We start from the raw sequence: 54,167 nt of genomic DNA, 5'->3' as shown, positions 1-54,167 counted from the left end.
TCCATCCAACCATCCATCCATCCATCCATCCATCCATCCATCCATCCAACCATCCATCCATCCATCCATCCATCCATCCATCCAACCATCCATCCATCCATCCATCCATCCATCCAACCATCCATCCATCCATCCATCCATCCATCCATCCATCCATCCATCCATCCATCCATCCACATCCATCCATCCAACCATCCATCCAAACTTCCCGATCCACTCACACCTCCTCCAGCTGTTCAGGGGGGACCCCGAGGCGACACCAACAGGACATCTGTTCCCGGGTAACTGAGCTCCTCACCCGATCTCGGAGGGTGCGCCCAGCCCCCCTGCGAAGGAAACTCATTTTGACCGCTTGTATTGGCGATCTCGTCCTTTCGGTCATGACCCAAATCTCATGACCATAGGTGAGGGTGGGAACGTAGATCGTTCAGTAAATCGCCCTCCGACTCAGCTCCCTCTTCACCACGACAGACCGATACAGCGACCGCATCACTGCTGACGCCGCACCGATCCGTCTGTCCATCTCACGCTCCATCCGTCCCTCACTCGTGAACAAGACCCCGAGATACTTGAACTCCTCCACTTGAGGCAAGGACTCCCCACCGACCTGAAGAGGGGAGGCACCTTTTTCCGGTGGAGAACCATGGCCTCGGATTTGCAGGTGCTGATCCTCATCCCGGCCGCTACACACTCGGCTGCAAACCGAAGGTCTAGGTTTGTCCCATGTGCTCTCATTAATTTATACATAAAGAAAATGAAAGCAAGCTTTTTGTGCCTTATGCAACTTTTTATGTGGAAAAAAAGTCTTTACTTTCCATCACAGAGACACTCCAGGATCAGTTGTTTGGATGGTTTTCACTGCTGATGGACCCTCTCACCAGAAAACCTACAACATGATCCTGGAGCGTCGTAGAGACCACTGTGATGGAAAGTAAGACGTCATGATGACCACCCATACGTACGTACAAATATGTTGCATAATTCACCTTTAAGACAGAATATGGCATCTTCCCTTGTTTTACTGAAAGAAAGGAAATTGAGTCAAAACGGCTTAAAGGGTAAAAGGTTATATGCAAAATACACTTTTAGGGCTTTTTACCATGATACAATGTTCTCTCATCAAAAACTATGGAAGATTTTTTTGTCTTCAAAATGTGATTTTTTTTTAATGTGTATGAAATTCACTGAATATTGAGTGTCAAATTTGCATTAAAAAAGATTCAAATGAAAAAAATAATTCTTGAAATATTCAGAATTTTAAGAATCAAGCCCGAAAATTCAACTGTAGAAATTCAGAGTGTGAAATTTGCAGAACATCATGGATACCAAGGCATGAGCAATTGATCCTGGATGACTGAGAGCTGAGACGCAGGATGTTTCCTAGAGCTCCACAGTCCCGCCTCCGCTCCGGTCCGGAAGTAAAACTCCCCTTGCTTTGAGACCGTATTGATTTGGAATAAAGTCTTTAACTCTTGGGCTGAATCCAGCTCTGTGGTTCTAAAGCCACCGCAAAGTCAGACGCAGGTGAAAAAAGCACGTCTGAGATCCATCTAGTTTAACTGCGAGCCTTCGTCCTAGAACTACATTACCCAGGATGCTCGGGAGTCCCATGATCTACTACGAGGCTTTTGATTGGTGCAGCTTCACGTTCCCACACATATTTATTTATTGTAATGTAGACAACATATTATAAACAATGTATTCAAACATAATGCAGGCAGATAGTGTAGACAGGGATTTTTTGCTTCCGGACCGGAGCAACAAGACTGCAAGGGTCGGGACTGTAGAGCTCTATTGGTTTGTGCCTTTAGTGGGTGGGACTTACAGATGAGGAAACAGTTGTTGATGAGTGAAATCTAAGAGTTTTGATTGGTCCCTCTCACTGTTTCGACTCACTCTGGATCGATACTCAGGCCTTGGTGTCCAAGATGTTCTGTGTGAATTTCACTCTCTGAATTTCTGCTTTTGAATTTAAGGGCTTGATATTTTTAAACATTGAATATTTTAATATTGAATATTTTATTTTTTCCATTTACATTTCCATTATTTTTTCACTCTGAATTTAGACTGAATTGAAACATTTATAAACAATACAGAGAATTTTTCAATGTGGATTTTTAATTTTTAATCTAAACACTTTGAACTATGTGTTTAATATTCTGTGTCTGAAATTTGAGGACATATATTCATATTATAAGCATATTATGTCAATGTTTGAAATAAATTCCCCCAAACAATTCAAAGCAGAAAATTCACAGACATTTAAAATTCACATTCTGATGACAAAAAAGATCTTCCATAAAAAACATACCAGCAGAGGGGGATGAGAGGAGCTTGTAAACTACAAAGTTTAGGAGCTCATGCCAGCTCGCTTGAAGGATCAGGAAGTGAAACTGTTGGTTAAAAATGTTTTAGCTGTTTTAGATCCATGTTGCATGTCCTAACCAACAGTGTAAGATTGTGATAGAGATGTGTTTGAGATCATGACCAAACACCTGCATAATGCCCCCTCTTGGAATGTATCACATAATATCAACAAATACACCCACACTTAATGCTGCCTGAAAGCGGCTGCTGTCGGGTAGAAGTGGAAGAATCATATCTCACACAAAGACCACAGGAGAGGAAGTGGGGGGCTTTAAAGTGAACCATGAAGATGTTTGACTTCATGTGGGGTTGGGCAGGCTGTTACAGATGAAAGAGGCTCATCAAAGTAAAATCCAAAGTGATTTATTGGATGGTGGAGAAGTATTTTTATTATTGTTATATTAATTAATTTGTTTTTTATAATGTGCAAGTAAATCTATCTATCTATCTATCTATCTATCTATCTATCTATCTATCTATCTATCTATCTATCTATCTATCTATCTATCTATCTATCTATCTATCTATCTATCTATCTATCTATCTATCTATCTATCTATCTATCTATCTATGTCCTTGCTTTCATTTTCCAGACAATCTCTATTTTACACAAAGACTACCCTCGGTAAACAGGGCTAATCCTACTGTCAAAGGAAAAGCACTAAATGACCTTGAGTCTAAAGTGAGAAAATAAACATCTGTCTGTGCACTAACAAGTCCTTTCACACAGAGTTTCACAGTTGCTTTTAATTGAGAAGAAATTTGAGAAATCGTTACAAAAGATGCGCTTAAAGCTCTCACAAAATGATAAACCACATACATCACAAACACAACATACTGCATGGTTTTAAAATATTGGTCGATAAATTATCTACTACAATTAGATCAGAGAATCTTAAAGGCTATGTCAAAAATATAATAATTTTTAGATAAATATCATTTCAGAAATACTTCGCAAAAGAGCTAAAAAGAAAACAAAGTGGCATGCTGCAATAAAGGTATTAGGTCTATGATCTCTCTTCTCCTAAAGCTAAAGATTTTCAAACTACTCACATCTGATTGTGATAATAACAAATCTTCCCGTATGGATCACCATTCTCCATAGCTTTGTAGATTTGATTTATTTTTTCTTTACAGTATTTTCCTATAGGTTTTCAGACGCTGCTTATGGACAAGTCTTTTAGGTGCACTTTTCCTGGGAGTAGCGGCTCTGGTGTGAACTGGTCTGGGCTGCCACCTGGACGCAGTAGGTGGTGCTGGAGTTGAGGCCGTAGACTGAGAAGTACGTGGGAGTCACGGAGTGCACCAAAGTCTCTGAGTTGTTCTCAATGACCACACTGTACCCCACCGCGGTGATCACTTTGCTCCACTGCATTTTCAGGGTGGTCCCGGTCATCGTCACACTCTCGACTGTAGGCGTCTCCAGATCTGAGGAGAAAATGATTTATTCATTTTGTATAACATAGTGTTATTTGTTATTTTAAGAATAAAAACTAATGAATATGGCATTTACAAACATGGTATTACATACAAACAAGTAGTATTTTAGGTTTTTTTGCTTTTACATCTACTTTACGTACATACTATAATAATCATCAGGGCCACCTTGACCACTGGGCTTGCATGGGCTGGACAAAAAAAAATGTTTTTTTAGCATAATTTTTTTTGGATGAAAACAATAAAATAAATAATAAAATGGCTCTGATTGCCTACATTAATGAGTAAGCTGAACGTGTAGTGGAGTCATCTCGGGTTAGAGTGAGTGGGTGTGAATCAAGATTTTCCTGTCAATCACTTCGTAAAAAGCAGCCATTTCACAAGGCCTCTGATAATCTCTCTGCCCAATACAACTTTATCGAGTCTGTGTTTTCAACGTGAGAACATCCGCCATGTCAAAAAGCAGAGCTGCTAACCGCTCGCCCGGAGCTAACTAGCTCCTAAGCAGCGCATAGATCTGGTGAAAACAAGTATTATGCAATAATAACATAAATACAGCCGGTAACTTTATAAAGCAGCTTTGAGATGATCACACACTGAGCCGGGCTTGATGCATTGGTGGTTTATTGAGGACTTTTCATCAACATTGAGCTGTAGGCGATTGTAACAAGCTAACGGGGCTAACCTGGAAAAAACATTGTCCACTGGCACAAATAATAATTGTTAATTCGGACATATGTGCTGGATATGTGCTTAAATACTAGGGAGATAGTGTATAGCTATAGTTGACCCTAGTTTTCTAGCATCCTTGTGAAAGTGTGCTACAAAACTTGGGGCCGGAGCCCAGGGGCCGGAGCCCAGGGGCCGGAGCCCAGGGGCCGGAGCCCAGGGGCCGGAGCCCAGGGGCAGGGGCCGGAGCCCAAGGAGCCCAGGGGCCGGAGCCCTTGGGGCCGGAGCCCAGGGGCCGGAACCCAGGGGCCGGAGCCCAGGGGCCGGACAATCACTTCACTTTGCGGCATGACTGACCGTATGCGCTAATTGCGCTGCGCTCCCATGTGTGTACCTGGAGTAGGCCCGCCCCACCTGGCCCAGAGGGATTTTTTATTTTTTTTATTTATTTGTTTATTTGACAGGGACAGTACAAGGAAACATTGCCAACTCGTTGGCCGATGTTCTGTACATAAGGCGTCTGGCCATCGGCTAATTTGCAGCCCCCGTCCCTGGTTAGGCTTTTGAGAGGGTTTATAAAAGAACAGAAAAATGAAAAATCAGTGAAAAGCATCAAACAATTCAACAATAAAAAGAAAGAAGAGCAGACATATCTGACCACTTCCCATCCCAAGTTCAGCCTCATAGTTCAGTGTTCACATTTTTGTTTGTTCTTCAGCCACAGCTTCAGCTTTTGTGAGAAAAGTCTCAGGTCCAATTGGGACTTTAACTCCAGTGGCAAAGCGTTCCATAACTGAGTCCCTTTCACTGAGAGCAGACTGACCCAGAGCAGTTTTGCACCATTTGACTCTGCAGTTCCCGCTTACACCAGCTCTGGTGCTCACTCCTTGGTTAGTGTATTTTTGTACTAATTGACACATTACAGACGGAGCAAGACCATTAAGACACTTGAATATAGTTTTTATAAAGGAGAAACTGATGAAGTTATCAAATGTCATCATTTTGTATTTTTTAATGATAGTGCAGTGATGCCACTTCATTGGTTTTTGATCAAACACCTTTAGTGTTTGCTTGTAGAGTAATGTAATGTAATCATACGGAAACAATTTAAATTTGTCTTGATGGTCTTAGACATTTTCCTGACATGGGCATCAAACTTCAGTTTAGAATCTAAAATAACCCCCAGATACTTAAACTCATCGACCTGCTCGATTTTATTTTTGTCAATATTAATGTTTCGATAATTTGGTGACTTTCTCTTTAGAGAGAAACACATGGCAACAGTTTTAGTATAATTTAATGTCAGACAGTTGTCCTGCAGCCACTGAGATATGCTGTCAAGCTGCCTGTTCAACAAGTCTGAGTCTGCTCCGGGGAGTCTGCAGCTACATAGATGATTGTGTCATCTGCATACAATTGGCAGCTGGTGTTTTTGCAGATTTCCGGTAAATACATGTAGGAGTAGCAGGGTTAGGGTTTTTGTGGGATTTAGGGTGCAGGTTATAGGTTAGGGTTAGGGTTTGCACAGAGGGGGCGTGGGGCCTACAATTCTGTTTAAGCCCCGGGGCCCTGGGTACATTAAGGTGGGCCTGATTATCATTTTCATGTTGATTTAATGCATTCGTTGATTTCATGCACACTTCTTTTTTGCAATGATCTCATTCAAGACACGCAGTATGTGAGCATAAAAGCTGGAGCAAAACAAGGTAAGATCAGAATCATCATCCATTTTTTAAATAAGTACAGAAAAAAAATCTTACCATCATCGAGAGGCAGCACAACACTCAGATCTCTCCTTCTACGATTTCCAGTGACTGGAAAAGAGAATTAGAGTTACGTCTAAATTAACTTTGGCACAGAAAACAATGACAAAATGTGTTTCGATGTTTCCAATGTCATTGTAAGATTATGTTTGTAGTTATGTAGTTAGTCTAGTCACTAGACTTTCTATCTACATAACTACAAACAGACCACTGTGCATTGATCTTTTGAAACACTCAAAGCTGCTCCAATAAGTTGCATTAATGTGGCGCCATGACAAAGCCTATCAGATCAGTTGAATGGACTTAAACCCACAGGTTAACATGGCAAGTTTGTGGACTCAATCCCTAACAAACAATAAGCATTATAAAAAACAATATTTATCACTTTTCTCTTTGGAGATTTCTTTTAAAAACAGAGAGAATGTTTATGTTTTTTGGTCAGAATTCAGATAAGAGGAGAAAGCATGAATTATTCAAAATTGTTATTTCTGCTTTAAATATGCCTTAACTACTCATCGAAGTAAAACTTCATAATAACCCATGGAGTTTTCAAAAGCGTTACTTATATATGACTTATATCCTCCTCATGCCTGGAGCTCTGCTGTGATCGACAGCCATCTCTATGGAGACTCACAGTAAGGGGAAAAGCGAAGACTTAAAGGTGTTAGATGCAAGTTCGCCATTTTATTCTCACTACTGCCACCTCAGGTCAAACGTGTAACTGCACCTTCTATATTAAGCTCGTGCATGACGGCAATTCGGACCTGAAATAACACCATTTTGAGTGACAGTGCAGGATTTTAGAGGCAGTTGTGGTGAACAGGTCTGGGCTCATTCTACACATTAGGACATTGTTGGAACATGTAGGGGGAGGAAAATACTTAATTTTAAATGTTTTAAACTCTGTATAGTCCCTTTAAGCTTAATGCTGTGTCTCCACTCCAGAGCGAGAGGAGAGCGGTCCAGGGGAAAACACTGATCTCTTTCAGCTGAAAGAAAACTCCATCGCGCACTCTTAAAACACAACACGCGGCCTTTGCAAAGCAAAAGTGGCTGAGTTCCTCTGGTGTCATTTCTGAAAACAGCCACTGCGGAGCGGCCTGAACGCTGCCAAATTTGCCGCACGGTGCACGTGTGGAGGACATGGAGTGACGGATGTGATTTTGCGATTTCACCATTTTCCACATTGTCTGTTTTCAAAAGGATGAATTAATCTAAATATTACGATTTATCGCCAAACCTTTGACCCAAAATGCAGATTTCTTTTGGATGAAAAGCGGGAAAATATTTTTTGTGTTTGGTCACGAGCTTGACTCTTTATGGACGGGGCCTTAGAGCAACTGAACTATCTGCTCGCCCCTCCCGTTAATCCTTTCCATCTGCAGCACCACCTGAAGCTGACTGAAAATGATAGCGCCCTCTATATTTGGATTGGGAGTCAAAATGCTCCTTGTGGCATTAAACATATGCATGCATACAGCACACTTTTATTAGCTCAAAGGGCCAGGGTGCAAGCTCAGCAAAATAAAAAATAAAACAATAATAATTGTTCAAGTTGTCCTTTATCTGTTGTAAAATATTCTTTTGGCTCACAGTCGATATTAGACGGGGCAACAAAGCAGAGAGACATTCACCAAATTCTCAGAGCTGGAAAATCTAACCCACAACACCACGGCAGAATATTGTTGTTATGTTGTTATGTTGTTGCCTATGTAGCCACCGTATACCACAAGAGTCTAGACTATCAGCTAAACACTGTGCTTTCTCTTTAAACAAGTTTAAAAAAAAGTCTTGGAAAGTTTAATACATCTTTTTATTTTGCTTTTAATTTGTTTCAGTAGTAAGCCCTTTTTGCGGTATTTCCCTGGTTAGCAAATGCACAGCTTTGAAAGATCAGAAAGAAATGAGATCACATCTATGTCAGATGCCACTTCACTCATGACAGAACTCAAGGAATCAGAACATTATCAGGTTTTGTGTCCGCATGTAAAGCTCGCCCTTGAGGTGTGTCTGGCTGACCTGCACTTGGGTGACTGGTTCCTGCTGTGTTGCTGGCAGTGACTCTGATACTAGCGGGGTCCACTCCAGGAACTGAGCAGGTGAGGAGCGCCGTTTCACACAGTCCAACTTCTACCCCCTCTACTTTCATATACACGCTGTAATCGTTGGCTGTAATGGAAAGGTCCCAGCTCAACACTTCCAGGGCTGCGTTGTACACCACGTTCTGAGGGGCAGAAGGCACTGGGGAGGACAGGGCACACGTTTGCGTCTCATTAATTGGTTCATCATTTGTTTTTTGTACATTTATTTTCTTCATTTCAATTACAGTTATCCAAAACTTCGACATTGTGGCTGACTCACCGGTGAACCCAGTCTGGGTGTAGCTGGCCTGACTGACGCCGGCCTGGTTTCGCGCGTACACGTTGATCTTGTAGGTGGAGCTGAGGGGCAGGGGGGTCTCGTAGTAGTTCCTCTCCAGCCAGTACGAGGTGATGCTCATCTGGGTCTGGGCATTGTCGTCAATGTGCCCCGCGATGGTGACCTGGTACTCCACATCGGGACAGCTCACGCGGTCCCACGAGATCCTGGCCCAGAACTGACCCCCCATCAGTTCCATCAGCTGCATTCGGACGCGGATGTTAGTCGGGGCGCACGGGACTGTGAGAAGACGTCGCGACAGAGCAGAGTAGGAAAATCAACTTTGATCAATTCTTTTCAGTTTTCAGTTACTAAAAACGGCTACAAAAAGTGTTTTCTGGCAAATCTTGCTTTTGCCACTGATATTTTCTCTAATACAGGATTTCTGATTTCTTCTAAACACGAAGTCCATGTACCTGATTTTTTTGGTTTCCAAATTTAAATTGTTAGTTGTGTCCAAACTCATTCCTCACTTTCCTAACACATTCCTAACGTCCAAATTCTTCCCATAGATGCATCTATAAGTACTTTCCACAACGTGCAGGGTCACTTTTCAGGGTCACTGTCACAGAAAAGAAACAAACTAGCCTGCAAGTTCATTCAATTGATGCAAATGCTTTATAATTAGATGCACAGTATGATTTTCCTGCAAATTTCTGAGTTTACAATATACTGAAGGAGGACAAAACAAATTTAAAATATAATTAGATTTTTTTTAAATCAGGTATAGAGCCTGTGAGCTTGATATTTATACCCCGATTGCAGAGCTCACTGTCTGCATTAAACTGCCTTTACCTGCTCCCTCCTCCATCACTGCCCCAGAGGAGCTGTTGCACGCGTTATTGGAGGCCTCCATAGTGAAGGAGTAGTTCTGGCCACAGAGCAGGCCGTCGATGGTGCAGGACAGGCCTGTGCTTGAACAATAGAGCGGAGCGTCGTCCAGCGTATGAGCGCTGGCGAAGTACTGATCAGCGCCAGCGCTGGGGTCCCAGGTCAGCTCAGCGGACAAGCTTTCACAGTCGTACACCACAGAGAGCCCTGATGGAGGGCAAGGGCCTGGTGGAAACAGAAACACATCCTGTTGTCAAGTCTGGAACATAATGTTGAGTCGGGTTCCTCATGAGCAAACATAGGAGTAGGCCTGTCACGAAAATTTTAAAGTTCGATATGTTGAGGCAGGAAAATATTGCTAATACCTTCATATTATTGACTCTAAAGATACTAGAAACTTTAAGCTCTAAAGCATAATGACTCATATTTCAGAATGAGGGATAATCATTTTACATCAGTGAAGTGGCTTTTGAAGAAGAGCAGTTGGACAAATGTTTAAATGGACATGGCCATTATGTACAGTATAGTTGCACAACCACCATAATAAATATAACCACTTGTTAATGTCACACCCTGTGCTGATTTCAATATGGAAGTAAAATAATTATCACAAAAAATGGCAAACCGACAGCTGGCTAACTTTATTTTCAGCCCGTCATATGCACTTTAGCTAGGAGGCCAAAGAGAAAAATAATTGTTCCTGTAACACAGTGAGCCTCACGACCCTCACGCCATGCCTTTATCTCGCCATGCCAGACCTCAGAAACGAACCACACTACAATGCTGCTGCTTTTACCCGATGAATAGCTGATAGTCGTCCCAGGGCTGGTGCAGTTCTCTGTCAGGGCGTAGACGGTCAGCTCGAAGTCCTCTCCACAGGGCAGGTTCGGCAGAGTGCAGCTGGCCCCTGTGCTGTTGAAGATGGAGGAGAAGTCCGTTCCCGTGGCCACCACTTTGTAGGAAGTGGCCACAGGGGACAGGGCGTAAGACACCGTCACCCCGTTATCACTGCAGGACTGGACGGCCGTCACATTCTGAGGGGCACAGGGCGCTGGAAAGCAGACAGTGTTTAAGTCACTCAAATATAGAACACAGTTATTAGATATCCATGTTTTTTTTTTCTTCAAACTTTTTGACATTTCCCCCTTTGTTTTGTACCTGTGTTGATCTTCCGTGGCGGGCTCCTCAGGCTGGAGCACTTGTCGGAGGACGTGGACACGATGACGGTGTAGTGCATTCCGCAGGTGGCTTCGGTGAGCTGGCAGGAGTCGGACGTGCTGTTGCACATGATCTGGCTCATGTCGTGGCCCTCGGCTGTGGCCACGTACAGGGGCATGTTGTCGGACATCTGCCACTGCACCGTGATGACGCTGCTGTCGCACTGCGTCACTGCGTCTATGGACGTCAGGGCGCAGGGGGCTGCAAAGGGCAGAGCAAAGACTTGTTGATGTTTTTAGAGGACAATTTTAATAAATGTTCTTGTTCACACTTGTCGGTCACTTGGATAATCATTCAGCATCTTTGCTCTGGATTGAGTTCACAGTGGGGCATAGTAACAGCACTGGCCAGTAGGGGGCAGTATGTCGGCGTTGGATAGAATCACAGAAGTGGACCTCGATATTATGGCTGAAAAATTATTAAGTAAAAAGATAGTGTTGTTTGCAATGTTAACAATGCCGCTAGACATGGTTTGCGATATATTAACTTATTTGCTCCCACTGCTTTTTGGTTTGGCTCGGAACCAGAGTCAGTTGTGTGTTCACCAGCTGCACACGTGGAAACAGTGCAGTTTAGATGCACAGTAAAAGCGAAGGTTTTCTGTTTCGAATGAAAATGAAACACATACCATGGATTGTACAGAGGAATAACAGTGCTGGCAAAGTGCTGCTTTCACGTACAGTAATGTGATCATTGCAGAAAAATCAAGCGCATTGCCATGAGACAGAAAAAGCACCTGTTTCGAGCAGGTAGGTGGCGCTGGGCGTGCTGTGGCAGTGGGCGTTCTGAGCGGTGACCTGGATGTTGTAAAGTGTGCCACATTTGAGATCTGGGACGCTGCACGGGGAAGTGTCCGAGGTGCAGGTGGAGTTGTGCGTCACGCCCACTGATTCAGCCCAAACATAGTAGCTGCTGGCTCCGTCTGACTCAGTCCATGTAATCCAGGCGGCGTTTGACACACAGTCCAGGTTTCCGTTAATGTTGGTGGGAACGCACGGGGCTAAAGGGAAAGAAATATCATTGCAATTAGAAAACCTGTTTTTTTTTAAGTGATTCCCCTTCAAGACCCTTCACTTGCTCTACATCAAAACAAACTCCTATTCCTCTCCAGCTCCACAGATGTTGCTACGACTGGACAGTGGCATTAGCATCAGAAGGGGCTTCGGTAGTATTCTTGCCTTTTGCCACCTTTGGTGCTCTGTGGCGGAGGGGTGAGCTGTACTATGGCAGAGCTCTTGTTGGCTATGTAGGGTCACAAGAGTAGTTGGCGGAAATTGGAGAAGCAAAGTGAGAGCAGGCACCACGGCACCTCCAACAGTGGTCACAGAAGTCTCAAAGGTCACTCATGTACAACATGTGTGGAAATCAACTTTGATAAGAAGATAATCACGCTAAAGTTAATACACTCTCCACATGGAATGTTGCGTAGGAACATGATGGTAACTTATTAGGGTAAAAAGTCAATTTTGCACAATATCCCCCTTTAGTCAGTTTTTTCTATAGATATATAGATTTTTACTTTCCACAATATAGTCTTTGTGAACCTGTATTTTAAATAAAATTAACACATTTTGATGAGACATATTGAACGTGTCATTCTAACTCCAATCGTCTCAGTTTGGCTAAGAATATGCCTTGGTTCTGCGTTTAAGCTGACGTTTTCTTACCTGAGCTTGTTGTCACTTGATCAGCGGGACTACTGGGGCAGTCATCGTGGAAGGCAACCACAAAGATTTCATATTCCAGTCCACACGGCAGATTGGAGAAGGAGCATGCCTGTTCTGTGGTGTTGCAGCGGAGGTCAGCTCCAGTCCTGCTGAAGGCGCTCATTAGGAAGTACTGAGTATCAGCCTTTCCAGACCAGGACACTGTCATGGATCCGTCTGCACATTGCTCACTGACCACCACGTTCTGAGGAGTACAGGGGGCTGAGGGGAAACAGGAGGGGAGGAGAGTCAGACAAGCAAAATATTACCCGGCAAGCTACTTTACACAACAAAAGTGCTACTTACTTACTTACGCTTATAATATATGATACTAAACTCTTGTATGAATAGCAATTTGGTGACAGCTAATGAGGATCCAACTAAAATAATAGAGTTACCTGTGCGCACTGTGGCAGAGGCGCCCTCCCCACTGGAGCAGGTGTCGTCCCTGCCAAACACAGTCACAGTGTACACTGTTCCACAGTTCAAGGCCGTCAGGTCACAGTGCGTCTCAGTGTTGTTGCACTCAGAACTGTGGGTCCCATCGGCTGAAACAGCCACAGCCAAATATGACTTTGCTCCACTGGCCGGCTCCCAATTGACCGCCACAGTGTTAGAGTGGCACAGCAGAGAGGCGCCCACGTTTGTTGGGGTGCAGGGAGCTAATGGAAAATAAGACAAAAATGTTGAAGGCATACTTTCATCAACATTACTGCACTGAAAAAGCAAAAGAAGCAGATGAAGTCTTACCCGAGATTAGACTGGCCGTCGTCTGGCTATTATCACAGCGGCCATCATTGGCTGTGATGGTAAGGTTGTACATCTGGCCGCAGTGCATGCCGGGGAGCTGGCAGGTGGTTTCCTTAGAGCCACATGAGACTGCATGACCGTCGGGACCATATCCATGGACAGAGTACGAGGTCACGCCCTCGCCCTCCTCCCAGGACACTACCCCAGTGTCACTGTCACACTGCATCACAGCCACAACATTCTGAGGCTCACACGGGCCTATGGAGCCACAAACATTGCACCCAAGAAATTCAATAAATGTTTAATATAGAGGTGGAGAACAGGCTTTCAACTGTGAAAATGACTTGTTTTAGACTAAGTTATATTACATTTAACATTTATGGTTAATATCTTTTCACATTTTCTGCAAAAAGACTTGAATTGTACTTTACCTGTGTATATCTCCTCGGGTTCGCTGGCATGGCTGCTGCACTCGTCGTCCGAGGCCACCACACTGACAGTGTAGTTCATGTCACAGGCCAGGTTACTGAAAGTGCACCAGGTGTCGCTAGTGCTACAGTTTGCTGCAAAGCCTCCGAGTCCCTGCGCCACACTGCTGTAGGACAGGGCGCCTCTGGTGACCTCCCAAGTCACCTGCACGTCTTTGTTGTCACAGTCAAACTCAGCCCGTACATGCTGTGGCACACAGGGAACTACAAATACAGCAAAGAGACAAATTTAGTGAGTCTTGTAATAAGACACATTTAATGTTTCTATATCTGCAAACTGAAATCGTCACTTCATGGAATACTAAGCGCTACTATAACAAGTGAGTTTCTCCACTGTGAGACTTCCATCTTATCATGAACAGTGGAAGAGACATAGCCCTCTGTACTGTTTTGTGTGTACAAGTAATTTGTATTGTGTGGCTTTAATGTTTGCACAGATATCCATCCTCACAAATGACAACGCCGATTACCAGAATGCTGTTGAATGACTGAGCTCGACATGTTGCAGAAGTCATTTTGTGCTGAGACGATGATGTTGTAGGTGAAGCCACACAGGAGGCCATCCAGGACACAGGAGTCCGTCTGTGATGTGCAGAACGCTATGTCCTCTTCAATCCCCTGAGCTTCTACATAGTAGTTATCTGCTCCAGAGCTGAGCTCCCACTGCACACTGATGGAGTTACTGGAACAGTCCAGAGTGGACGTCAGATCCTGAGGAGGACAGGGCACTGGAGACGCAAGCAGAAAGACATATTTAAATGATGTTCATGCAGTTGGTATGATGTGCAATCAATACACCCAAGTTGAACACGGAAAGTGTCAATCTAGAGCTTAAAGACTTCACAAAAAAGTGGTTCTGACCTGACTCGAACTGCCGAGTGCTACTGGGTCGACTTCTGCAATTTTCATTTTCAGCCTGTACAGACACGCTGAATAACTGACCACATTGTAGATCCATGAGTTCACAGTGAGTGTAATTGGAGCTACAGGTGTAAACATCTCCATTCTCTGATTCAGCAGTGGCAACGTAGTCGTGGGCTCCTGCTGAGAACATCCAGTCCACAATGGCGCTGTTGGTCATGCAGTCGACCACAACCGAGCCGCTGTCAGGAGCACAAGGAACTGCAGGCCGACAAGAGAGAGGACAGAGTTTTACCATATTATCAGCATTTTTGTTTTTCATTCAAAAGTGACAATTAAAATATATACATGAATAAAAGTATATACATTGAATGAAAGGGAGCAGAGAAAAGAGCAACCTTATGGTATCTGTCCCTTTACAAAATTGCCGATATTATCAGTTACAATAATGGATAGAAGGTTAGTTTATCCTGAAAAAAATCTGTGAATATTAAAATTTCTCCTTTTTTGTTGTTCAAAGCTCAATAAATCCGCTTGGTAATTTGATATTGGTAAATTACTTTGAAAGCACAAGGCACATGTGCTTTTTCAAGTGTGTGTCGCCGCCACAATCTCTTTTACAGGGGAGTTCTGGCCTCCGCAGGGGAAGCTGTTTTCGTGGTAGGGGAAACCGGAGTACCCGGAGGAAACCTACGCAGACACGGGGAGAACAGGCAACCCCACAGAGGTCCCTGGTGGGACTCGAGGCACGAGCGCTACCCGCTGCACCTCCATGCCGCCCAATTAATGTTTCCTGGTGAAAACTCCCATGTGGTGGGAGCTGACGGTTGTACCAGGTTGGACCCAGTGGGTCAGGCTCACTATTGAGTGCAACCTCGAGTTTATGGCTGTCATCCTTGCATGATTGAGCTACAGTTTGTGCTTTTAGCCCCCATACCTGAGTCAAAGGAGGTGGCTGGGCTGGGCAGACTGGAGCAGATGTCGTCCATGGCCACCACTTGGATGCTGTAGGACTCTCCGCACTGCAGCTCCGTCAGCACACAGGACACCTCAGAGGTCTCACAGGAAACATTGGTGCCCTGTGCTGAAACTGTGTACATGAGCGCTCCCTGGCTGGCGTCCCAGGAAACAGTAGCCTCATTGTTCACACAGTCCATTGTCACTTTGACATTAGTGGGAACGCACGGCACTGCAAAGATGAAAAGCAGGAGAAAATTAGTTGCCATGCAATGTGCTTCAGTTCCAAGCATAACCCGTTAGCCTCACCTGACATGAGCTGGCTCTCCTCACTGGGGTCGGAGTTGCAGGCTTCGTTAGAGGCCACTACACTGACAGTGTAGGGCTGTCCACAGCGCAGGTTGGGGATGCCACACTGGTCATTGTCTGACCAGCAGCTGTGAGACGTGCCCTCCTCTGAAGTGACTGTGGCGGTGTAGTAGTCTGCGCCAGGCGAGCTGTTCCATGAAACTACAGCGATGTTGGCTACGCAGTTCATGGAGCTGCTGACGTCAGTGGGAGGACAGGGCTCTGGGGGACAAAACAGACAAAATGTGTTTAGTGTTTACCACTAATGCTCAGGAGAAAGAGGAGAAATGTGTAATAATGCACTCCATTTAATCTAAAACACCAAATTAGGTTCTTTACAAGTTCTAAAAAGTACTACACAACTTTAAGGTGCTTTCACCTGACTGAAGCTTGGAGGCCAGACTGGAGGAACTGGTGCAGTGTGCATCCACAGACTGGACCGATAGGAAGTACTCTTCTCCACAGGAGAACTCAGAAAAGTATGCCCATGTGTCATTGGTGCTCAGCTGTATGTTATGGCCACTGTTGCTCTCTGCTGTTGCAATGTAGAAGTCGGCTGTGTCAACACTGTCCCAGGACAGATGGCCCACCTTGAAGGTAGTTCAAAAACATGTTAAATATAGTATTTTTGCATGCAGTTTATTAATTGACTGTGGATTGATGAGATTCATTCCAGATGTGGCTACAGTAACTACAGATTTGTTGTTCTGGAGTAGAAGCAACATTACTGAGAGTTAATACTGTTAGTATCACTATAATAATAATGATAATTTATTCACTATCACTGTAATAATAATTTATTCAACATTTCCAAAGTAGAAGTAAGAAGTTGGGCGGCATGGTAGTGCAGTGGTTAGCGCTTGTGCTTCACAGCTAGAAGGTCCGGGTTCGATTTCCACCAGGGACAGGGCCCCTATCACTAAAAACATGTGGTGAATCCTCCAGCCAGGTGTTTCTGACCACCAGCCTGGCTCCACATCATGCAGAGCGCCTCCCCACGCTGGCAGCTCCCTGCTCCTACAGGTTGCCCCAGCGGCATTGAGGATGGGTCAAATGCAGAGAATGAATTTCCATTCTCTGATTCAGCGGGGATTAATAAAATATACCTTAATCTTAAGTAGTAACTACTTACAAGTACAAGTACAACTACCTCACTCCTGCCTGATTCTAATCAGTACCATAGTGCTTAGTTTTATTTACAGCATTCTTCCTTATGTTTTACCTTTCTCATGAAGGATCATAATATTTAAGAAATGCTATGGAATCTTGTCTCTACACTGCGTTCCAAATCATTATGCAAATGACATTTTCCTAAGATTTTCTAAACTGTCAACTTAAAGGAGAGTCAGCATAATTTTCAAGTCTTTACCTGGTTCATTTAACAGAGGATCATTTAAATGTGGTTGAAAAAATCTCCCAGTGAAAACAGTATTTTTTTCAAAAATAAATATAGTAAAAACCTCAAAATCTACTGCTTCAAATTATTATGCAACTCATCGTTTCAATACATTTTAAAGCTTGTAATTAACTGAGAATGGTAGTTTGTTGAATTTGCAGCATTAGGAGGTCATATTTACTGAAATCAAAAGCTATTTCAATACAACAGAAGTGATTTAATGATTAATGTAAATGTGATAACCATTTTATGTCTTAGGGACCAGGTCTGCGAACTAGCTTTTAGCTATGCGGCCTATGAACATGGCATTGATTATTGTAACAATGCTTCTTGTTCTGTCCCTATCAAATAAACATAAAAATAAATAAAAATAAAAAAAATCTTAACAGGTCTAGTTATATTTTACCATAGGAGCCCTTGTGTGATAGCAGCTTAAAAATTCTTAAATCCATTAAACTTGTGAGTTTTTGGACAGTTTCTGCTTGGATTTCTTTGCAGGATGTCAGAATAGCCTCCCAGAGCTGCTGTTTGGATGAAAACTGCCTCCCACCCTCATAGAAGTTTTTTTTGTTGAGGCTCCAAAGGTTCTCAACAGGGTTGAGGTCGGGGAGGAGGGGGTCCACATCATGAGTTTCTCTCCTTTTATGCCCATAGCAGCCAGTGATGCAGAGGTATTCTTTACAGTATGACATGGTGCGTTGTCATGCATGAGGATGATTTTGTTCGGGAAAGCACGGCTCTTCTTTTTGTAGCATAGAAGACAGTGGTCAGTCAGAAACTCCACATATTTTTCAAAGGTCATTTTCACACCTTCAGGGAGCCTGAAAGGGCCAAAAGGGGCCGACCAGCTCTCTCACCATGATTCTGGCCCAAAACATGACTCTGCCCCCTCCTTATTGACGTCACAGCCTTGTTGGGACATTGTGGCCATTCACCAACCATCTACTACTCCATTAATCTGACCATCCAGGGCTACACGGCCTCATCAGTGAACAAGAATGTTTGAAAATGAGTCTTCATGTATTTCTGAGCCACTGCAGCCGTTTCTGTTCACGAGCTTCAATTAACAGGGTCCTACACCTTGATGTTCAGGAGACTCCAGAGGCACCAGCAGCTTCAAATACCTGCATGCTGCTTTGTAGCAGCTGTTCTCTTAATTCGATGTGTTTGGGTGGCAGAAACCGTCCATATTGTGCCTTTATCTGCACAAACCCGAGTGTGCTCTGAATCATCCACAAATCTCTTATCAGTACGATGATTGCGCTTAATCTTTCATGAAATATCGAAGGTTTTCATACCGAGACCAAGGCATTCAACTATTTCATGCTTTTCATCAACAGAGAGATCCTTTTTCTTTCCCATATTGCTTGAAAATTATGATCTGCTTAATAAAGTGGAACCTCCTTTTTCAGTAGTTTTTTCCCTTAATTGGGCTTAACCTGAAAACTAATCATCCCAGGTCTCTGAGATTAATGTCAGTGATTGAAAGAGCCCAGAGACACAATGCCTTCCATGAGTTTCATTCATTTTTTTTTTTTTTTTTTTACCTTTTTGACACAAAAATACAATTTGCATAATAATTTGGAACGCAGTGTATTTACTTAAAGATAAACACAACCTCAAGCACTTACCTTCAAAGAGCAATTGAAAGTCGAAACTAAATTCTGTGGTTTACACGATGCTGCAAAAAGGAGAAAAAAACATTAAACATAAACAAAGGCAAAGGAGTCGAACTTGTCGTACGCTTGAGGTGGGCAATAGGGTGACATAAATTGGAATTGTGATATTTCATGCTCATGCTTTTCTGTTACACAAGCATACTTTTCACACCCTCTCTTCCTATTCGTGTGAACTCTCAGAATCACAAAGCTGCCATCACAGTGGGTTATGAAAGTCTGATTCAATCATGATCTAATTTTCCTGTTTTGGGGTAAGCGAACTGCTCGTTGTATGACAATGCGATTTTAAAAATATAAACAAAAAGAAGAAAAAGTTGTGCTGAGTAATTATAAAAAGTGATGCTGTTAATGCTGTGTGTCCCACCTTTACATTAGCGCGAGTAAACCTACCCATTCGAATGGTGGTGCTGTTGCTCTCCGCGCTCTCGCAGTCGCTGTTAATGGCAGTGACGTAGACGGTGTAGACTTCACCGCAGCTCAGGTCGTCCCATATGCAGGTGGTGTTCTCGGTGGTGCAGACGTTCGAGGAGCCGTCCTGTCCAAACGCGATGGCAATGTAGTAGTCAGCTCCGTCAGTCGGGCCCCAGCTGACCACGCCCAGGCTGTCCTCGCAGCTGACATAGCTCTGCACATGATGGGGCACACAGGGGCCTGGCAGGAGACACAGGCAATTGGAAATGAAGAAATCAAGTCGCTGAGGAAAATTCAATGAAGTAAAGAAACAAATTGCAAAACCAAGTAAAGAAAATGGTCTAGGTTTTGTGCTACATCAAAAGGTAAATTATTTAAAACAAATCTGTGCTACATTTCTCTACCTACCATTCTGATGCTGCACAGGGGGGCTAACATCACTGGAACATCTATCGTCTTCGGCTTGCACAGTGAAGGTGTAGAGTTGGCCACATGGCAGGTCTGCCTCTATTGTGGTGTCAGTGGTTCGTAAAGATGCAGTAAATCCCAGGTCTCCAGAGATGTCCACAGTGTACTGTAGGGCTCCTCTCGTATCCAACCAGCTCAGCTCCACCGTGTCGTTGAAGCAGGCGCCTTGTACCTCCAGGCCGCTTGGCTGGCAGGGCTCTGGAAGAATGAGGTAAATAAATCCTGTGTTCTTGTCAATACAACTGTTGTTGTACGTATACTTTCTCTTTGTGCACTAAATGAGTTACGAGCGCGACAAACTGGCCCAGACGTACTTGTCTGCACGGTCCCGGTGTTGCTGCTTTCGCTGTTGCACGTGTCATTAACGGCCTCAACATAGAACTCATAGGTTTCCCCACAGTCCAGGGTGGAGAAGAGGCAGGGGGGAGAGGCAGTGCTGCAGTAGGTGGTGACTCCAGAACTGGAAACTGCTGTAGCGCTGTACATCTCCACCTCTTCCACATCCTCCCAGAACAGTGTGGCTGTCGCTGTATCACACTGGAAGTTTACTCCGACATTCAACGGTTTGCAAGGTCCTGCGACAGAAGTGAGTGTTAGTAACGCATTTTGTGGTGGTCCAAAAAAGCCGTTTAGGATAATACAGGCTGCTTAAAACAAACCCTTAACCAGGAATAGGCAACGTCAGGTCTGGGGGGCTAAATCCAGCCCGTCAGCATGTTCCCTCTGAACCCCCGCTAAAGATTTTGCCATATAAAATTTCAACTAACAATTTATTTTTCATTTATTTGAGCATACATTTTGCTCAAAAGGAATGGGCCGAAGCACGAACCTTATGAACACCTACCCCTCCAAAAAATACTGAAATATTGTCAATTCCTAATTACACTACGCTGAGAACAACAATACTATGCATGTGGCAAGCTGTGTGAAGCCTCTGTCCCCCATCTTTTGACTCAAACTCTGGCAAAAGTGTTATGCGTTGTTATAAAGTATTTTTGGGTTTGTTTTGGGTTTATAAAGGCTATTACAAAAGATATTCGAACATGAACCCGGTGAACACTCACGTGTGCTGAAGGTGACCCCGGAGTGTTTCTCCACAGAGCCCTGATCATTGATGGACACTGACGTGATGCTGTACGTCTGTCCACACTCCAGAGCCTCCAGCTCACACTCAGTATCGCTCGTCTCACTTGTGTCACATGACACTCGGTGACCCTCTGTTGCTGTGGCGATCATTTCATAAGAAGTGGCTCCAAGGGCAGGAGCCCACATTAGCACAGCGCTGCTGTTGTAACAGTCCACTTCGACTGTAACATCATCAACTGGGCAAGGGCCTACAGGACAAGAGAAGTACTTAGTGTGCATACACTTCTTTGGCTTATTCGCATACATTTACACAAAAAAGCCTTCGGATATAAAACATTTCCCGTGGGTTGCCTTGAACAAGCGCATCTGAGTGTGTGCTGTTATTTTACCTGCTTCAAGGTGTATGGTCTCAGACTCAGAGCTGTTCATGGTTTGACCAACAGCAATGACATGAATGTGATAAATGACGCCACACTCTAGGCCTTCTTGTTTACAGAAAGTCTCTGTTGTGTCACACTGCAGCGTCTGACCATTGCGCCCGTCAAGAGTGACTATGTACGACACGGCTCCAAAACTGGGTTCCCATGTCACGGTCGCCATATTAGTTTCAGGCTGAACGCTGGCCTGGACGTTCTGGGGTGGGCAAGGCTCTGCCGAAGAACACAGGACACATTAAGGTATGAGAAAGGTTAAGATTCACGATGTAAAAGGTCGATCTTTTAAGGCCCCCCAAAAAGCTTTATCGTGGACACATCATGTGTAGTTGTGATTTTCAAAACATTCTTTTTGGAGCATCTCAGCACAGCACGTTTATAACTACAACAATGCCATGGAAAAGACATGTTATGAGCGAGGATTGTGTTGGTCAACATCTTGATTCAATGTTGACAGGCCCTCTGCTGCAATCAGTTTGGAATGGATTGTGTTGACAAGAGAATACAAACAGTCATTTTAAGCAAATGGCATTGAAAAAATCAATGGCAACGGTTAAAATTATGCAGTTTTCTGTGCTTGAGTGGGACTAGTGTGGTGATGGATATGGATTTTAAAAATGCTAAGAATGAAATTCAACAAATGCAGGATTTCGGCTACTGGGGAGAATATGGCATGAATAAATTACAGAAACCTATATACAACTCCAATTATGTCTTTGATGAAGGAACAATATTATAACATAGTAAAAAGTTCATTTGCATGATGTGTCCTAAAACAAACATAAAAACATGAACAAGCAAAGCCAAATCACCAGGCATTACCTGTTGTAAACTGTGCTGTTTCTTCGGAGGTGATGCCGTCGGGGCAGACGTCGCTGAATGCTGTGACAGTGACGGTGTAAGTCTGGCTACACTCTATACCGTAGAGGGGGCAGTCAGGATCACTGCTGTTACACTGGGAGGATAAGCCCTGGTCCGTCACTGCCTCCACTAGGTAATGCTCTGCACCTTCAGTGTTGGCCCACAACACCTGTCCAATAGACAAGCTGTAGTCTACAGTGATGCCCTCTGAGGCACAGGGACCTGGGAGAAACAGTTAGTCAGGACACAAAGTCATTGCCTGGTCATTGCCAGTCTTCATTAAAATAGAAAAGTGAAATCAATGAGTCATGTTGTGTAAAACCATGTCACATCCAATCTTTTTGAACTAATCCAGCTATAACAGGTCAAGGAGCTAATCTCTTACCAGTGTGCATCGTTCCATCCATGGAGCGTGTGGTGTTGCAATGCTCTCCCACTGCTAAGACTTCAATGGAGTAGCTTTCTCCACACTCCAGCTCCTCCAGATGGCAGTGGGTTGTGGTGTCAGTGTGACAGGTGGGGCTGTGCCCAGTGCCAGAAGTTGCAGTGACAATGTAGAGAAGAGCGCCATCACTGGGATACCAGGTGACCAGACCCGAGCTCGCCTGGCAGTCAAACATTGCCTTGACATGTTCTGGCTGACATGGGACTGGGATAGGAGAAATAAATGTTTGTTTACAGTTCTGAAAAGCTGGTTCAGACATTCTGACACATGTTAGCTTTTGCTTTAAAGAGGGGGCTTTTTTCAGTCACATAGCCTATCACACTACAATGATGACCAAACCTTCTGTTGGTCTGTAAATGCAGTAAATTAGAATAACTGCCTTGTATAAAATGTCTCTCTCAAAATGGCTGTAGTGAATGTCTTGAAATAGGCCTCTGTCTCTTTAAGAACCTCTGAGCCTTTCCGACACGCCCCCTCCACACGCTGTCTGTGGCATCAGTGGGGAGGGGGTTCTGCTGAGGAGCAGTGATTGGTTACTCGGCTGGTGACGAAAGCTCGGAGGCGTCTCCAGGAGGTGGGGGCGTTCCTAGGAGGACTCAGGCAAACCTATCCCTAAAATGGCCGCCATCAGAGTTTTTACAGATTACTCAAAAATATGTGAATGTGCCAAGGCAACACTTCAGGCATGGTTTTAATGAGGGAGTGACATAATAACATGATGTAAAGCTTGATAAAGTCGATTTTGCATAATACCCCCCCTTTAAAACAAACATCAGGAAATAATTACACAGTCAGCGTGCATTTACAATGGGCCAGTTCTTTAACTGCTGTGTCTCTACTGATGAACATAACAAATGCTCTTTGCCAGTATTCCCAGAGTTCAATGCAACAGTGTTTAAGCCAAGGCAATACGAGTTAACAATGAAACTAGCGTACAACGTATTTCAGGAGTTTTTTTCTTTGATGAGAGATGTAATAATAATAACTTAAGCTATGATGAAATGCTCCAGGACAACAATCATATTTTAGGATAAAGAGTTGCACGTTGGCATTTCTCGACAGACACTGTGGTTGTACCTGAGGGTGTGTCGACCACCTCAGTGGGCGGGCTGTCGCACTTCCCATCTGAAGCCACCAGAGACACATGGTAGATGCTGCCACAGCCCAGGGTCCCCACGCTGCACTGGCCCTCTGTGGTGGCTTGGCAGCTGGTCATCTGCCCATAACTGTCCTCCACTGTGGCTAGGTACGCATCTGCTCCGTTACTGTCCATCCAAGAGATCAACATTGAACTGGACCCACAGTCTATCGACGGGGAGAGGTCCTGAGGGGTGCAAGGCGCTAGGGGGATGAGAGAGGAAAAGTGACTTAAAAGGTAGGCGTGGTCAAATCATTACCAAAATTCTAGACCATCCTAAATCTATACTTTGTTGTCTTTTACCCGTCTTTTGCACATGTTTTTCCTGAATATTTAAACATCATGATTATGTAGTGTCTTTGTACCGGTCTTGATGGACACGCTGTCGCTTGGTTTGCTGGAGCAGTCCCTGTCCTCCGCGGTCACTGTGACTGTGTAAGTCTGCCCACACTGAAGGTTCGTCAGGTCGCACTTGTTCTCATGGCCCGAGCACTGATCCGTGTAGTTGTCCTGGCTCACCGCAGTCACCTGGTACAGCTGTCCACCCTCGCTGCGGTCCCATGAGACGGACGCCAAGTTGTTGCTGCACTGCAGGTTGTAATCAAGTTTCTGTGGCACACATGGAGCTGATGCAACCGATATAGAGCACAGCGAGACAAAAAGAAGAGAGTTAGAGGAGTCTGTGTATTTGAAAAAAGTCAGATTTCATTTGGTTAACGATGTTGGTGCATATATCTAATCATGATTTTTTTTCAGGCAACTGTTGTGATTATTATATGTTCTAAAATCAAGAATCAAAAAGTTGTTTATCTGTGATTGTCAATCTTGTTTCCCCGAGCCAGTACCTGTGCGGGCCATTTCCCTGCTCTCTGAACTGTTGCAGGTGCGTCCCTCTGCGGTCACCAGGAGAATGTACATCTGTCCGCACGGCAGGTCGTCGATCGTGCAGCCATTGTCTGGGGAAGTGCAGCAGTTGGTGTTGCCGTTGAAGTCCTCCAGCGTCGCCGTGTAGGACACTGCTCCGGGCACAGCCGTCCACGAGATAGAGATGTCGTTGTTGTCGCAGTCGGCTTGACTGACAATACTCAGGGGAGCGCAGGGGCCTGGAGACAGAGGGGAAAAGCATTCTGCATCATTGACCTTTTGGAGCATCTCAAAACGTTTGCTCCCCACCTGCCGATAACATAAAGTGGTGGTCTGCAATGTTTTTATAGCCCAGACACCTTTATCAAACTTGTTTCATGAGTTCAGCACTCAAACCACTTCCAATACAGATCATTTCTTTCAGCAGTTATTGATTTGACACATCACTTCAGTCACGTAAACACAGCGCAGACGGCGTTAGCATTTAGCGTCTCCCTCTCTCCACTATAGCTCCAAAACAGGTCAAGATAGAAGCTACCAAGCTCTTCCACGTTTTCCCTATTTAAATATGGTTACGTGAAGTGTTCCACTACAAAGTATAATTACACAAAATTAAACAATGTGGATTTTCTAAGCGGATAAAAGGGGGACTATATTGTAAGGCGTAATAATACCAGGAGTAGTTTGGCATCCGCACAGTAAAGTGAAGATTACTGCGCAGTAAAGTGAAGATTACTGCACGGATTTCAAACTACTCCTGGTATTATTACGCCTTACAATATAGTTCCCCCTTTTATCCGCTTAGAAAATCCACATTGTTTAATTTTGTGTAATTATACTTTGTAGTGGAACACTTCACGTAACCATATTTAAATAGGGAAAACGTGGAAGAGCTTGGTAGCTTCTATCTTGACCTGTTTTGGAGCTATAGAGGAGAGAGGGAGAGGCTAAATACTAGCGCTGTCTGCGCTGTGTTTACGTGACTGAAGGCAAGGGTGAAGATCAGACAGGTCAAAGGTCAAAGGAACTCGTCAAAGCTAAGGTAAGAACATATCTCAGTATGTAAAAACGGTGGCCTATTCCTTTAAGAAGTATGATTTTGGGGCTTAAGAAGTAACATCTATGATGATACTACCAGAAAATCCAGATCAAAGCGCTTTTGCAGAGGAAGAAGAAACCACACAAAAAAAAACGGATAATGAATCCACAAGTGATGTTCAGTTAAAACATGGAAAACGCCAAAAAAAAAAAGTACATTTTGCATGCTCTATCTCCTTTAAAGGGGGCTGGTTGTCCCTGAGCCACAGGATATACATTAAATGATGTTATTACGTAGCGCTGTACCTGTTTCGGCTATGAAAGCATTACTGGGAGCACTGGAGCACTGCTGGTCCCGAGCCTGGAGAGTGAAGCTGAAATTCTTGCTGCAGGCCAGGGGAGGCAGGAAGCACATGTCCTCCTGTGTAGAGTTACATGTAAAAGTCTGGATGCCGCCGGCGCTGTCTGTGGCTGTGATAACGTAATCCTCCGCTCCGGCTGACTCTGTGCCAATGACCCACACAGAGTTGGTCAAACAGTCAATCTCCACCTCGTTCAGCTCGGGGACACATGGAACTGCAACGGAAAAAGTTGATAAAAATAACTTTCTGCGTGGAATATGCGATGTTATGTTTATTGAGAAACGAAATCCAGATAAGTTAATATGGAGACAAAAAACATGTTTTACTTTTTTTGGTCACTTGCCTGTATGGACAATTTGCGGGGCGCTGCGGGTGCCTACACAGCCATCCTGGGACGGTGTGATGGTAACGCTGTACTCGGTGCCACATTCCAAAGTGTCCAGGTCACAGCCTCCATCCGAGCTACTGCAGCCATGCTCCAATCCGTCAGGTCCCTCTGCCGAGACGGAGTACAGGACTCCGGCCACTCCACTCGCCCACGTCACTGACACAAACCCTGTGCTGCAGTCCACGCTGGTGTCGAAGGAGGGGAGCTGGCACGGAGCTGCGCAAGAGAAAAGGAAAGATGTCATCAAATGGCGAATGTCACTTAGCAAGGTGTAACTTTTCTCCTGCTCTCTCCGTCCTCTGCTGAAGTAATAAGTGGTCTGAGATGTTACGTTGAATTTTGCAGAGAAATGAAATACAGCTGTCTAGAACTGTGTTTTGTAGCTTGACTTTTTGCTAGAGGGCCTGGTCATGGGCCGTTTTTTTTCTGCCAGTCCAACCCTGGCAGCACGATTTTGCGGCGGTAAAATGACATCAACTTAATTTTACAGAGATTTATGAAGTCGTCTTGCTTTCTTGTGTTTCTTGCACCCACCTGTGGTGACTGGAAGAGGGGCGCTGCGAGAACTGTTACATGTCGTCCCCACAGCTTTGAGGTTCACATCGTAGCTCTGGCCGCACTCTTGGATTGGCACTGTACATGTCCGTTCGGATGGTTGACAACCAAGTTGAATGCACTGGATGAGGTCACCACTTCTGCCATATCTATAAAATTCCATTGAAATTGGCATCAGACTCATTATGTCCCAGCTAACATTGAGTAAGCCAGTGGGACAGTCAATCTCTGCCATGACGTTCTGTGGGACACATGGAGCTGTGAAAAAAATAAGGAAACAAACAAAAAAGAAAATGGGTATGTTACTTAGATTCCTTGAGGGCAACTTACAACACAATTATAAAGCAAATCTTAAAGACAAAATTACACACACTGACACTACGTTATTAAAGAGGACTTATAAAGAAAGATGAAAAGGGTTATGATTTTCCTAAAGTAGTATTCATGCCCCACAAGTATGCAAGACAGTGTTCTGAAAATGTGTCTGAGAAAGTCTTGATCTTCAAAATGCATCGAGATCCATATTTCAGAATCAAACCCAGCACACTCACACGCCACGATGGAAAGAAGCCGTCTAGGTTTCCCGTTCTTGTCAGACTGCTAAAGAGTAAAATTGTATATTTGTGGATAGAGCACCTGTCTCATGCACTTGCACGTTGCTCTGGGCCCCCATGCAGTTTCCGTCGAGTCCCATCACGTAGACGTTGAACACCTGACCACACGGCAGTTTGCTGATCTCGCAGCCGGTGTCCCCAGAATTGCAGGACCACGTCTGTCCAGCCTCGTTCTCAGCCACGGCCATGTACGAGTCCGCGCCCTTCGAAGTCTGCCAGCTCACCGCGATGACATCCGAATCACAGGAGGAGTCCACACTGAGTAGAGTGGGTGGACAGGGAGCTGCAACACAGACAGTAGAAAATAATCACATTTATGAATAATATAATGACTGAATAAAGTCAAATAGGCACACTGTTAAAATACTCCTCCTGACCTGATTTGATTCTTTCAAAGCCTTGGGAAGGACTGGGGCAGGTTTGTCCTTGTCCAGTGACTTCGATGCTGTAGCTCTCGCCACAGAGCATTGTTGTGATGTTACAGGACGATCCGATGGTAGAACATCTCTCCGTGCTGTCGGCGTTTAAGGCCGTGGCCGTGGCGTTGTAGTACAGAATTCCACTGCCGGGCGTCCATGACACTACAGCTATGTTGGCGCCGCAGTCCAGGTTTGTGCCCATATCGCTGTGAGGACAGGGACCTGCCAATGATCAGGGATGACACACACACAAAACAGATGAGATGCTTGGTTTAAGACTGATGCAATGTGTTCATTTGGTTGACATGCACACGAGTACACAATCCTGTTTACTGTGTTTACTGTGTGTGACATGTGAAGAGTGAAAAGAATGCTGAATATAAATACTAATACTTACTCCAAACTAAACAAAACTGAATAGAATGAGCAGTGGTATATGCTTGTGTGAGGGGGGAGTGTCTTGTCTTACCTGTGGCGCTGAATACCGTCTCGCTGACAGCACTGGCGCACTCGCTGTTCTCTGCCTGCACCGTTATGTTGTAGTCCTGCCCACATGCCAAGCTGACGAAATCACAGTTGGCGTCGCTATTTTGGCACTGGTCCGTGTGCCCCAGGCTTCCTTTGGCTTCAACAGTGTATGATGTGGCACCGTCGGCGGCATTCCACGTTACCAGGGTGATGCCCGATTGACAGTCATACAAGGTTTCTACATTAGTGACCACACATGGAGCTAGAAAAGGAAGGGGAGAGAGGAGAACAGTTTTTTTTTAAATCTAAAAATAAAAAAATGCATTGATGTAGTGGCACCATTGGGATGTACCTGTGTGGAGTGTGGGCCCGTCAGTGGGATCACTGACGCAGTCGCCGGATTTGCCGACCACACTGACGTCATAGCTCAGGCCACAGGTGAGGTCGCTGAAGGTACAGTTAAGTGAGGAGGAGTTGCAGCTGATGGTGTTGCCTCTGACGTCCCTTGCGGTCACTTTTTGCTCTTGGTCGGGGCCCGTGCCCTCCCAACGCACAATTGCTTCACTGGTATCACAGTCCAACTCCACTGACAATGCTGTGGGCTTACAGGGGGCTGAAGAGGAAGTTCAAGTTATGATCATGTAAAAACTGTGGCCAACGCTGAATGCTGCAGTTTACCTGAGTGCACTTTGTAGTCCGAGTCGGTGATAAGTCCGCAGTCCACGTTTGCTGTGGTGACCACAATGCTGTACAAAAGGCCACACTTCAGGTCTGCGATGGTGCACTGGGTGTTTGGGGATTCACATGAAAGGCGAGACTCATCGCTGCCGATGGCAAGAGCAGTGTAAGGGCCGTCTTGAGCGTTTCCCTCCCACGTCACTAAGAAGGAGTTGTCTGCACAGTTTGGTGTGGCAACCACATTACCAGGTAGACACGGAGCTGGGAGAGAAAACATTTTCATGATAAATGTATGACCAAAGCTGATTTCATGAATTCTTACTCTGAGGGTATCACTTTATTTTACACTACTTGATACATTATACCTAGCTAAGTTTAGTACAATGTAATGTGCTCTGTAAGAATCTGTAATAACTTGTACCTATGTAGTGCGTACACAATGGAATGACTTGTATTGGTACTTTGTACATAATGTAGTAGGACACGAGACCCTTAGGGTAAGGGCTTAAGGTCAGGGTTAGAGCTAAAATTATATCTTATTACATTATTACAAACTACAAATACATATTGTTCCATTGTGTATCTAAGTTATTACACATTGTTACAAAGCCCATTACATTGTACTAAATGTAGTTAGGTACAGTGTGTCAAGGGTATAGTAGAATTAACCTTTGATCCATTTTCTAATGTTCTATCCTCATCACATTCATATTTGACATGAAGTGAAGTACTTTTCACCCTTGTCTCTGTGAAAGTGTACCTGAGTTGAACACAGTGGTGGCTGCAGAGCTGCTGTCACACTGTGAGGTGGAGGCGATGAGGGAGGCGGTGTACTGATGTCCACAGTCCAGCTTGACCGTGCAGTTGGTGGTGTGGGAGCTACAGGTGGTCACATGACCATGGTCGCCAGTGAAAGTAGCAGTGTATTCTGTTGCGTGATCACTCGCTGTCCAGGTCAACGTTCCAGAGCTAGTGCCACAGTCAGATGTTGCCATCAAGTCAGTGGGAGGGCAGGGAGCTGATCACAAGGAAAAATAAAGTTATGTTTACAGAAAATATATGAAATGTTATTTTCAACTATCATAGAATACTATACTACAATGTTTTTATGCTATTACTTTCTGTTATTTTAAATTATTTAAAAAGAAAAGCGGATGGTTTTGCTTTCGACTGTGATGCGTCAATAAACAGAACAAAAATCCTAACATTCACATGTACAACAACTCATTTTGTGTTGAAAACTGTCTAAATCTATGCTTAGAGGCTAAGGAGTGGGCATACACCTGTTAGGCTTTCAAACACATCACTGCGATCACTGGTGCACTCCTGGTACTGCGCAGACACTTGCAGAGTGTGGAGCTCGCCACACTGCAGCCCTGTGATCACATGGGACGTGCTCTGCATGGTGTACTGTTCAGGGGAGCCTCCAGATTTCACTGAGTCCAGAATATATGTCACACCAGTCTTTGGGCTCTGGTCCCAACTGACTGTGATGTCATTGTTGCTGCAGGTCGTCACTCCGGTCAAACCGCTTGGTGGGCAAATGACTATAAACAGAAGTGCAATGAGAACTTGAAATTCACTGAACTTCAAAGGGTATTTCTGCATATTTGATGATGACAATGAACAGAATAAGGCTAACAGAAATCTGTATTAACGGATTTGTTTTGAGAAACTGCTTTGAGAAATCAGTCTTAACAAAATTACAGAACATAATGCAACGTTTTTGAGCGTTTCCTGTGTTCATATGTGTTTGTATAATCTTTCATTATGTGGTACTGTGTGTTGCCTTTCACCTGCTTCAAATACAAAAGGCTGACTGGGCTGGCTCCAGCAGCCCCTCTCTTTGGTGAGTACAGTAACACTGACGGTCTCTCCACAGTGGAGGTCTATGAGGGAGCAGGTGGTGCTGTCAGTGCTGCAGTTGTGGGCGTGATCAGTGAAGGCCTCGTGAGCTGTGACCTCATAGAATTCAGAATTTGGGACGGCTGTCCAGCTCACCACAGCCACATTGCCAGTGCACTCCCGGGCCACTGTAAACTCAGTGGGAGGGCAGGGGCCTAGAGGGGGGAAACAGAAAGCTTATTGGGTGAATATTGAGGCTCTGGCTATCGGGTCCATTGGACTTCCCCATCTGTTGTTCCATATTCCTTGCACTTTACCTGACAGGTAGTTGATCTCCTGGCTTTCATAGCCCTGGCAGTCATCAGAGAATGGAGTGACTTGGACCCTGTAGGTCTCACCACACTGCATGTTGGACATCTCGCAGGCAGTGCCATTGGTGGAGCACTCGTTGACCTCGCCGTTTCGACTGAATGCTTTGGCGGTGTAGGAAACAGCTGAAGGGCTGGCAGTCCAACTCACTGAGGCCGTGAGGCCTTGACACACCAAAGAGGCTGCTACATCTTGAGGGGCACATGGAGCTACAGGGCAAACACAAGGCATAACAGAAGAGCCATGAGTGAAGTGGAATGGACAAAATGACCGGTTGTATTGTTTGATGTGAAGGAACTAAAGGGACCGTGTCTGAGGATTTATGTCTTGAAAAAGAGATTACAGTGGCATTCCTACCTGTCTGTATCTGTGTGACGCCAGGCACGCTGCTGTTGCAGTGGTCGGCAATAGCAAACACACTGACGATGTACAGCTGCCCACAGACCAGTGAGGTCAGAGAGCAGTCTGTGGTGTCTGAGCTGCAGGTTTTCGTATCTGTCTCAGATGTCGCAATGACATAGAAACTCTTTCTACCCAGTGTCTCCTGCCAGCTCACAATGGCAATACCAGAGTCACAGCCATTGGTGAAGTCCACGCCGCTGGGGGAGCAGGGGGCTATAGGAAAAACAGGGACAAGTCAGATAGCTATCCAGCCAATGGGAACACTAATGGGAACGCTAAAATTAAAACTAAAAAAATCAATATCAGGCTATATTAAGCTTGTGCATGGCGATGCTTCAAAGCACAACTTTTCGAGTGACAGTGCAGGATCTTAGCGGCAGTTGTGGTGAATAGGTCTGGGCTCATTCTACACATTAGCACATTGCACATTAGGACATTGCTGGGGCAAGTAGGGAGGTAGAAAATACATCATTTAACATTTTAAAACTCTGTCTCGTCCCTTTAAATAATGGATAATGGAAACATGTAAACTCATTGACCAAAACTCAAAGTGTTCTGCACCTGTGACTATATTGAATGGCGCGCTAGCTTCACTGGGACACTGGACTCCCTGTGCCACGGCGGTCACGGTGTAGGTGCTGCCACACTGCAGCTCATTGAGAACGCAGCTAGTGTCCACAGTGGAGCTGCAGGACACTGAGGGGCCCTGATCTGTCACAGCGGTGACTGTGACTGACATCGCATGCTCGTCCTTTACCCAGGGCACCACTGCACTGTTGTTGCTGCAGTCCAGGGCGTAGTCCTGCATGACTGGGGCGCAGGGAGCTGGAATACAACAGAGCATTATCATCCAGGATGTATACAGGTAGCAGGTTACACTACAGTTTATCTACTGTATATAAACCAATGCATTATATTTTAGTAAATATTTTCAAAGCAAGAGGATGTCACACTGGATCATGATATATCAGATTCTGACCTCCCAAAATGGAGAGATCCTAATGTAGTGATTGAGTCACTTTATGCACAAGTTGCTGCAAAAACAAACCTGTAGTTATTGTCACAGAGGAAAGGAGGGTGCTGTTGCAGACGCCATCCCCCGCCAGGACAACGACAGAATAGTCCAGTCCGCAATGTAAGTTTTGGAGTTGGCAGGAGGTTTCTACAGAGCCACAGGTGTCCTCATAGTCGTCCGCCATGGCAAAGACTGTGTAGTAATCAGCCCCAGCGCTCCCTACCCAGTTCACTGTGGCCACGCCGGACGGACAGTCCAGAACGGCACTCACATCTGTAGGGTCGCAAGGAGCTGAAACAGGCACATACGTAACACTTTAGAGGGTCAGCAGAGGGTCAAACTTACTTTTTAAGGCGAGAGGCAGGGAAAAAATAACATTTCGAGACATCAATTGAAACTAAGCTTTAAATGTACAGTTTTATTTTGTTGATATGTTAGATTGTTTTTAATAAGCTTTTTACAAGTGCAAAAATCTAAACATTGAATGTAAACATTGAAATTTCTTGTTTTTTTTTCTCCCCTTAACATCCACCTATGGGCTATTTATAAAGATACATTGTGACCTAAATCTATTGTCCATTGTATCAGTTTGAGGGTGTCTAGTAAAATGGTACGTAAGGTGGGCGGGCCAGTCCGCTGTCACCAAAAACATAGATGCATACATACCAGACTGAACGGTCATGGTGGTGGAGGTGTTACAGCGGTCATTTGAAGCGAGCACTGTGAGGGTGTATGTCTGAGCACACTGTAAATGGGCGAAGGAGCAGAACCCGTCAGAGGAGAGGCACTCCGTCGGGGGGCCCCCGGCTGTTGCCAGCGTGGAGAAGTAAGATGTGGCACCGGCAGCCATGTTCCAGGAGGCATGCAGCGTGTTGTCTGAACACTGGAGTCGTCCGCTCATGCCACTGGGCACACAGGGAGCTGAAACAGATAAGCACGACATTTGAACTCCTATCACGAAAGAACATATTTGGTTTAGATATGATTAATCCACTTTATAGGATGGGCTAATGACAAATAACTCTACACTATACTCTATACAATAATTTTCTAATGCATTGTTTTATTTGGTAGTTACTAGCACAGAAAATCTTCAGTAAAATCAGTAAGATGTGTTAAATATCCACCTGTATTCACCACTTGTGGCTCGGTGCTCTCTCCTGTGCAGGTGCTGCTGACAGGGGACACAGTCACAGTGTACTGCTCTCCACAAGGTAAATCTCTAAAAGCACAGGTGGACTCGTCACTGTGACAGAGCAGGAAAGTGCCATCTGCCTTCTCTGCTTTAACAGTGTAGTTGAGAGGGCTGTCTCCAGCCGTCCAGCCCGTGGTCAGAGAGTTGGTGGCACAGTCCACGTCGTTGGAAACAGAGGTGACAGGACACGGAGCTGCAAACAAGTACAACATAAATAATGCCCATTCCTTACTCATTAAGTATACAATCATTTGTTAGGGGACAGATGATACTGGGAAGGCCAAAATCTCACCAGTGGAGTAAGTGACAGAGTCACTGTCGGCACTTTCACATGTATCATCTGAGGCAGTCACATAGAAATCATATGTTTCTCCGCAGTGAAGATCCTCCAGAGTGCAGCTGAGACCATCTTCTGCATCACATGTGGCTGTGTGCCCTGTGGAGCTCACTCCTCTCCCCGTGAAGGACACAGCATTAGGACTGATGTCCCAGATTAGCATGGCTGAGTTCTCTGCACAGTTCACAGTGACCACCAGACCAGATGGAGGGCATGGCTCTGTAATCACAAAAAAGCCTCAATTAAGCACTCAGTCAGCGTTATCGGCATTAAAGCCATAACAAAAGTAGGGAGGATCAACTGACAAATGTAATTCCAATGCAACACATTTATATAGATGTCTCCCAGCATAGCAGCCATGTACATTTTACACATCTAAGACATGGCTGATTCCTGAGCTTGAATGCATCTTGATTGCAAATTGTAAATGGTGTTGCAAAGTTTCACTTGGTGTGTGTGAAGCTTTGTTTGTATAGCCTTATACAGCACATGCAGTATTTCATCGCTATTACCTGTCACCAGTTGCTTCTCTTCAGTCACTGGGCTGTAACACTGGCCGTTCAACGCTAACACAGTGATGGCGTATGTCTGTCCACACAGAAGATCCTCCAGTGTGCAGGAGGTCCCGGTAGAATTGCACTTCTGTTGAGGGGCCTCGCTGGAAACGGCTGTCACCTCATAGGATTCGGCACCGAGACTCTCCTGCCATGTGACGTCCACATCACTCTGCTGGCAAGCCGTCTGCAGCATCACATTTGTTGGGACACACGGTACTAAAAAGGGACAGACGATAAGGCTGTGCTGGAAAGTTTTGCGGTTGATATATTGTTTCCTTGGTTGAATTAGCAACTCGATTTTGATTCAAACAGTGTTTTGTGTGCAGCTTATTACCTTGTGTGACCGTCTTTTGTGTGGGACGACTGATGCAGCCGTCCACAATGGACCTGACCTCCAGCGTGTACGTTGTGCCACACTCCAGATCGCTGGAGGTAAACAAAGTGTCTGTGGTGCTGAAATCCCTCTCGGTGGTGCCGTCTGACAGAAGGATCTCGTAGCTGTCCGCGTCACTCACCGCCTCCCAGGACGCAGTCATGACCTGTGTGTCGCAGTCTACGGCGGCCGTCACGTCAGGCCCACATTGAACTGGGAAAAAAATAACAGACCATTAGCCATTTGACTTTAATTTTTTGTGCTATAATGTTTCCCAACCAGGGAAATCTTCAGATCTCGCTAGGGAGGGGATACTTTTAATTTTATTATAATCATAATTTTATTATAATTTATGTCATTTTATTGTCTTTTTATTCTTTTCCTTTTTATCTCTTTATTCTGCTGCTCCACATGCTTATTTTTTGATAAAACTGGATATTAGGATGGACCAGGTCTAAACTTGGTCAAAAATAGATCTAAACTGGACTACACTGAACCATGTGTAAACCAGAATAAACATCTAACTTAAATGTATTACTAGAACATAAATAAATGATCTCTAAATGAAGTTGAGAAAGCACTGGATTTGAGACCTTTTCACAAAACAAACAACTTTTAACTGAATGTACACATCACGTTTTTACATTTGCGGGAAATTTACAGTCTTGATATTACATGTACTTTTTGAAGCAGCTTCATCACGCAGTACTTCTTACTTCTACTTGAGGAATATTATTTTGAAGCAAAAGTTCTCTGTAAACATCTCTGTGAGACAATCTGTGACCATGTGACAAATGAAACTTCATAGAAGTTTAATCACATCTCGCTGCCTGCTGACTTCAGCACAATACTGTGTACATGTGTGTTTGATATTGCTCCCTGAGGTCAGCTGATCTGTCCTTGTTGGTTGTTCTCAAAACAAAAAGGAAAACCAGAGGCGACCGCTCTTTTGCTGTCACTGGTCCTAAACTGTGGAACGCACTGCCCCAGCACCCTAGACAGACAGTCTCTTGTTCTTTTAAATCATCCCTTAAAACGCACCTTTTAACACAGCCTGAGCAGTTTGACTTTTAAATGTGTTGTATTTTGTATTTCTTTTACTGTTGTGTAATTTTTACTGCTGTGTTCAGCACTTTGGTCGACGTTGTTGTTTTTAAAGTGCTCTATAAATAAAGCTGGATTGGATTGGATATGTTAACTGTAGTCTAACACCAAGGGTGCCCACAGTTCCAACTGGCTGTGTCAGAACTGTCTGACATTAAATACTGACAAAACAGTCACAATGTACTTTCGAAATAGTGGTAAACACTTAAACTATTAAACCCTGCCTTAACTGAGCACAATTTCTCTAGTTCCGCTTAACCCAAATCGGAAAGATTCATGCAGCCTATAGGCCAGTGCCTCATTTGAAAACTCAGACCTGCAAAGCGGTTGTTGCCGTGTTGTTGTCACTTTTTTGTAGCTGTTTTGTTGCGTTTTCATCTTCTTTTTCACAGTTTTTGTTGCCATTTTTCTTTTTTTTCAATATGTTTTTATATGGGTTATGTCAAAGAAAATCTGCTCGGTTAAGGTGGGGGGTTAACCTTTTTATTGGTTTAAATGTTAATGAATTCACTTGCAGGTGTAATCCTGAACCCAACTTTGACTTTAAAAAATCAAAAATTTAACTTGTCCAACTTTAGACACTACAGTACAGGGGTCTCTTACCACTGAGGCGTCCATTTCTACCTAAACTATCACATTTTTCTTGTCACATTTTATGTATTGTATATCTGGTTAGTCACTGAGCTGTAAAACAGTTCTGGGGCTTCTTGGATCATTACATAAATATGTCCCCAAGATCCACGATAAGAAATCCAGGCGCTATCATCACTGTCAAATACTAAGTACGGAATTCTGAATGTTAAAAACCTAATACTCTGCACTAAAGTCTGCTTCCTTTTTTTAATTATTCACGGTGTCACTGCACCTCCTTTATGACTTTATGTACTGATAAATAAAATGGCTCTACTCGAACTACTCCATCTACTTCTAGAGGAGAATGCAGCATCCCATAATGTAAAACTGCTTTCGCTAAATCTGCCTAAACCTGCTTTTAGAAACCACGGATGTAAAAGAACCATACCAGAATCCATGTGGACCGGCTCAGAGTAGAAGACGGGACACACGGCATCATGGTTCCCCACGGTAACGTTGTAGCGGTGGTCACATTTTAAGCCGGAGATGGTGCAGCTGGTGGTGGAGGAGCTGCAGTGGAGGAGTCCGTTGTCCTCATCTACAGCAGTGGCGGTGAACGACTCGATCCTTGGCGCTGCGGTCCAAGAGATCAAAGCCTCGCCGTTGGCACAGTCCAGGGTCGTGATGATGCTACTTGGAGGGCAGGCCACTAGAGGGGAGGGAGAAGATGTTCAATCACAGGGACTAGGACCTTCAGCTGTCCCGCCTCCTCACTGTTGTAAAATATACTCCTTGTTCAAAACCACCCCACAACCTGCCTCTTTACCTTTCTGCTGAAAATGGAATGAATATGGACTTATCATCATTATACTGTACCGGTTTCAATGGTGAAGACGTCACTCATGGAACTGTTGCACATAACGTTGGATGAAATGACGTAGGCGGAGTAATTGGTGCTGCACGCGAGGTTCTTGATGGTACAGGACAGTTCCATCGTGTTGCAGTGGTAGAGGTTGCCCTCGGTGTCCGCGGCCATAGCCATGTAAAAGATGGCGTTGCCAGCTATGTCCCAGCTCATGGTGATAGAGTTGGCCTCGCAGTCAGTGGAGACAGCAACGTTCTGTGGCACACAGGGCGCTAAAGAAGGAGATTTACGTAGATTTAATTTTTAAACTTCATGTAAATAATTATTATACCGCTGGAGCTTGTAAAACAAAGTACATTGTTGTTTCTGCTCTACTTGTGTTTTATTTCTTTGGTTCAGTTGTAATTGTTTGCACGGCATGTTCTGATTATTTCAGCGCTCTAATTGCCTTTATCACAGAATATGTAGCCTTAACTGCCAGCAGAGCAAACAGGCAAATGCCAGACCTATATTAGTCTGGGATCAGCTTAAGCCTTACAAGATGGATGTCTGTGAGTTTGGAAACTGAGGTCTCACAACATTTCCATCGTGAAACACAAGGTCACTGTTTGGAAAAGGAAATTAGGGCTGAAATACATCTGTCTGTTTTCAATATACTTAAGTTAAATAGTAAACACCACTGCAAAGTTGGCCTAGGATGTTTCATAGTATTAACGAAATTAACTCATTTCCAAAATTTCCTAAAAGACGTTTAATGGCTGCTCCAATATGATATCTCAATCCAAACATGACCTCATGCTTAGTGCTTTACTCAAAAGCCAGGAAAATGGGTGCATCGTTTTATATGATTATATGGAAAGTATTCATATAAAAAAGACCCAGGACACGCTGGTGGGACTATGTCTCTGTGCTGGCCTGGTGTGGCCTCGGGGTCCTTCCAGAACAGCTGGACGAGGTGTGTGTAGATCGGGAAGTCTGGGCATCTCTGCTGAGGCCACTGCCTCCTCGACCCGGCCCCGGATAAAGCGGAAGAAAATGGTTGGATGGATGGATATATGGAAAATGCCTGCCTCACCTGTCTGTGCCTCTGGCACGAGTGTCCTGGGAGAGGAGCAGTGATCATCATGGGAGGTGATGAAGACAGTGAGCGCCTCTCCACATCTTAAGCCTTGGATGGAGCAGCTGTTGGTCTTCGAGGTGCAGGTGTAGTAACTATTGTTGCCCATGTTTCCATAGGCCTCCACTGTGTAATTCACGGCTCCTTCAGCCAAGTCCCATTTGCTCACAAGAGCATTTGTGTCACAGTCGGCTGAGGACTGCACATTTTGAGGAATACAAGGAGCTGGGGAAATGACATAAAAATATGCAATTACATTCTAGTTCCAATTTACAGTATTTAGATAAGATGAAGAAAGATTTTGTTCATCTTGATCGGGTTGATAGTGCAAAAACCTTCTCAGCTAAAAGATTGTTTATCCAGTATTTGCAAGCAGTTGTTAATAAAAATCACACTATTAATGCCAATAGCAAACACAGAAAAAGTACAAACAAAATATCTAATTTCAAAGTGGTTTTATTAGGTTTAAAAGCTGCTAACCCTGGAGTTCTAGAAACATGTTCTGAAATATAAGTAATTGTTGTAATAGGACATGTTTAAATGTTTATACACGAGAAAATATTGCTTCTAAAACATTAGCTGTAAATCTAGACAAATTCACAATTGGATGTGTTTGTTACCTGTGCTGATGCCCACTTTTTCACTTGCTTGGCCATTACAGGTGTCAGTTATGGAGTAGACAGAAAAATCATAGTGCCGTCCACACTCTGTGTGTGTGAAATAGCATGAGTTTTCTTCGGTCAAACACTCCTTGACTATTCCCTGTAAACAAATAAAATAGAATCACATCAGTTGCTGTCTCATCAGTATAGGATGTATCAGGGCTACCTCAGGACTACAGGTTGGAAATAGTGAACTGTCTTGCCCAAGGACACAATGTGCACCTGCAGGAGCTGGGATCATGAGACGACCTGCGCTACCATCTGCGCCACTGTAGAGTTTAACATATGTCATAACAGAGAAGTGCATGTTAGCTGCACGTGCAGTGGAGGGATATACTTCAAATATGCAATGAAGGGAACACTGCAACTATTAAGGCCAAAGCAGCAGTCGTGTGGACTAGTCATGCGCTTGCTTTTCTGGGTAAGTTCTCTTCTTATGTTAGTCTATGTGGACAAGAGCAGAGTGCAGGAAAATCTGAAAGTTACGACTTCTTCATTCTTTTGATCTGTGACCACTCAGGCTTAAGTCCTCTGTGATCTAAACCCAAGTGTAACTTTTACAGCCAGTCTGGGGGAGGCATAAGATTTAGCAGATTCAACTTGAGATGGGTGGGCAGAGGCTGACAGACGACTGAGGAGACGCCTCTTACTGCGGCACTTAAAACACACTTAAAAAGTCAATGTGCCAGATAATCCTAGTGGCAGAAACCACATTCTTGTGACAATGTCCAGCAACGGCAGCTCATGAAACTCCACCTTGGCTTACATGTTAGCAGGCGATGGTTTCAACTTTTTTTCAACAGGGAAAATCACAGTGCAGTAGATCCGGAGAATGTCTGGTAGCAACCGTTGCCATGAGGCATGATCGGACAATGACAGTTTTGGGGTGGGGTTTTGCAAAAGGTCAGTTCCGCAGGGAATACTGCAAACATGGCAACCTTTCCCACAACAAGCCACTTTTGAGGAACCTCTCTAAAGAACCACATTAAAGCTCTTGCACGCACTTTGGATTATTTTTACCTTGGAGTCAGTTGATGTGGCCTTATAGTGTTCTGTGTTGGACGTTTTCTCCCAGGAAAACACTATAACTTCACTGTCACAGGTCCGGTTCAATTTGAGGTTCTGTGGTGGACACGGGACTGACAAAAAGCGATTGAAAAGCATAAGGTCAGAAATTGAACATTTGTATTAAGATGACGTTGATTAGTACAAATATGGAGAACAACAGAGTCTAAATAGGTTGCGAACTTCAAAGACGAGCATCTCAAATCCCTCATGAGGTAAAAACGCCCAGATACTGAAGATTACTTTTCACTGTAAGATGGTTTCAGGTTTTCCCCAGCAGAATGAACACAGCACAACACAATACAGGCAGTGGCGTTCAATGGAAGACCTAGTTTTCAAAGAGCACCGTTTCTCAAAAAAAACAAAAAAAAACATAAAACATGTGAACAGAACTTGTCGGGAAAAAGTTGTAAACAGCATTTCCCAATAGACAAATAATCTGGAAAATATCATCACTTAAAGGTTCTGAACCCAATTTTTCCCGGAAAGAACAACAACAACAACAAAATACAGCGCCTTTAATTTCAAATGTTAACCTGTCATCAAATCCTGATGCTCTAATTCTTAAAATGTGTCCGCCAAAAAAATAACCCAATTCTATTTTGGTTTTTTTTTTTTTTTAAGTATTATGTGACTGTATCTCTGGCAAAAAAAACAATTGCCTGACATGAAATCATGTACAGCATCCTCCAAGTCACAAAGGCCTCTGCGTACACAATGTGGTCCCAGGGGTGTGGTGGAAAAGATCTCCGTCAGAGAAGGGCGCGACATGTGAGATGAAAAGGATTACCTGCCCTCACAAAGCAGATCACAGGGCGGGGTCGTGAGACGCCTTGTCCGCCTGACTTGTTTTTTTTTAATGGATTTGGTGATATTTAGGAGTTTACTGGCATTCAGACAGTGCATAACCCAGCCAAAACATGAGCTGATACAGGATCATGATGAGGCTGACCTCACTTTGGGCACATAATGAGAAGGAACTGGATCTGCGATGAATTTGACTCACCAAGATTGAACTACCTGTGCTACAATGGGTTTGACCGTGATTTGGTTGTTATAAAAAATAAAATTAAAAAAAATCTGCAATGCCATAGGTAATGGTGGTCATGAAATAAATATTGATTTCAAAAAACAAAAATCTAATCTGCACTTTTTGCTGCGGTTTTGCTCCTTACATTTATGTAGATGAAAGTCATTTAAAGGTGCATTATGCAACTTTTTATGCGGGAAAAAAAAGTTGATATTTGTGCATATTTGACCTTGTAGTGACCCGGCGGCTGTATGAGTGGTCAACATGGCGCCTTTACTTTCCATCACGGTGGTCTCTACAATGCTCCATTTTCAGTTGTTTTGTAGCTTTTCTGGTGAGAGGATCGGTGAGCAGTGAAAACCTTTCAAACAATTGATCCTGGAGCGTCCAAGTGACCACTGTGATGGAAAGCAAAGGCGCCATGCGGACCACTCATACAGCCGCTGGGTCACTACAAGGTCAAATACATATAAATATCAACTTTTTCCCCCCGCAAAACAAGTTGCATAAAGCAGCTTTAAATTACAGGAAATTCACCTTGAAAAAAGGAAGAAAAACGCAGCAAAATATACAAGTGAAACTGGGAAAAACTGAATTTTGGGAAAAAGTTAATTTATTTAAATGTAAATTCTTAAGTACGTCATGTTTGTTTACTTTTTTATTGTGTTTTTCTTGTGTATTTTTCTAATTCATTTTACGTGCTTTTTTTTTAAGTTAATGATTATTTCCATTCTTTGAATTTTCTATTAAATACTTTTTGAGAAATTGTTAATATCACAGTTTTTTTGTATCATTCTAATGAAGATGGGGATTTATATTTCATTTGACTTTTATTAAGCCAGGAAAGCCCCACTGAGATTTCAAAATCTCTTTTTCAGGTTAGTCTACAGAGAGTACTGTGTTTTTAGGAGAAATCAACATGGACGAATCCGGGACCAGTTATTTTTAAACTATGTTGTAGACACAGTGGGATGCAATGGAATAACAATTTCACAATAGCATGCCTTGAAAATCACCAGCAAAATCGATGAAAAAAAAGAAAGAAACGGATCCAAACACACAGTGTTCAGGCCCTGATGTCTCACCTGTGTGGAAAAAGGCGGACGTGGAGTTGACCTGGTTCTCGCAGTTTTCCGATACTGGCGTGACATGGACATCGTAGGCCCTGCCGCAGCTCAGACCGCTGATGGTACAGCTGGTCCTATCGCCCGTGCAGACCAGAGGAGTGCCGTCCTCAGACACCGCGGTGGCTTTGTAGGAATCCGCTCCCAGCACGGGCACCCACATCACCAACACGGAGCCGGTGGCACAGGAGTAGTCCGCCGTAACCGCACTGACCGGGTTTAGAGCTGCAGGGGTCACAGAGAACAACACAGTGGAAATATGTCTCAGGTCTATCTTCAGTGGCTCCCCTCTGTTTATCTGTTTATTTCAACTACTGTGCTGAAGTCTTATTCTAAAATGTTCAAATGACGGCTTCTACTCTTTAAAAAGTCCACTCTCATTCTTATAGAGGCTCTACCTTTAGGTGTCATGTTCCAAAACTACACACATAACTGTGCTGCCAAAGTATTTTTTTTTTATTATAATTATTGAAATAAGTAAATTTGTCCTTGATTTCAGCAAATAATTTAAAGAAATCAGCCTATGAGGCAAATTGTTTTACACTTATAATAAGAAAAAAACAAACATTTATTTGTAAAGAGATCACCCGTTGAGATAATTATCTTCAAGGGTTTTCCCTCACTTTTCAATCAATCATTCAATCAATCAACAATATTTCACAATTGGTAGCAAAGAAATAAATGTGATATATCTCCGTTCTGTTGGTAAATGAATCAATCGAACGTAGCTTTACAACAAAAGGCTTTCTTAGTGCATATGATGATCTAAAAGGAACCACATGTTGTGTCAGATATGAAGGATAATCATGTCGTGCACATTTCTGAACAAAAGGAATCCAGCTGTTTTCTGTCTTTGAGTTGTCACCAGCTGAGTGTGTTGTACATAGTACAGAGATGAACAATGTCAAATCAGCAGAGCAGGTTTCTGAGTAATATGAGCATTAAATCTGTAGTGTTTTGGTAAATAATGTCTCCATAGCTATAACTTTTCTGATATTGAGGGTGAAACAGTTGATGGATCTATAGAGTTGGTCAAGAAAGGAATATACTACTTTGTTATGAGAGGAACAAAGTGATCGCTGCAGTGGGTAGAATTGTCTGTAAAGGAGGTCAGGTGCTCTTCAGGATCAAAACCTATAGGAAAAAGGAGACAATGGATTTTTGTCTTTTTTAGCCTATACTACTTTGTTAGTATATATATGATCAATGTGGGGTTTCAATGTGAGTTCTTGGTCAGGCCATAATCCCAAATATTGAAATTTAACAGTGATTTTATGCAGCTACCATCAAAATAGTATACTATGTTGAGACTCTGTAAATGTGCGTTAAGAGGCTTTTTAAAGAGCATGCTGTAGGACTTCTTGTTATTTAGTATTAGATTAAGTTGAGCCAAGCCAAGACTGAATGTCTAAAAAATTAAAATCATACTGGAGGGATTCTTCAATGTTGTCTATATTTGGATGTGAACTACAAAGTACTATATTTCAGTAACTTTAGATAGATCATTAGTATATACTTAAAATAATAATGGGCCCAAAGAAGAACCCCTGGGGCACCCCTTTACTCACTGAAATTGCATCTGAAGTCTTATCATGCACAACAACAAATGGTCTTACAACAGTCTTACAACAACAGATGGTCTTACAACACATGGTCTTCTACAGTGTAAGTGTTTGGAAAAGCCAAACGAGTAGAGCGTGTCCAGAAGTAAATATTGATCAACAATGTCAATTGCTTTGTTGTTGTATGTTTTGTTAGTTGAGTGAAAATTATTTTCTCAGTGACATCTGTTGAATCAACTCCTTTAAACACTGACGTTACTCTGACACTTTTCCAGATCAATAGCAGTGACTTTGAGGAGTGAGGACGATCTCTGCCCATGAATCCGTCAGGATGCAGCCATTTAGCCTCTATCCTGTCAGAATCCAGCTCCAGTATTGATGTTTATATTTTGTATGACACAGAGGATTACCTGAGGTGAGATCCTTCTAAATGAAAAGGAATGTGAGGGAGTTTCATTTGGGTGGGTTGTGTTCCAATTAATAATTGGAACACATGTTCCTAGACTGACAAACCATTGAAAAATGTTTTACAATTTGTGATTTTTCTGTAATTCAGTTATGATCCCATCATTCATATTATCTGTTTAATCTGATCTGTTTATTGTTATTTGGGACTAAATTATTTTTTTTCCAAAATTGCCTTGTGTTATTAAAGTCTGCAGAAAAACTTTCTTTATAATAATTTGATTCTGCATTTCTTGTTTTAGTCTTACTATCATTGCAACATCAATAAGAATTTTATTTAGTATAAATTAAGTTAGTTAATTATTTTTGTTTTGTTTTGTTTTGTTTTGTTTTATTTTGTCAATCTAATTTTGATTGTAATGAATTATAATTTATGTGTAAAGAAAAACTCTCCCCATGGGCAGATTTCTTGAAATTAGCTACTAAAATCAGTGGTAACTTCACTTTACAAACTAGTTATTCAGCTTGTTTGGTTCAAGGAATCTTTGTTTTGTCTTCTGCACATCCATAGTCACATTCACATTCTTGGGTTTACAATCGCTAATACATAAACTAACTAGAGCACCCACAGGAACCACATTACAAAGTCATAGAAAGAATATGGAAACTCCATAAATAGAAAAGAGCCTCCCAAAACATGGATTCGGGACCTTTTTGCTGTGAGACGAGAGTGCAGGTTACGCCACTGTGTCAATCAAGTTCCAAATAATGTAACGAGTCTCTAAACTTCAAAAATGACACAACGTCTGTATATAATTTCCATGACCATTTTCAAACTGTAGACTCGCCATTGTCGCTGCAGTTTCAGGCAAGGGCCAGTCTTCTTTGCATTGTTTTAATCAGTCACTTCTCTCCTTTTCCATCAATGCAATATACAGTCCTAATTCCCATGGTCTGAATATAACGAGCTAAATGATTTGTTTTCCCCCCTCAGGTTCATACAAAGTACTTTCGTGACAACAGCAAGTAGGTTGTGAGGGCACAGCACATCTTTCCCCTGGAGATCATATTATAAATGTCTGAAAGGCACACCTGAGAGAGAATAGCTGACCTAGATTTTAATCATCGAAAAAGGGGTTTGCGTCGACTCACTGTTTGTGGTGTAAGAGAAGACGTTGGGTTCGCTCGGTACCAGGAACATGTTGTATGAAGATATCGATATGCGGTACTCGGAGCATGGCTGGATGTTCAGTAAGTGCTTCTTGGTGTCGGTCACGTTGTACACAGTGGGCTCAGCACTGGGCTCATCAGCCTCCTGGACAATGACCCGGTACATCAGCACATCCTCCACGGGGTTCCAGGTGATGTCTGCCTCGCTGCGGCCCGTTTGCACCGCGGCGAAACCAATGGGAGGCTGGACCACTGCAATCAGTTCAGTTCAGTTAGATTCTAACACATGGGGAGCACACAGAGAATCAACATTGCTTTAACCTCTAACCCTCGGTGCAACAAACAATAGTCGGCAATTCAGAATAAAGGTGGGGCAGTAGAAATATTCTACTCAAAGAAACAGAAAACTTAGATGAACATCCTACATGTTTGTTTTTTTAAGTGAATGACCATATAGAATTTCAAACAAATCATTTTCAAGCAGGCCTGAACAATTAGGGGAACGTTTCGGAACAGAAAACTTTTGTTAGGAACAGACAAAATGTATTGCTACAGATGAGCCTCACACTGGCATGTCTACATATTTAATAACATATTTAATGATATTGTACTGCCTAAATAATCGCATTCTTAACTAGGCACCCTATTTCCATTATTGATAGTCTTATTACTTACAGGCCAATCTAAGACCACCCTTGGAGGGAGCATTATTACAGTATTAGTTTTCTGCTCGGCTAGTTTTTGCTAGTCGAGTAGAAGTTTATGTTGAATAAAAACAACTTCATATCTTCATTACTTTCTTTATTTTGAGAAAAAGTACTTACATGTCGTTATGGTCTTGACTTTGCTGCTGTGTCCCACGCCTGCCTTGTTACCCGAGTACACGTAGCAGTCGTAGTTTGTGGAGGGATGCAGGTGCTCCACCACTGCGGACTCCGTGGTGTGGGTCTGGTTTAGCTTCTCCCCAGTGGTCTGTGAGAGGATCACCAGGTAGTAGTGATCTGCTGAAGGTACTTCGCTCCATTCTATCGAGATGGAAGTACTGGAAAGTGCTACTCCAGAGGTTATCTGCGCAGTGTCCGGTACTGAGGAGCAAAATCATCAGGAGAAACACACGTTATTAACTTATAACCATTTAACTGTGAAAATAGTGGAAATTAGCTGCTCATTACATAACATTGGTTGTTTTGAAATAGTGCTCACCATTCAATAACAAAGGGCCTTAGTTAAATTAGGCCTATTGCTTGGAATTGATATCTTACTTAGCAAAGTAAATATTTCAGGTCAAATATACATACATTTTCTTAAATCAATATTTGTGTATATCCATAAAATCTTTGTGGAAAAAAGAAAGATTGAAATCTTACCTGTACATGAGGAAACTGATGAACGACACGGTATGTGGTTATAAACTAGGACCTTAAGGGTCACATTATAATCAGTTCCTGGCCGAAGACCTTGAACCACTTTTTCTGTTTGAGAGTTTCTGAGTACTGTCACAACTGGAGCATAATTTGTATTATTTGTGACTCTTAGGTCCAAAAGGTACTGTGTTGCTCCAAAATAAGGTTCCCATTTGACCAAGATAGCTCCAGGTCCTGCCGATACTGCAGATGTGATGGGACAGTCTGCAAAAGAAAAATGTAAATTGTACAAACCACAAATTTTATAATCACTTAACAAACACATTAAATTACATGTACAATGTGTTACTTTTCCTACCTGCTCTGCTAAAAGGTATCTGTGAAATACAAATATAAGTCAGTTATACATTCATTTAAAAAAATGATTCAGTTAAATTATCATTTACCTGTATTAAAGATACCACTGCTATTGACAGGCTAATAGCTCCCAACAATCCCATCTTTGACTTGGCTGCAGATTTACATTTACTTTAGTATACATGGGAGTCAAATACAAAAGGTGATGTGGATTCTTTTGAGCAGCAGCTCAGTGTGCGTGGGAACCAATCAGTATTGCCCAAATGGGGACAGGCTGTCCCACCAAAGGCCTGGGGCAGTCAGAACATCCCTGAGAACAGCAGAGGGAGGGATGCAGAGTTACCTGAACAACTCTCAGTCCAGCACCACACTAACATCATCTGCTGATATAACCTTCTCAACCAGGACTAATATAACCCACTCTACCAGGACTAATATAACCTACTCTACCAGGACTAATATACTGTAACAAACTCTACCAGGACTAATGTAACCTACTCTACCAGGACTAATGTAACCCACTCTACCAGGACTAATATACTGTAACCTTCTCAACCAGGACTAATGTAACCTACTCTACCAGGACTAATATACTGTAACCTTCTCAACCAGGACTAATGTAACCTCCTCTACCAGGACTAATGTAACCCACTCTACCAGGACTAATGTAACCTACTCTACCAGGACTAATGTAACCTACTCTACCAGGACTAATTACCTCCTCTACCAGGACTAATGTAACCTACTCTACCAGGACTAATATAACCTCCTCTACCAGGACTAATGTAACCTACTCTACCAGGACTAATGTAACCTACTCTACCAGGACTAATATAACCTCCTCTACCAGGACTAATGTAACCTCCTCTACCAGGACTAATGTAACCTCCTCTACCAGGACTAATGTAACCCACTCTACCAGGACTAATATAACCTCCTCTACCAGGACTAATGTAACCCACTCTACCAGGACTAATGTAACCTACTCTACCAGGACTAATGTAACCTACTCTACCAGGACTAATGTAACCTACTCTACCAGGACTAATGTAACCTACTCTACCAGGACTAATGTAACCTACTCTACCAGGACTAATGTAACCCACTCTACCAGGACTAATATACTGTAACCTTCTCAACCAGGACTAATGTAACCTACTCTACCAGGACTAATATACTGTAACCTTCTCAACCAGGACTAATGTAACCTCCTCTACCAGGACTAATGTAACCCACTCTACCAGGACTAATGTAACCTACTCTACTAGGATTAATGTAACCTACTCTACCAGGACTAATATACTGTAACCTTCTCAACCAGGACTAATGTAACCTACTCTACCAGGACTAATGTAACCTACTCTACCAGGACTAATGTAACCTACTCTACCAGGACTAATGTAACCTACTCTACCAGGACTAATGTAACCTACTCTACCAGGACTAATATAACCTACTCTACCAGGACTAATGTAACCTACTCTACCAGGACTAATATAACCTACTCTACCAGGACTAATATACTGTAACAAACTCTACCAGGACAAATATAACCCGCTCTACCAGGACTAATATAACTTGCTCTACCAGGACTAATATACTGTAACAAACTCTACCAGGACTAATATAACCTACTCTACCAGGACTAATATAACCTACTCTACCAGGACTAATATAACCTACTCTACCAGGACTAATATAACCTACTCTACCAGGACTAATGTAACCTACTCTACCAGGACTAATATAACCTACTCTACCAGGACTAATATACTGTAACAAACTCTACCAAGACTAATATAACCTACTCTACCAGGACTAATATAACCTGCTCTACCAGGACTAATATAACCTGCTCTACCAGGACTAATATACTGTAACAAACTCTACCAGGATTAATATAACCTACTCTACCAGGACTAATATAACCTGCTCTACCAGGACTAATGTAACCTACTCTACCAGGACTAATATACTGTAACAAACTCTACCAGGACTAATATAACCTGCTCTACCAGGACTAATATACTGTAACAAACTCTACCAGGACTAATATAACCTGCTCTACCAGGACTAATATACTGTAACAAACTCTACCAGGACTAATGTAACCTACTCTACCAGGACTAATATACTGTAACAAACTCTACCAAGACTAATATAACCCACTCTACCAGGACTAATATAACCTACTCTACCAGGACTAATGTAACCTACTCTACCAGGACTAATATACTGTAACAAACTCTACCAGGACTAATATAACCTACTCTACCAGGACTAATATAACCTCCTCTACCAGGACTAATGTAACCTCCTCTACCAGGACTAATGTAACCTCCTCTACCAGGACTAATGTAACCCACTCTACCAGGACTAATATAACCTCCTCTACCAGGACTAATGTAACCCACTCTACCAGGACTAATGTAACCTACTCTACCAGGACTAATGTAACCTACTCTACCAGGACTAATGTAACCTACTCTACCAGGACTAATGTAACCTACTCTACCAGGACTAATGTAACCTACTCTACCAGGACTAATGTAACCCACTCTACCAGGACTAATATACTGTAACCTTCTCAACCAGGACTAATGTAACCTACTCTACCAGGACTAATATACTGTAACCTTCTCAACCAGGACTAATGTAACCTCCTCTACCAGGACTAATGTAACCCACTCTACCAGGACTAATATACTGTAACCTTCTCAACCAGGACTAATGTAACCTACTCTACCAGGACTAATGTAACCTACTCTACCAGGACTAATGTAACCTACTCTACCAGGACTAATGTAACCTACTCTACCAGGACTAATGTAACCTACTCTACCAGGACTAATATAACCTACTCTACCAGGACTAATGTAACCTACTCTACCAGGACTAATATAACCTACTCTACCAGGACTAATATACTGTAACAAACTCTACCAGGACTAATATAACCCGCTCTACCAGGACTAATATAACTTGCTCTACCAGGACTAATATACTGTAACAAACTCTACCAGGACTAATATAACCTACTCTACCAGGACTAATATAACCTACTCTACCAGGACTAATATAACCTACTCTACCAGGACTAATATAACCTACTCTACCAGGACTAATGTAACCTACTCTACCAGGACTAATATAACCTACTCTACCAGGACTAATATACTGTAACAAACTCTACCAAGACTAATATAACCTACTCTACCAGGACTAATATAACCTGCTCTACCAGGACTAATATAACCTGCTCTACCAGGACTAATATACTGTAACAAACTCTACCAGGATTAATATAACCTACTCTACCAGGACTAATATAACCTGCTCTACCAGGACTAATGTAACCTACTCTACCAGGACTAATATACTGTAACAAACTCTACCAGGACTAATATAACCTGCTCTACCAGGACTAATATACTGTAACAAACTCTACCAGGACTAATATAACCTGCTCTACCAGGACTAATATACTGTAACAAACTCTACCAGGACTAATGTAACCTACTCTACCAGGACTAATATACTGTAACAAACTCTACCAAGACTAATATAACCCACTCTACCAGGACTAATATAACCTACTCTACCAGGACTAATGTAACCTACTCTACCAGGACTAATATACTGTAACAAACTCTACCAGGACTAATATAACCTACTCTACCAGGACTAATATAACCTCCTCTACCAGGACTAATGTAACCTACTCTACCAGGACTAATGTAACCTACTCTACCAGGACTAATGTAACCTACTCTACCAGGACTAATATAACCTCCTCTACCAGGACTAATGTAACCTACTCTACCAGGACTAATGTAACCTACTCTACCAGGACTAATGTAACCTACTCTACTAGGATTAATGTAACCTACTCTACCAGGACTAATGTAACCTACCCTACCAGGACTAATGTAACCTACTCTACCAGGACTAATGTAACCTACTCTACCAGGACTAATGTAACCTACTCTACCAGGACTAATATAACCTCCTCTACCAGGACTAATGTAACCTACTCTACCAGGACTAATGTAACCTACTCTACCAGGACTAATGTAACCTACTCTACCAGGACTAATGTAACCTACTCTACTAGGATTAATGTAACCTACTCTACTAGGACTAATGTAACCTACTCTACCAGGACTAATAAAAACTACTGGGTGCCATAATGATCTGCAGTCTTTTTCCTTCAGTGAAACAGTAGAGCTTCAGATGGTGCAGGGCTGTCAAACGGCCCCTGGCTCTTGGATGTTGCAGAGAGCATCCTTTGTGACTGAGGTCCCTTGTCTGTGAGGGATTCTGCAAATGTGAAGTAGTGTTGCTAAGGGTCCTGTTTAGATAAATATGGTTGGCCATTCTTTCAAATGCTATGGGTTACTTCATATTTTGATTCACATGTGTTGTTTTGAAGTGGTTCTACTTCTCAAGGTGTTTGCTTCATGTTGAATAGATTTTGTCCTAGCTTTGTCCTAGTTTGCATTGGACATTTTTATACTTCTGATACAACTGATGAAGATCATGGAGCGGCTCATCCTCACCCACCTCCGCTCTGTGGTGAGCTCCACCCTGGACCCGCTGCTGTTTGCCTACAGGTCTAACGTCAGAGTGGAGAATGCTGCATTGACTTCTCCAGCGCCTTCAACACCATCAGCTGCGGCGGGGGAAGCTGGAGGATGCAGGAGTGGATGGACATCGACCACCTCATGGACCGACCACAGTACGTGTGGTTGCGCAGCTGTGAGTCTGAGGTGGTCGCCTGCAGCATTGGGGCCCCTCAGGGCACCGTCCTCTCACCGTTTCTCTTCACCATCTACACGTCGGACTTCACATACAACACGGACAGCTGTCATCTGCAACTTTTGACCATCTGAAAAACATTGCTAAGATCAGAGGAATAGTGTCAAACCAGACTTAGAGAGACTTATCCATGCATTTTCAGTCTCCAGCAGGTTCGACTACTGTAACGACCCGCTCACCGGCCTCTCTGAATGAGCTGTCAGAGCTACAGTACATCCAGACAGTGGCGTAGCAAGGGTACCAGGGAGCCCCAAGCAGATGTCAGTGGGGGACCTCTACGCTCGTTTTGTGCCATTTTGTCTGAGCTGTGTCTGTTTTCTTCCAACATGCTCTCTCTCTCTCTCTCGCTCTCTCTCTCTCGCTCTCTCTCTCTCTGACAAGTTAGAGTATTTCATCTGCACTCTTGCTTTTTACTGTAATTGATTAAAATGTATGTTGATGTTTTATTGATTTTATCTGTTTTCTTGTAGTTTTATGCAACTGAAGCACTTTTAATTGCCTTGTGTGTTATTTGTGCTCTGCACATACCACATGCGTGACTTCACTGGGAGGTCTTCTCAATCACATTCAATCAATCAATCGATCAATCAATCAATCAATCAATCAATCAATCAATCAATCAATCAATCAATCAATCAATCAATCAATCAATCAATCAATCAATCAATCAATCAATCAATCAATCAATCAATCAATCAATCAATCAATCAATCAATCAATCGATCGATGGTTTTGTATAGCCCAATATCACAACAGGAGTTGCCTCACAGAGCTGCACCAAACAATAAAACAGAGCAGTAAACAAGACAATGTAAAGTTCAGGCGAATTAAGAATCCAGACATAATGTCCAAATGTGTTTTGGTAAGCGTGCGCCTTGTGGACTATAAATGGGATGCAATTTCCTTACTCCACCCCACCCACCTCTGACCCCTGATAAGTTAAGTTAAGTTAAGTTAAAGCAGTACTAAGTAACGTGTTTACCTTAATAAATCCTTTCCGTAGTCCCTGTGGGGGTACTACAAGTGTTTATGGGATGATTGGAGGGTCTTTCATCTCCCCCCGGTGTCTCTGGCCAGAAAACCATGTTTGCAACTTGACTGCCACCGGTCCGGAGAAAGCAATACACACTAATGAAATCACGAAGAAGAAGCTAACATGCTAACGGGCAGGAGCCACCAATACACACTAATGGAATCATGAAGAAGAAGCTAACGGGCAAGGCTTAAACAGTCATTCCAGCCAAGCTTGAGTGAAAAAACATTATCTCCATTGTGTAATTGGATGTACAATATTCCTCTCTCCCTGTCTTTTCTGTCATTCAAATATTTACTCTCACGGACAATTAATAAGCAGAAAAACTCAACATCCTATGACACCTGCAGTGGCACTTATGGCCTCTAGGGGCATGAGTTACTTAGTACTGCTTTAACGAGGGAAAACGTGGAACAGCTTGGTTGCTTCGAACTTCGCCCCAGTTTGGAGCTATAGGCTACCTATGCTGGGAGAGGCTAAATGCTAACAACATTTACGTGACTGAGCGCACGCACAAAGACCAGACAGTTACGCATCAACTCGTCTAAGCTCTGGTAAGAACATATCTCAGTATGTAATAATGGTGGCCTGTTCCTTTAAACTTTTGATCAGGACTGTATAAATAACCTCTCTAACTTGAAACTATCACCCATCAAATCCCTGCCTCACATCCCAATATCACTGGCTCACATTTGTTAAAAGTGGGCT

General features: G+C 43.3%; 1 protein-coding gene across 1 annotated transcript; it reads right to left on the bottom strand.

The window, feature by feature from the left end:
- Nucleotides 1-3,323: 3,323 nt before the first annotated feature.
- fndc7b (fibronectin type III domain containing 7b) lies at nucleotides 3,324-52,394 on the bottom strand (the record flags this gene model as incomplete). Its single annotated transcript, XM_079574427.1, has 56 exons — nucleotides 3,324-3,795; nucleotides 6,234-6,287; nucleotides 8,256-8,477; nucleotides 8,598-8,894; nucleotides 9,450-9,710; nucleotides 10,282-10,536; nucleotides 10,644-10,904; nucleotides 11,440-11,703; nucleotides 12,371-12,631; nucleotides 12,808-13,071; nucleotides 13,160-13,417; nucleotides 13,591-13,851; nucleotides 14,118-14,375; nucleotides 14,509-14,769; nucleotides 15,446-15,697; nucleotides 15,775-16,035; nucleotides 16,193-16,403; nucleotides 18,841-18,890; nucleotides 19,279-19,539; nucleotides 19,708-19,965; nucleotides 20,082-20,342; nucleotides 20,832-21,101; nucleotides 21,243-21,503; nucleotides 22,110-22,370; nucleotides 22,534-22,797; nucleotides 23,671-23,934; nucleotides 24,097-24,357; nucleotides 24,577-24,834; nucleotides 25,940-26,209; nucleotides 26,339-26,599; nucleotides 27,575-27,835; nucleotides 27,930-28,193; nucleotides 28,441-28,701; nucleotides 28,792-29,052; nucleotides 29,118-29,378; nucleotides 29,878-29,996; nucleotides 30,418-30,664; nucleotides 30,914-31,177; nucleotides 31,280-31,540; nucleotides 31,689-31,946; nucleotides 32,295-32,558; nucleotides 32,782-33,039; nucleotides 33,415-33,669; nucleotides 33,876-34,136; nucleotides 34,236-34,499; nucleotides 34,793-35,053; nucleotides 35,172-35,423; nucleotides 37,336-37,596; nucleotides 37,764-38,024; nucleotides 38,828-39,094; nucleotides 42,712-42,975; nucleotides 45,870-46,139; nucleotides 46,712-46,972; nucleotides 47,437-47,515; nucleotides 47,610-47,628; nucleotides 52,255-52,394. The coding sequence occupies 56 exons, from the start codon at nucleotides 52,392-52,394 to the stop codon at nucleotides 3,548-3,550; spliced, it is 13,443 nt and encodes a 4,480-aa protein (XP_079430553.1). The 3' UTR covers nucleotides 3,324-3,547.
- Between the last annotated feature and the right edge of the window lie 1,773 nt (nucleotides 52,395-54,167).

Source organism: Gobius niger (genome assembly GCF_951799975.1).
Source record: "Gobius niger genome assembly, chromosome: 17".
NCBI classification, from domain to species: Eukaryota; Metazoa; Chordata; class Actinopteri; order Gobiiformes; family Gobiidae; genus Gobius; species Gobius niger.
The sequence above is the reverse complement of the archived record's forward strand: the minus strand, read 5'-3'. Positions and strand labels throughout refer to the sequence as shown.